Below are 72089 nucleotides of genomic sequence, written 5' to 3'. Positions count from 1 at the left end.
GATTCATAGAATAAATTTGGCAGAGTTTTGTATTTCATGGAATAATTGGAGGAGGCTTGGTATTAGTTCTTCTTTAAATTGCTGGTAAAACTCAGTAGAGAATCCATCCAGTCCTGGGCTTTTCTTTGTTGGAAGGTTTTTGATGGCTGATTCAAGTTCATTTCTAAAAATTGAACTGTTTAAATTTTCTATATCCTCTTGTTTCAATTTGGGTAGTTCATATATCCTTAGGAATTTTTCTATATTTTCCAGATTTTCTAGCTTATTGGAGTATACATTTTCAAAATAGTTTCTGATGATCCACTGGATTTCAGCAGTGTCTGTGGTGGTATTTCATTTTTCATCTTGGATTTTGATAATTTGAGGTTTTTCTCTCTTTCTTTTAGTTAGTTTGGCTAAAAGTTTATCAATTTTATCCTTAAAAAACAACTCTTTGTTTTTGGTATTTTTTAAATCTCAATTTCATTCATTTTGGCTCTGGTTTTAATTATTTCCTGTCTTCTATTGATTTACTTTTCATTTCTTCATGAAATATTTTACTGAATATGTTGGATACTCAGTATGTTTGATTTCATGTTTGTTTGACTTTATTATCAAGATTACATACTTTCTTTTCAAAGCCTGAAAAATCTATCTTCAAAGTGGTCTAATCTATTGGTGATGCTTTTTGTTGAATTTTTAATTTGATTTATTGATCTTTTCATTTTGAGGATTTCCATTTGATTCTTTTTCAGAATCTCTATCTCTTTATTGAAGTGATCTTTCTTTTTCTGCATTTTCTCTCTAATTAGTCTTTACATCATATTTTAGCTCAGAGAACAGTTTAACTATGAATTTTCCAAATTCCTTCTCTGACATTTCTTCTACTGCAATGTTGATGAAGTTTGTTTTGAAGCATTATGGAGTGTTTAGGATGGTTTTTTTTTTAATATTGTTTGTATGACTACCCATCTATCAGTACAGTTCTGACTTCTTCTTTTAAGTGAACTACAATGTGAGCTTTTTATATTTTTTTTCTTAAGGGTCCTGGGTTGGGTAGATATCTAGATAATGATATCTTAATTCAATGTGTTACTTCTGTTGATCCCAATATCAGCTCCACTTTAAGAGATATCACTGAGCCATATCTACTATAATTACTTCTGAGCCACGCCTAGTACTACTGTAAGAACAAAAACTTGTTTCAGTTGTTCTCCATGGTTCCTCAAATTCAGGTACAGGTCAAAAAATAATAATTAAATTTAGTAACCTTGAGTGCATGCTAAAAGTGGGGAGGAATAAAGTTTGGGCAAATAGGGAGAGAAAAAATAAGGAAAGAAAAAGTGAGAGAGAGAAGCTATAGAAGAGTAATTATACCCAGGCATAAAGGAGAAATAGATGAATGGGTGTTATTTGAGATAGTAAGTGAATAGTACAAGAAGACGAGTAGGAGACAAGAGAAGCAGATATGAATTAAAGGTAGGAAAACTACAATAGGAAGATTCCAATTAATGCTTTAAACTATTAAATGAAATACATTAAAATGTATTGGAGGTGCAATATTGGCTGTTGAGTTGTATTATCATAAACTTGAATTATCATTCAAGTTATGAGTTATTCATATGATCAAAGTTGACATTAGAATTGTTCATAGTTTTAGAGGATGAAGTGTTCTGAGTTAACTGATATTAAATTTGCAGAAGTTCAGGATGCAGGCTCTGATGTGCCCTTACGTATGCTATGGGTCACTAGTATACCTGTTCCCCTATACTGAATTCTTTTTACAGTAGTGAAGATCCTGGTAGCTGTCTGTGTGCGCAGGAACAAAAGTTGTGTGTTTTCCACAGGTGTGGTATAGTAATATTCCCCTTGCTGCCTCTGCTTTCTGAGATACTGTAGTGACAGGTCTCTGGTGCTTCACTTGGACTCTAGTTTCTGTCCCACGTTATGAATAGTGGGCATTGATTCCCTCTGCTTAATTAGTCTGATGCAAGGTCCTGCAAGTATCCAAACAATGCCCTGTCATTTACCAATTGCAATCACCGTTCAGGCTAGATGACCTTTTCTGGCTGGTATCCAGCCCTTTCTGCTGTGTAGCCTCTGTCAATTTCCCAAGATGTGTATGTCACTGGGTGTTCAGGCAGCTTCCCTCTGGTATGGTCCTGTGATCCTGGGGACTGTCCCTAGGCTTCTCACAATGCCTTCCCCCAGTCTCACTAGTCAGGGCCTGGTGAATCAAGTTTCCTTTGGGAGGACCAAAGCTGCTTCCTGCTTGTCTGAGTGAAGCTTACCTTCATAGAGCTTTTTTTCCCTTGTCTGGGTTGCAGAGGCTGGGTGGGGACAGATGTGCACTTCTCTAACCCAGGTCCCTATTAACCAGCTCCGTTCCTCATGGTTCATTGGAAGGGTCAAGGGAGCAAGTTCCTGAGATTTATGACTAGTACTGGTCTTTCTAGAAGTTCTTTCCAGTTGGATTCTTAAGAGGCCCCACTGCAGGGGCTTCTCTCTGGTTTAATTTGCAGCTTTCTGGGTGTAGGAAGACACTGTGCTGATTTAAGAGGGTAACTGTTTGTGTTTTGTACTTTTTAAAGGAGCCTTCTGCGTTTAATATTTTGTCTGTCTTTTTAACAGTTTCCAACAGTTTTAAGTGGGTGAACTTAAGAGAATATCTGCTCCCTGCGCAAGCTCTTTCTCTCATCTCCACCTTTCCCCATCAATGGTTTGGGGTTAGGGCGGAGTTTTGTTTTCTACTCTAGTACACTATCTTCCAGAATCTCCAGATCTCAGACTAAGTAGTATCCAGTCTTAGAGCATTTATTATGTCATCCACCTCTCAATTCTGCTTTTATTCATTGCTTTCTTTCTGTGTTGTGAAGAGATCAGGACTCACTGCCTCATTTGAGTCCGCCATCTTTATTCCCAGGAGGTGTTTTGTTGTTGTTTGTTTTGTTTTGCTTTTGTACCAGGGATTGAACCCAAGGTCACTTAACAGTTGAGCCACATCCCTGACACTTTTGAAATTATGAAAACACAAATTACATAACTGAAGTAGAGACAGATTTAGCAGTACAAAGCAACCACTTTCTTAACTTGATTGGCTTATATTAACCAACAGAAGAAAAATGTTTTAGGAAATGGGATCATGCTACTGTGGTATGAAAGTGTTTCCTCCAAAATTCAGTAGTTGCCAAGGGGATAGTATTAAGAAACAAGGACTTTCAATGGTAGTTAGAACACAAGGGCTCCTCCTGTGCAAATATTACTTTCTGGAGCCAAAAAATTAAATGCATTTTTTTCTGTGTTCAGAAGAAAGGTGAGGGGGGACTCAGCAGAGAGAGTTTGTTCTTTTTCCTCTGCCACCTTCTGCCATGTAAGGTCATAGCATTTCTCTCCTCCACAGGACACAAGGTGCCAGGCTCCCTCCTGAAAGAATAGAGTAACCCTTGCCAGACTATCAAGCCTGCTCAGGACCTCAATTGGGGACTTTCCCCCTCCAGAAATGCCAGAAGGTAAATTTCATAAATTACCCAGTCTCAAATAATCTTTTAGAGAAGCACAAACTAGACTAAGGTCAGTGCTAATTCTGCTTGGAAACTAACAGATGCCTAAAAAAGTGGAAGGCCACAAAAAGTTATAAATATGGAAATAACCATTAAAACAAAAATTTCACTTTTTATAATTATAGACCTACAAAACAAAAACAACACAAAATGAAGTCTTTTTCTAAAAATAGAAAACAAAACATGAAAAAATAACATAATTCAAACTAAATATATCTGTTACATAAAAAATGTAAGCATGTTTAATTTGTTGTTTAAAAAGATTATCATGTTGACTTGTAAAGCAAAATTGAACTCTGTGCCAAAATAAAAGAGACACAGTTTTAAAAAGTGGTTTTGAGAAGTAGAAAAGATGGCTGAGCTATATCTTGCAATGCAAAGAAGAAAAAAACAAAAGATTCACAATATTAAAACTAGATAAGGCAGAAGTAAGGATTCAAAGCATTAAGTGAAACAAAGAAGGACACTTGGTAACACTAAATTTATCATTCAAATTGAATATTTTTGAGTTATAAACATCTACGCACCAACAGAAATCTTATGAGGAGAAACAAAGATGCCTTATGATAGGAAACTAAGTCCCTTCTCTCATCCCTGACATCAATCAAGCAGACAGGAGGGAGGAAATGAGCACAGATACAGAAAGCCAAAGCAACAAATCTAATGATGTAGTCCTGATCAATATATATCAAATGCAGCACCCTGAAACAAAGAATTTTCTTTATTTCAGTTCCTATGGGATAGTCAGCAAATCTGCCATGCATTAGGTCACGAAGAAAACCTCCATGAGCTCTAAAAAGTAAAACTAGAACAGACAACTTTTTCTGATCACAGTGGAATGAAACTAGTACCTAATTTCAAAAAGGAAAATTAAAAAGACTACATCTCTTCCTAAATGTTAATTTTTTTTCCTCTTAAACAACTCTTGAGTCAAAGAGGGATCCAAATGAAAGTACAGAATTTCTGAAAATTCTAGTCATTGGAACTTATGAAAATCAACCAAATTTTAAAACAGTTTATAACTTTAAGCACTCACTCAACAACAAATAAAATGTAACATCAAGATGTTTTCAAAAAATGTAACATTAAGCTAAACCATAGGAAAATAATAGCAGAATGTCACAAATTAAAAAGTAGGAAAATAATTGAACAATAAATAGCTTTTTGTAACTGGGGGAGGATAGAAGGAAAATACAAATATATAAATAATTCCCTATCTTATTTTCTAAGGAAGTACAAATATAGAAAATAAAAATGATAAGATGAAATAAAAAAATAAGATATTATTAAAAAGTACTTTGCGGGCCTGGGTTGTGGCTCAATGCAGAGCACTTGCCTCGCATGCGTGAGGCATTGGGTTCGATCCTCAGCACCATATAAAAAAATAAATAAATAAAACAAAGGCATTATGTCATGTACAACTAAAAATAAAAAAGTACTACACAAAATTCTACAGAAAATCCAGATAAAATAGGTCATTTTCTAGGGAAATATAGTTTATCAAAAACAATTCCAGGAAAAAAATTGAACATTGATTTCCATAGAAGAAATAGGAAAGTTGCCAAAGGGGTACCTTTTAACAAGGTTTCCCTATGTATCATGTAAAAATATGAAGGTGCATCATAATCCATACTATGCTAGCTAAATTCCAGATGGAGCAGAAATTTAAACTAGAAAAGTCAAACCCTTTAAATATCTATAAATTTTATTTGTCAATCATTCCTCAATGAAGGAACTGAGGGAAAAAGAAATAGATAAGGAAAAAAACATGAAAGGGCTAAGATAAAATAGAAGAGAATTATTTTACTATTTTAGAGGTGGAAAAACCTTTCTATGTTCATAGTTCAAAACCAGACTAATAAATTTGGCTATAACAAAGTTTCATACCTTCTAGGTGAGAAAAATACATTCTGAGTCAAAAAACAAATGAAAGATTAAGGAGAATACATGCCGTTTACTTCATGCATTTGTAATCTTAGTATAGTAAGGATCTAGTAGAAATAAATGTGGAAAAGATCACAACTCAGCCGAAAAAATACATAAATGATATAAACAGGTGCTTTGCCAACACTGGAAATACACAGAATTCTGAGCATCCAAATATGAACTCTTTATATATATACTTACGAAAAACCCAGATGTTCAATAACATATAATGAGTTTGTATGGAAACAGGTGCATTTATATATTACTGGTGGGCATGTAACTGCTCTGAAGAACAGTATTATAATATATTTCAAAAACATTGCATATACATATATAGATATAGATGTAGATGTAGATATTCCTATTGTCAAACATTATCTCACAATTAGACATGCACAATGTTTGAAATAACATACATGCCGGTTAATAATAAGGGTCCAGAAGCAATAAATTTCCTTCAAAGTTGATGAGTTAAAAATAGATTGTGGTTTATCCTACCAATTTAATGTCCTGAAAGTGCTGAAAACCAAAGAAAAAAAAAACAAGAACACTCTCCATGTGCTAATAAGGAAACATAGCTCATATATACTGTTAAATGTGAAAAAAAGAATTAAAGCAGCATAAATAGTACCACCTATGTGTTAAAAAGGCGACACATGGTTTTATTTGTTTACATGTACATAATGATAGTCTGGAGAAAAAAGCTAATGACAGGGGGCTGGGGTGGTGGCTCAGTGGTAGAGCACTTGCTTGGCATATGTGAGGCACTGGGTTCAATTCTCAGCACCACATATAAATAAATAAAATAAAGGTCCATTGACAAATAAAAACTATATATAAAAAACTAATAACAGTATGTTTGGGGAATATGATAAGGAAATGGAAATCTGGGAACAAAGCTAGGAAAAAATGGGGAGGAATTTTTCCATTTACATTCTTGAAAAGGAAAAATAAATGTGAATCATAAATAAAATATTAAAATAATTAAAATTGGGTTTTATACTCGAAGCCCTAGATGCTTTACTAGTTTCCTATCCAATAGGATAATGTCCAATATTGTTTAAATCTAGGTCTTCTGTATAATAACACATCATAGACCAACATTTGTTTCAAAATAAAGAGCAATTTTTTCACCAATTTAGTACAAAAAAATTATATTTGAGACTTTTTAAGTAAATGTTCACACATTGGCATTGTTTTCTCAAAGGTTAATTTTCCAACAATTGCAGAAAGTTGAGATTTGCTGTGTTAACCTTGATGCACCCTCACTTAAAACTCCATTTTTAAAAACATTAGTCACTATCAAAGCTTGCTTATGCACTTAAACTTTGCTTTCAGTTATTTTTTAACAAAATATTCTCAACAAAAAAGAAATCTTTTATGAAACTGTGCAGAATACCTGCTAAGTTAACATGGTGCAACTATGGAAGTCATTAGATTTGGAACCAGGAAATATGGGGCTGGGTTTCAGAGTTTCTAAACTTTCCTTTAGGAGCCAACCAAAGGTGAAATCAGACATTGAAACTCCCTTACAGTCTTTATTGCTTCTTCCTTTCACCAAATCTCACCATCTCAGAGACATCACAGTCTTCAAGATTTAGGAAACAGGAGGTCTGCTGTTTGTTGGCTTGTGCTGCGATATAAATGTGTCCCTCCAAAATTTACAAGTTGAAATCCTTAATACCTATTATAGTTTTGATAGGAGACATCACCCAAAAGCTCCTGTGTTAATGCAGGAATAGTCAGAGGTGAAATGAATAGGTTATGAGAACTCTAAACTAATCAGTCCATGCTAGCTTGAATGGACTAACTGTAGGCTGGTGGGGCATGGTTAGAGGTGAGTCACAAGGGACATATCCTGAAAGGATTCTTCTTCCCCTTGCTTTCTCTGCTTTCTGGTCACCACAAATGAAGCAATATTCCTCCACCACATCCTTCTGCCATTATGTTCTGCCTTGCCTTAGACCAGAGGAATGGAGTTAGCCCACCAGGGACTAAATCTCTGAAACTGTGAGCCAAACTAAACTTTTCCTCCTCTGAGTTGTTCTTGTCAGGTGCTTTGGTCACAGTGACAAAAGGCTGACTAACACAAATCCCAGAGTTATGGTATTAGAATGTGGGATGATTAGGCAGAAGATTAGATCAAGAGGGAATTACTATCTTTTAAAATAGGACCAAAGAAGTTTCATTCTCCCCCTTCACCATGCAAGTAAGAAGGCACCATCCATAAACCAGAAAACAGACCCTCCCCAGACACCAACACTGTTGGTGCCTTGATCTTGGGTTTCTCAGCCTTCAGAACTGAGAGAAATAAGTTTATTGTTTATAAGTTCCTACTCTATGGTATGTTGCTATAGCAGCCCAAACAGGCTAACACAGATTATTCATTTTAAGGTAAGACTTCTCAACAGAGGCACTATGGATATTTTGAGTTTCATTTTCTTTCTCCTGTGAGGAGCTGTCCCATGCATTATAAGACAGCAGCTCTCCTGTCTTTGGCACACTAGATACCAGTAGCACCCTTTCCAGTTGTGAGAATCAGAAATGTCTCCAAACATTGTCAAATGTCCCCTGGAGGAAAACATCTCTCCTAACGCAAAATCATTCCCTTAGGAGTAGAATCCTCTGTAGGTGGGTGGTTTAGTGTGCTATGACAGCTCTGAACACTACACAGATACTCCAGTGGCTAGTAAGTATTCCTCATGGAACTTTACTAAAGCATTCCATGCAAGTGTTTATTCACTCAATTGTAATCATGATTCAGTGAAAGTCCAAAGCTCTCACTAAGCGCCCCCTACCCAAACTTTTTAAATCCCTTTTAACCATCAGAATGTCTAACCCCTCATAGTCAATTTCCCTACTTAAAGAAAGTAGTTTTTATTTCGGGAAATGGCAACACTGTTCTTATGCTTACTGTTTTTATCTCTAATGTTTCTCTGTTATCATCCAAATATCCATTTCTACTTTATCATTCTTACACATAACAAATCAATATTTCCACAGTACTTTTGACCTGCATTTAAAAACTGTTATGAGTACTAACAGAATGAGATTATAATGTGTAAAGTTCTTTAAACCAAACCCCTTTGCTAAAATAGATGAGGCAACACACAGTAGAGAAGTAGACTTCATTCATTCTGTCCAAGTCACTATACAGGTAAGCAAGCAAACAATAAGAATTTTCAGAGGAGGTGAGAGAACCCATATCCATAACTGCTACAACATATTATCTAAAATGCCTTGTTTTAACAAAAAGAGAGAATGCAAACAAGAAGGTATGACCCATTCATAGAAAAGAAAAAAAAAAACAGGCAACAGAAACTACCTGTTAAAGTGTCCAGAAGTTGGCTTAAGAGAAAAAAGATTTTCAGTGCAATCACTGTTAAGAATGTTTAAAGAACTAAAGAAGACTATGTCTTAGAACTAAGGCAAAGGATGAGGATACTGTCTAATTAAATATGAACTATGAATAAAGAGAAAGTATTTTTAAAAGAATGCCATAGATATTCTGGAGTTGAAAAGTACCATAATTAAAAAGAAAAAAATTAGAAAGACTCAATAGCAATTGTTTTAGAAAACTGTTTAGTATCATCTAATAAAGTTGAAGGTGGCAAATTCTACAACCCAGTAATTCCCTCCTAAGTATAGTTTCTCTTATATAAAGTTCAAAAGAAGACAATACTAAACAACATGTTGTTTAAGAAAAATATTGTGCATTATAAAACTATGAAGAAAACCAGAAAATGAAAACAATATAATATAGGAAATTGGTTCTCTGGAAGGAAGGAAATGTGGCCAGGAAAGACATTGTAAGAAGTTTCTAAGGTTCTAAAATTGATTATTTATTTGTTGTGGGGGTGGTGCCAGGGATTGAACTCAGGGGCACTTGACCACTGAGCCACATCCCCAGCCCTATTTTGTATTTTATTTAAAGACAGGGTCTCACAGAGTTGCTTAGTGCCTTGCTTTTGCTGAAGCTGGCTTTGAACTCGTGATCCTTCTGCCTCAGCCTCCTGAGCCACTGGCATTACAGGCATGCACAACCAACCTGGCTTGATTATTTCTTAAATGGAGTAATGGGGATTTTATTTTCACTGTCCAATTCTTATCACTGTACGTACATGTATTGTTCATGTTAAGTTACTAGAGAAGTAGAGACACATGCAGAGTCACTGAGAATCATGCTAAAATTTTCACACAAAAATTCTGCTCACTCTGAAGCCCAGAATGCCAAAATGTAAAAATTCACCTGCCCATGAGAACAGAAAAAGCAGCAGATTTAATGCAAAGGACTTTGGGGACAAAATAGACAAAGCTTATTGACTGCCTTAGTTCACAACTCTCATCCCACTCCCACATTGTAACAAGCAAATCAAAGACCCAAACAAAATTACCCCCACTGAAAGATGAGTGATCATTAGAAGTGAAACAACATGTGCCGCATGCATATTCCAATAGAAATTGGAAGAGCTGCCAGGGCAAAAGCATACAATTCAGAAAAAAAAATTTACTCGAGGAAACAGCAGAAAAAAATATTTCAGACACATTGCTCATTATTTTCAAATAAAGAAAAAAACTCCTTAAACAAAGAAAAAAATACTAAGAAGAAAAAAGAGGTACAGGAAAATAGAAGACAACAGAAATAGATGAAATGTTACTGCAGACTCCCGGGAAAGAGAGAGATAATGGCTTAGCACCTGAGAATGGAAAATTCATGATCCTTCAAGTAAGAAAGTTTGAGTTCAAAGCTTAGCATTAAAATCTACTAGTTGCCTGAACCCTGGGCAACTCTGAACTGAGTCTGATTCCTCATGAAGGAAATCAAGATAAAAATCTACTAAATTGAATTATTAAAGACTCAGACAAGAGAGTAACTTAACCTAGCAATAGACTCACAGAATGCACTCCGTTTTACCCACCTCTTCCCCTCTCTTCACCTCTGTTTGTCCCTGCATTTTTTCTCTTCATCTCTCTGTCCCTCACTCAATTTTCCTCTGTAATAAATATCACACTTAACTCTTGGATATCTATCTGTGCTAAAGGGAAGACACATGAATAGGAGGACTTAAAACATGTAAATTATTCAAAAGACTCCCTAAACCATTTCTTTTAATCAACTTTCCCAGCTAGAATTTTTTCACACTTCCCAGCTGTCTATGCTGATACACTAAATTTCAATCTTCTACAAAGTCAATAAAAGAAAAAAGAAAGCAAAATAAAATCTATCAATGTATACATGACCAGTGTAACTCCACATTATGTTCAACCTCAAGAATGGCATCAAATTTGTAATGGGTTGCATCCCATTACATACATTAATATGTCAAAATATACCCTACTGTCATGTATATCTAAAAACAACAAATGAAAAAAATCTAGAAATGTGAGCCCATACATTTGGTTAGAAAAATATTTCTAAAATAATTTAGTAAGCACGATTTACTGTACTAACAATATGATGCAATAAGCAAAGCAAAAAGTAGATATAAAGCATGATGGTTCATCGCTCTGCAGAATGGACCACTGACTTCATTGCTTAGGTCATTCTCACCCTGTAACAACTTCTACCCATGCTATCCAATAGAACATTATGCAAAAAAGAAAATGTGTCTGTAATGTCCAACATGGTAGCCAAATAGCCACATGTGGTTATAGAACACCAGCAGTGTTACTCATAAAACTAGAGAATTCTTAATTTTACTTTATTTTGACTTATTTAAATGTAAACATAAATAGCCACACATGGCTAATGGCTATATTATTGCATGTGCAGTTCTGAGCTAATTAAGTCATATCATCTAGTAAGTGGAGATAATTTCATTTAGACTCATTTTATTCAGTTTAATAAGTTTCTTCTCATTAGTGGTCATATCCCCTCTTGATCCTAACCAACTCATAATAGTAGCAGATTTCAGTTTCCATTACTCTCTTCTTTTTTGCCTGTGCTAACACAGAGAGACAATATCACTGAAATGACTAAAGATGGAGAGGTTCCTAAAATGTTTTTTTAGTTATACATAGACACAATATCTTTATTTTGTCTTATTTATTTTTATGTGGTACTGAGTATCAAACCCAGTGCTTCTCATGTGCAAGGCAAGTGCTCTGCCACTGAGCCACAACCCCAGCCCAAGATGGAAGTGAGGTAACAAATCCAATGGATATTAATTTTTCTCCATCCTTTGCACTATATGATAAAAGACATTCTCTGGCACATTTTCTCCACAACCCCAACAAGGTGTTTCCTGAGGCTGTTTCTTATAATATTCCTCAACATAGGCTCATCCAACAGTACAAAACTTTGAGGAGGTTGTTAATATTCCTTCCAGAGTCACAGCTCTCTTGGGTCTGGAAGGAAATATTTGCATTTCAAACGACAGAATTAACCATACATCCTTTATGAAATACATCCTGAACATTGTTTTTCTCAACTATGATTTTAATAATATTTGGACAGCTGTAAATTACAGAATGTACTCCTGGAAAGCACTTGAACACAGTTATTTATGATGCTAGTTAAGCACAGAGCTGTGACCCCCCAATAGGCAAACTGCAAACAGAGACCTCTTGGGAAACCTGAATATCCTAGCAAAGACTCATGCCTGAGGGAATAACCTCACCTTGTCCAAGAGGTAAGCAGCACTGATTAGCATCCTAACTCGAATTAATGCCACTTTACACAGCTCCTGACGATCCTGCCTTGTACATGGATATGTAGCCCACTGGGCAAAACCTATATAGAACTCTTGGCTATAATTAACCCTTTCCTGTGTCCCATGATTTATCATGGGACTTAAAGCAAATGCTCCACAAAGGAAGAAACCATCTTATTCTGTTTATTCACAGTGCCTTGCAGCCAACTGGTATATAGTGAATGCTGATTAGACGTTTTCCAATTACACAAAGAGAATCAAACCATAATTGGAATAAACAGAATTCCTATCATGCCATAGTACCCTTGATTAATTTGAAAGAAACTTTTTAAGTGTGTTTAAAAACAGTGGTGCTCAATTTACACTGGCCCTTCAAATTATTGTCCTCCTTAATGAAAAATATATATCACAACTACAGCTTCTCTCCCAGGAAGAATTCCTTCTTCTTGGCAAAAAAAAAAAAAAATGCAATGTCAGACCCTCCCTATATACTTTGTTTCTTCCTTAATTAATTCTTACTTGTAGAAATAATCCCCAATTTATCTTATATTAAATTTTCTTTCCCTACCAACCAATTAGCTAATCACCAGTGATTTTCCTAATTCTATCTCAATGTTGAATTTCAGGTCAAACTAAGTCAGAGGAACTTGATGTGCATGTTGTAGAGGTAATCTTGGAATGAGAGCAACTTCTGAGATTTATATTAATGGGGAAAACTGACAGTGGACAGGAGTCCCCAGTGGACTTAACATTGTCCAGTTCAGGACAGCAAAGAGTGTGGTTTGTGTGGATCCAATAAAGGTGACTAAGGAGCATTTTCATAACAGTTTTAAACGAAATGAAATTTTTAAAAAAGGATTAATAACTACATGGAGTTTAGAAAAAGTGGCACTAAAGAACAAGAATATTACAGTCCATGCCTATCCAATGAGAATGTTCTGGCAGCTAAAAAGGCATACAGGTGAGGACCTGTGACTTGATGAATATACTGACAAGATCAGCCAATTCATTTCTTCTGAGTCTATTCACTAATAACCCTTCAATTTACAAAATCTTGTGTACCATTTCCTTACTACCTTGAGTGGTGGGCATTACTATTATGGTCACTAAAAAATGAAGTCTTAAAAGTTTTGAATTAATAAATAATAAAAGTTTTTGAATTAATAAATTTCCTTCTCTAAGTATCTAAGTCAGTTCCCTGAGGCTCATCAAATCTGGGGCACTGACAAGTCTAGTTCCTGGACCCAGAGTGAAGGCATAGGACTGCCGACTGCAGTTCTGACATCTCAGGTCCTCTCTGAGAAGTCAGCCAGGCTTTCTTGAACATCTTCAACTCCTTAACTTTATTCTCCACATTCTCTGTCTGGAAACACCTTGACAAGTCCTGTTCTTTCTGTTGTACTTGTGAGTGTACTCTTTTCTCTCTGAAAGACTTAAGAAGCCATAGAAGACGGACAATGGCCAACTTGCTACACATGTGACCCTGACACTTCTTATTTCTTATCTTGTGGATAACACCTTTCTTTTGTCCCTTTTATTTGATTTTTGAAGCAAAATATCTTCTGAATCAACCCCAGAGAGATGTGAATAATGAAAAGAGAATACATTTATAGGCTAAACACATATGGTATGAATACTAGATCCACAATTCATGTTCACTCGCCATAGAGATTAGTCAAATCCTTAACCTCTCTTACCCTCAATGTCCTCATCTGTGAAAATAATAATACTTATATCACAAGATTATTATGAGTATTCAAGGAGACAATATATATTTAAGTATCTGGCACTTAATGGGTATTCAAAAGCATTCATTTTCCTTCCCTCAATATAATCTTCTCTGGCTAATAGCTATGGCATTCAGTAGCATTTGCAAGGCTTGTAATATCTTACTGAAAGGAATCATCCCAATTACTATTTCAGCTGCTTATTTCTGAAATTGCATGCTATAGTTTATCATCCTGTGTCCAATACTAGTTATATTCTTACTATCAGTTGTAACTCCAAATAGGTTTTATTATAATTTATAATGAAAACTTTTCCTACAATACTTTAAAAATACTTGGACTTATTACATGTAGAGTCTATGTTTAAAGACTTAATGCAAGGAACTAACACAAAGCTAACCCTCTTCTTTTCCAATAATTACCATAATAAAGTTAATAGCAAGAAAGTTTGCAAGTTATTGAGTATATACTCTTAGGTCCAAAAGGAAACAAAGGTTATGAGTAATCAAGAATATTTATTATAGTATTGTCCCTACTGGTTAGTTCTACCTGAAATCTGTTCTCTAACTCTGAATCTGGAGCTTTGGAACCCAACTTTGGTTTTTGACTCACAACCTATGTCTTTGAACAGAAAAGAAACTGGGGGGGGGGGGGTAAAATACATAATAATGCAGACATGTGAATAAGTGCAAGTCCAAAAGGTGGGGGCAAAATTGTGTTAGAATGGAAAGAAGTTATATTCTAGGAAAATAAGCACACATCTTAATTAATTTGGATTTCATCAGTCTTCATTGTCAACTATGTTATTTCTGGGTAAATTACTAAGATTTGTGGGAAAAGCCACTACACATTTTTAAAAGTTTATAAAATGCTGGCAGGCCAGAGGATTCCTTAACCCATCTAAGAATTCAAAGAATCAGAACAAAGGTTTTATTTCCCAGTGATTTGGCTAAGTCAGTCTTATTCTTGTATCCAAAATAAATGTAATTAGAAACATTTATCACAAATGATGTACCATCTCAAAAGAAAAAAACTAATCCAGAGATTGATCAGTCACTCAGAGATTTAGTTCAACTTCTCTTGACTCCCAATTCCATTGCTTCTAATAGTCAAGTTGTTCCTACATCTGCAAGCTCAAATGTTCATTTCCTCCTGCTTCTGCTGTCTCTAAATTCTTATCTCTCTAATTCCACAGCACTTTCAGTTTCTTCACCAGTTTCCAAAATAATGCCACCATTCCAACGGAGCCCCTCACAATTTGCGGAGATTTCCTAAAGACAGTGTGACTCATGGGGAGGGGTGACTTCAGAGAGCTTGAATCCTCCCAGAATCTCCTAGTTATATTCTCAACATCTCTGGACCAACCACCAGAATCTCTTCCATCACCCATATAAAACATACTTAGAACACACCCTAACTCCTTGGGGGCAGTGGAGGAGCAGAACTGTAGCTCTATCCTAAGTGCTTATAACAGTGCTTTCCTCAAAGACACCTTTCTCCTTCTCAGAAGAAGTCAACTGAATATTGTTTTCTCCAGATATGATGGTCTTCAGCAGAGACAGACTCTTAATAATCAGGAGTGTTAGCATGTGCCATTCACTTTATGCTTCCTCTTATATCCTTCCCAAATCCAACCCTCTGGAGTTTGCATCATATCAAACAGGAAATTTAGGTTCAAAAGGTATCAATACAATTTGGGTGTCAAAGCAAATAAACTTAGGAGCTGGAACGCATAATAGACGTACAAACCATAGCAAGGGAGAGAGGTCCTGAAACCTACTTTTCTTTCTTCATAGAGAAATACCAAAGTCCAAATTTGTCCTCGGAGCTACATTACTATTGTCCTGTGAGAAGTTTGCAGGTTACTCCAATAAAGCGTATCAGGAAATACCTATGATCTACAGATTATTACGGTAGTTAACAAAAAAAAAAAAAAAAAAAACAAGTTCACAGAGCAGTTAACAAAAAAAAAAAGCAAAAAGAGTTCTTTTTTTTTACCTTCTAAGTGAAGGGTGGGAAAAAAAAGAGGAAAAGCTTCATCTATGTAGATACTACTTTAAATCTCCATTTTATTTCACCCATGATAGAGACCCTAAGTCCATAGGCTGACTAGCCCATCTGTATTTCCCCAGTCTTTTTTATTTTTATTGGTTCATAATAGTTATACAAAACATTAGGATTTATTTGGACATAATTATAAATGCATGGAGTGTAGTTTGCTTTACTTAAGTTCCCAGTATTTGCCCTTATGCTCCTCCCTCCCCCTGTTCCCTTTCCTCTACTGATCTTTCTTTTTATTTACATTTTTTAATTAGTATGCATAATGATGGGATTCATTGCAGTATAGTCATATATGTACATTGAAAAGTTAGATCAGATTCATTCCACTGTTCTTCCTTTATCTCGTCCATCTTTCCTCTCCCTAAATCCCCTTCTTCTACTCTCTGATCTTTCTTTTATTTTGGTGGAATCATGCCCCCCATTTCTATTTCTTCTTCTACTTTTCCTTCTCCTCCCTCCTCCTCCTTCTCCTTCTCCTCCTCCTCTTTCTTCTTCTCTGTCTCTCTGCATGCATATCAGAAAAAAAATTCAACCCTTAACTTTCTGAGTCTGACTTATTTCACTTAGCATTATAGTCTCCAGTTCCATCCATTTATCAACAAATGCTACAAAGTCATTCCTCTTTATAGCTAAATTATATACACACTCACACACACTCACACACACACACACACACAAACACACAAACACACCACATTCATCTGTTGAGGGGCACCTAGCACCTAGGTTGGCTCCATAGCTTAGCTATTGTGGATTATGCTGCTATAAACATTGATATGTCTGAAGTATGCTGACTTAAAATCCACTGGATGTATACCAAGGAGTGGGATAACTGGGTATTATGGTAGTTCCATTCCTAGATTTTTGAGGAGTCTATTCTGCATTCCAGAGTGGTTATACTGATTTGCATCCCCACCAGCAATGTATGAGTGTACCTTTTCCCCCACATCCTTGCCAGCATTTATTATTTGTGTTCCTAATCATTGCCATTTTGACTGAAGTGAGATGAAATCTCAGTGTAGTTCTAATTTTCATTCCTCTAATTGCTAGGTATATTGAACATTGTTTCATGTATTTTTTGACTATTTATATTTCTTATTTAGAGAAGGCTCTGTTTAGTTCCTTTGCCCATTTATTGAACAAGAGGCAAAGATCTTTTCCCACTCTGGAGGCTCCCTCTTCACACTTGACTAGCCCATCATAATTCCCATTTGTGCTGATATTTTCATTTGCAAAAAACACAGGGGACATATTTATAAACCCCACAGCAAAGGAGAGGAAAACTTCACGTTCAGCCTAACCTACTTCACACAGCATCTTTAAATATCTCTTTCTTCCAAGGGACAGATGTTTGTTGCAACACTGTACCAACTCTGAGAAAGCAAATGCTACTTCCTTTTGAAAGCATCCACTTTCAGGATCCCATAGCCTTCTTTTGTGGAATTTCCCAGAGTATTCATATGTGTTCTCCCACAGAATTCCTGTGTGGAAGTGTGTGTCTGTGCACACATGCATGCACCTCTGGTGGGGCATGTAGGTAAAACATTTCCTATTAAAATATGACTAGGGTATGCAAAGGACAACAAAAAATACCATCAATCAATGGTCATCGTGAATCATTAAAGTTATATCTATAGAAGATGGTGCAGCATGATTTGTACAATAGAAGTACTGGAAAAGTGGAAACCTTCATTAACAGGGAAAGCAAGAAAGTATATTGTAATCATACAATGAACCCAGGCAATCAGTACAGATACATAAACTAAGGCTTAAACAGGCATGGAACAATACCAACAGTTTTGATTTTAAAAAATTATAAAATAATCAAAATAGCATGATCTCATTATGTTAACATCTATATGTAATTTGTTTATAAACTTTATTAATAATAATCACACACTGCATGATCTCATTATGTTAACTTCTATATGTAATTTATTTATAAATTTTATTAATAGTAATCACACACTGCATTATACCACATATAAATGGATCACGTGATTTACATTCAATAACGGAAGGCTAAAAGATATTAATAGCATTTGCCATTGGATGGATTATAGATGTTTTGCTTTCTTATTTTTACTTGTCTATATTTTGAATTCATGTTATAATACATATGTGTTATTTCTTAAAAGGAATTTTTAAAATATTTATTAAAACATATGAACCTGTGAGGAATCTTTTAGCAATCTAGCAGCATTCAGTTTTTTTCTCCATACATTTTTAATTAATTTTTTGTTTGCTTTAATTAGTTATACAAGACAGTAGAATGCATTTATGCACTTTGATATACGCAGATGGGATATAATTTCTCATTTTTCTGAGTGTACATGTTGTAGAATCATATTGGTCATGCATTCACTTATATACATACAGTAATAATGTCTGTTTCATTCTACTATCTTCTCCCCTTCCCTCCCATCACTTCCCTTATACCTAATCTAAGGTAATGCTATCCTTCTCTAGTGCCCTGGCCTTATTGTGAATTAGCATTCGCATATTAGATAAGCATTCAGCCTTTGGTTTGGGGGAATTGGTTTATTTCACTTAGCATAATATTCTCCAACTCCACCCATTTATTGGCAAATGCTATAATTATACTCTTCTTTACAGCTGAGTAATAGTTCATTGAGTATATATACACCACATTTTCTTTATCCATTCATCTATTGAAGGACACCTAGGTTGGTTTCATAGTTTAGTTATTGTGAATTGAGCTGCTATAAACATTGATGTGGCTGCATTACTGTAGTATGTGATTTTAAGTCCTTTGGGTATAAACCCAGGAATAGGATAGCTGGGTCAAATGTTGGTTTCATTCCAAGTTTTCTGAGGAATCTCCATACTGCTTTCCATAGTGGTTGCACCAATTTGCAGCCCCACCAGCAATGAATGTACCTTTTTCCCCACATCCTCACTACCATTTATTGTTTCCTGAACTCTTGATGATTGCCATTCTGACAGGAGTAAGACAAAAATCTTAGAGTAGTTTTTATTTGCATTTCTCTAATTGCTAGAGATGTTGAACACTTTTTCCTATATTTGTGGATTGATTGCATTTCTTCTTCTGTGAAGTGTCTGTTCAGTTCCTTGTCCCATTTATTGATTGGGTTATTTGGGTTTTTTGGTGTTAAGTTTTTTGAGTTCTTTATATATCCTAGAAATTAATGCTTTATTGGAGGTGCATGTGGTAAAGATTTTCTCCCAATAAGTAGGCTTTCCCCTCACATTATTGGTTGTTTCCTTTACTGAGAAGAAGCTTTTTAATTTGCACCTATCCAATTTATTGATCCTTGATTTTACTTCTTGTGCTTTAGAAGTCTTGTTAAGGAAGTCAGATCCTAGGCTGACATGGTGAGGATTTAGACCTATATTTTCTTCCGTTAGGTGCAGAGTCTCTTTTCTAATGCCTAAGTCTTTGAAACACTTTGAGTTGATTTTTATGCAGGGTGAGAAATAGAGGTTTAATTTTATTTTGCTACATATGGATTTCCAGTTTTGCTAGCACCATTTGTTGAATAGGCTATCTTTTTTCCAGTGAATGTTTTTGGCATCCTGGTCTAGTATGAGATAACCGTATTTATGTGGGTTTTTCTCTGTGTCCTCTATTCTGTACCATTGGTCTACAAGTCTATTTTGGTGCCAGTACCATGCCATTTTTCTTACTATAGCTCTGTAGTATAGTTTAAGGTCTGGTATTGTAATGCCTCCTGCTTCACTTCTTGTTAAGGATTGCCTTATCTATTCTGGGTCTCTTATTTTTCCAAATAAATTTCATGATTGCTTTTTCTATTTATAAGAAAAGTGTCACTGGGATTTTAATAGGAATTACATTAAATCTGTATAACATTTTTGATAGTATGGCCATTTTAACAATATTAATTCTGCCTATCCAGGAGCATGGGAAATCTTTCCATCTTCTGAGGTTTTCTTCAATTTCTTTCCTTAGTGTTCTGTAGTTTCCATTATAGAGGTCTTTTACCTCTTTTGTTAGATTGATTCCCAGGTTGTTTTCTTGTTTGTTTGTTTGTTTTGGGGTTTTTTTTTTTTGGGGGGGGGGTTTGTTTGTTGGTTGGTTGGTTGGTTTTTTGAGGCTATTGTGAATGGGGTAGTTTTCCTATTTTCTCTTTCAGTGGATTCATAGCTGATGCATAGGAATGCATTTGATTTATGGGTGTTGATTTTATATCCTGCTACCCTGCAGCATTCAGTTTTGTGAGCACTTTCTTCATGATATATTTCTGAGAATCCTGAATGTGTGTGGATGAGACCCGCACCCTGGGTAGAAATCCTCCACAGGCCTCAGACCATCCAGCCATTTAGGGACAGAGTCATCTTGACACCCACAATTTGCATTTCTGCACAACCCAGAGCAAGCATGAGCTTCAATGGGCAGGGAGGGCAAAACTGGCACTTCTGACTTTAGGGTGCCCATGCCAATTTTGTGACTAAGAATGAAGCCTAACTTCTTAGACAAAAAGTACACATTCTTTCCACTTTGGTCCAGCTATCTATTGCTGTGTAACAAACCACGGCAAATTTAGTGTCCTAAAATAATGACCACTGTGCTCACGGATGACGTGGGTCAGGAGTTTGAGTAGAACACAGTGGGGATGTCTCTTCTCATCTCTAGAGTATCTGGATTGTCAGCAGGAAGACTCCACTGACTGAGACAAGAAACACCTGGTGTCTCCTTCCATCCCACATCTGGTGCTTTGGCTAGAATGGCTGGAAGTGTTGGCTCCACAAATACTACCCACTGAAGCACCTACACATGGCTTGGACTTCTCACAGCATGATGACTGGGTTTCACAGTAGAGTATCCCAAGAATGAGCATTCCAAGAGAACCAGGCAAGAACTTCAGGCCTTTTGGACTTAGCATTGGGACTCATCTAGCATCATTTCCATCCTACTTTATTGGTCAAAATAATCACAAGCTTGTCAAGGTTCAAGGGGTGACATAGACTCCCCCTGATGATGAGGGAAAAGTCAACAAATGTGACCATTTTTCCAAAATCACCACACAGCTATCAAGTTTCCACTCTGTGACAACTACTGGAGCTATAACTACAAAAAAGAAAAAACAAACTCAGAGCAAAGATAGCCCTTGGTCTTCTTTCTCCAGTAACTCATTGTCTCCATTGTAAATCCCATTTCTCCCTCAGCAAGATAGAAATAGCAGTGTTAGGTTAAACCATATAAAATTGCCAATAACTCAACCATTTCTAACCTAAAAGAATTGTAATTTGTTCAATCTAAAGCTTGACCTACATGCTTTATAGAAATGTAAGGCTAAAAAGAGATAAAAGATAAAATATTTTCAGGGAGAAAGAATGGAGCTTGATGCTCCTTTTTTTCTGTAGCTTTCTTCCATAAGCTTTTGTAATATTTCTAACTTAAAGATAAATTGATATTCCCTGCTGCATTTTTTACTTTTTTATTTAAATAATCAAAGTCTAAACTGTTGCCAGGACACATATCCCACAATTATGTCTACTCCAGCACTGTCTGCTAAAAGACTTCCCTAAAGCTTTTTTGAAGTGTCATTTATGGTACTATTACAATGCTTACTTTTTATTAATCAAATTCTCGACCTTCAGCAGTTTTTCCTTATATTGTAAAATGCTCTGTCAAATATTACACCATACTAATATGTAGTGTCCCTAGTATTCAACAGGTTACTTCTTCTAGCTACTTACTAAACCATATTGGTAATCATTAAAATACCACCTGTACTTACAATCAAGTAATTTTTCTACTGTTGTAGATTCATGGCCAATGGAACAAGTTTACATGTAGAAATAATAACATAAAAAAAACACATGACTATAATAGAGAAAGGTACACAAGAAGTTCTGTTCTGATTAAAACTAGAAAATCAAGAGAGGTAAAGTGAGGCAAATCACTTAAAGGTAATTTTGCCACAAAAGGTAATGAGAACTTGTCTATCAAATGTCCCTAAAAACTGAATCTAATGACAAATCCCAGGCTTTTCAAATAACAAACATATTCTGAACAACAGAATAAGAATGAAAGCTTCCAGAGGCCATTTTTCAAGAAGTCAGAGCCAGTTTTGCTAACTTTTGTTTTGTTCTCCTCTTTACCTCTGGATTAGCCATATTACTCCACTGATGGTGACTCTGTGTAAAACAATAAGATCCTAAATAAAAACAATTCAAACAATGCATATCCCAGGGGCAATTGTGAGGAGCAAGAAAGATTCCAGTTCTTGGATGTGAGGGTCTGAACCAATTTCCAGGCTGACCCATTTGTCTGTGTGCAACTGTCCTCATTTTAAAACTGAGGCTCCCATGTGCCAGGAAACCCATCAGTCTCAAGAAACTAGGGAAAGTTCATCAGCCTATTTATGAGATAATACTGGATAAATCATTTTTCCTTCATAAAATTCATTTTCTTCAAAAGTAAAATTGACTTTTAAAACCCAAATCTTGTAGATTTGCTGTGAACACTATGGAAATAATGCTTCAACACACACTGTTCATCATCTACAAGTCTTTAGCTACCTGAACCAAGGGCACCTAGACAGCTTCCCAGCCTTCTGGAGACCTGGGGTGTTTGACACTGGACTTTTGCTACAAAAATTCCCTAAGAGAAAGTTTCTGCTGCCCCTCCTTCTTCCAGAAGACCCATAATGCTGCCCAAGGTTAGAGAAGCCTGTAAGACCCAGGTCTCAGGAAAGGAGACATGGAGGACCTATTTTAATGAGGTCTTGTTTTGCTCTTCTCTTGCCAAATGAGAATTGCATTCTTTAGAAGTGCATCCACTTTCCTCCCACAGTGAACAAAAAAGAAGAGGAGAGGGGGTAATTATAAAAGCTCTATTTTCAGCAAATTTTAAAAATATTTTCTCTCCAAAAACCATCAGATACATATCCCTTTTCCTAATGCAAATTAGTAATCAAAGAAGAAAGAAAATGTTTTCAAACTATTACATGAATAAAAAAGAGACATGAGGCTACCACAGTCAGAAAGCTGGGCAGTAATAATGGAATGTTTCCAGCCTATTGTTTAATTAAAAGTTACCAAAATTAGCATACTGCCCCACTCTAGGCTCAGTAACAGTTGAGCCCCTCCCCCATTCTCCCCACCTCCCATCCCACTCCTTCCCTCCCCACTGTGTCCCCTTCCCTTTATTCTCTCTAGACAGCCCACCCCCTTCTTCTCTCCCTGCATCTCTCACACCTGGAGCCGATAATGATACACAGCTCCAAATGAGCTGAGAAAATGAAAACTACCTTCCTAGAGAAAGAAAAGTGCATTTGATATCCCCTTATTCCAGGCCTTGAGGGACTCTGATATAATTACTTCAGAGAGGCTGCAGGCAGATGGCAGCCTTGCAGCCACAGGTCCTCAGTCAGCAGGACTCTGCTGAGATGCTCTCCCTGACATTTTGTTCAAGATGTTTCCAGCACACAAAGCTGAGAGCTGGCAACCAGCAAAGAAGCCTGCAGAGTGTTCGTTAGCCTGAAATTACAACCATCTCACACTTTTGCTTCATGGGCTCAAGCTGCCATACCTTTGCCCAGCTCCATAGGCAAAGACCAGGGACAAAGATCAATGGCCACATACTTATGGAAAAGCTGAAGCATGAGCATATGAGTGGGGCAAAGACATAGGAGAAAAGTTGGTGAAGAGTGTGCTGTGCCTGATTCTGGTCCTCCTGGGACATCATTCTCCTCCACTTTTATCTGTGAGAATCACATAATGAAGTCAATGCAAACTGTAAGACTCTGAACAGATACTCGGGGTTACTATCAAAGAGAATAACGGAGGACTAAACGTAGACAGCAGAAATATGGTCCCATCAAATGTAGATAAGCTCCCTCTCTTGAATTTCCACCTCATCAACACCCCACCTTCAGAAATATCTCTGTCAGTGTCCATAGTAGTCAAAATAACACACCAGGGGTTTTCAAGATGGAAGAATAGAGGAGGTTGCTTTCCTGGCTGCTTCGTGATATGAAACCAAGAAAGCAGACAGGCAACTTTGCTGCCAGGTGGGTGAACAAAACAGGTGGGGTGGGCAGGATTTACTGCAATTTAAAACTAGACATTCAACGAAGCAGATCAGGGACCCGGAAGGTTAGATATAATAAAATTAGGAAGAAATCCCCAATGGCACAGCCACTGCTGTAGCTGGGTGGAAGCACCAGCCAGAGTGGTCCATTGGAGAGAAAAGTGGAGGGATAAGGGAATAAAACGAACCTGCATTTTTAGGAGGCCCAGGATGTGTTTGGGTATGGAGCATTTACAGATCAAGGACATTGCCCAGCAAACCTGAAAGGCTCACTGCATAATACCCTTATCCTGGAAAGAAGCCACCATCTCTCCAGGTGAAATGCAGAGGACAAAGGAAGGAACCATTGTGCAGCCATGATGCTTGAGGGGGCCAGTAGCTGAGGCAGCCAATTTTGGCAAAATTGAGTTTGGCCTGAGATACAAGCCTGACAAGCCCACATAGTGTGTGCCTAAGTGACCAGGAGAAAATCAAACATGGAGAGAAGTTTACACTGGGGACAATTGGTCATGGAAACCCACCAGGCTCTACACTTCCCCTCCAATATGGCTGCTTGCAGGACCTAGATGCATCTGGCTGGGAACTAGGAAGAGTAGGGACAGGAGAGATTTCTTGGAGTCTGAACCCAAGACAAGAAAATATGGGGTCCACAGGTGACATAGGCAGCTAAGAATTGGCTCCCTCACCATATGAGTGGAACCCAGGGGAGATCCCTAGGGTATAATCTTCCAGCATGGAACAACAATTACTGGGCCTTAGAGATGCACTGATTTAAAATCTCTAAACCAATTGGCATTCAGTGAAGAGCCTGGAGCCCACCTGAGCCTAAATCTTGCCTCCAAGAATTTTACCTATGGAAATACCTCTCTCACTCTTGCAATCCAGAAGTGGAGCATCATGCTCCAGATGACCCTGCTTAAAATTGCTAAGAAGAGAAGCTAAGACTGTTTTAACTCCAATGGAAAGAATTCTTTACCTTTTCATCAAGATTGTTTTTCTTTTATCTTTTTTCTTATTTTTAAAAATTATTTTCTCTATTTAATTGTGACCCTAATAGTACATGGACATTTATACATATTCATACTTGTTTGTCTTATTTCTAGTATTTTTGAAGCCAGTTACTTTTCATGGATTAGATTTATAAGGACTAGGATATTTGATTAGTATATTTTAGTTTTATTTTTTATTCTTTTGTTTTTATTTTTAATATTTTTAATTTTTATTTTATATATATTTTCCCCTTGACTCTCTCTTTTCTTCTGCTAACAGCCAATCTCAACTGTTCTCTCTTTCACTCTTCTTTTACATTTTTTTACTTCTATCTTTTCTCCTTCTCCCTCATAATCATCACATCCTATATCACTTCTGTTTTCTCCCTGTCTACCATTTGAAATTGTAAACCCTTTTATAAACTTGCTATTTTTGTTATAGGAAAAAACTGATCATATCATTTCTGTTAATTGTGAGAATTAACATTGTAGATGTCATAGTAGAAACTATTTGGTTTAATACTGTATATTCTTTCTATTCATTGTTGTTATTACTTCTCTCCAGGTTCTAAAAACTTCAAGGGACACTATAAGTCCACAGGGTAGAAGTGTTACTGCCTCAGATCCATACTGTTAGATAGGTAGACACACAAATAACATGAAAAAGCAAGGGAACAAATCACCCCAAACAAACCAAGTTACCAATAACAGAATCAATCAACACCACAGTGGAAGAAATTTAAGAGCAAAAATTTTAGAATGTACATGGTTAAATGGATCTTCAAAGTAAAGGCTGTATATGTATACAGAGTGAAATCAGAGAGAAAATAGAGGAAGTGAAATATCATTTCATTAAAGAGAGATTCTGGGAAAAAATAAAACAAGCAGAAATCCTCAAAATAAATTAATTAATAAACCCAATTCAAAATTCAATTGAAAGCATTACCAACAGACTAGATAACTTGGAAGACAGAGTTTCAGCAATGTAAATAAAATATATAAACTTGAAAAAAAAGTTGACATTTTTGGAGAAAATATGTTAAAAGACCATGAACGGAACTTGCAAGAATTATGGGATAACCTGAAAAGAACAAATTTAAGACTTAATGGCATAGATGAAGGTTCAAAGATACAAACCAAAGGAATGCACAATCTTTTCACTGAAATAATATCAGAAAATTTCCTAAATCTAAAGAATGAAATGGAAAATCAAATATAGGAAGCTTACAGGACCCCAAATATACAAAATTACAAAAGACCCACACCAATGGGTCTGAATAAGAATAGAATTTTAAAGGCTTCCAGAGAAAAACAACAGGTAACATTTAAAGGGAAACCAATTCATATCACAGCTGGTCCCTCAAACTAGACCCTCAAAGCTAGGAGATCTTAGAATAATATATACCAAGCTCTGAAAGAAATGGATACCAGCCAAAAATGGCCAGCAAAATTAAGCTTTAGAATTGATGATGAAACAAAAGCCTTCCACGATAAATGAAAATTTAAAGAATTCACAAGTACAAAGCCTGCACTACAGAACATTCTCAATGAGATATTTCATGATGAAGAAATGAAAAACAAAAGTGAAAACCTGAAAAATGAGGAAGTACACTAAAATAACAGTGAATCACTGTAGAAACTAATTCAAATTAAAAACCAGAAATAAATCAAAATGACAGGGAATAAAACTCATATCTCAATAATAAAACTGAATGTAAATGGCCTAAACTCATCAATCAAAAGATAGACTAGCAGATTGGATTAAAAAATAAGACCCAACAATATGCTGTCTCCAAGAGACTCACTGCATAGGCAGAGACATCCATTGATTGAAGGTAAAAGAATGGGAAAAACATATCATTCACAAGGATCCCATAAACAAGCAGGAGTGGACTTCAAGCCAATGTTAATCAGAAGGGACAAATAAGGTTATTTCATACTGCTTAAAGGAATTATACATCAACAAGACATAACAATAGTAAATATTTATGCCCCAAACAATGGAGCATCTACGTACATCAAATAAACCCTTCTCAATTTCAAGAAGCAAATAGTCCACAACACAATAATACTGGGTGGCTTTAACACACCACTCTGACCACTGGATAAATCCTCCAAAGAAAAACTAAATAAAGAAGCTATAGTGGGCTAGGGTTGTGACTCAGTGGTAGAGTGCTTGCCTAGCATGTGTGAGGCACTGGGTTTGACTCTCAGCACCACATATAAATAAAAAAAAATGAAGGTCCATTGACAACCAAAAAATATTTTTTTAAAAAAAAGAAGCTATAGAACTAAAAATTATAATTAATAATTTATATTTAACAGACATATATATAATACTTCATCCATCAATGACTGAATACACTTTCTTCTCTGCAGCACATGGGTTCTTCTCTAAAATAGACCATATCATAGACCATAAAGCAACTGTTAGCAAATACAAAATAATAGAGATAATACCTTGCATCCTATAAGGTCATAATGGAATGATATTAGAAATCAATGATAAAATTTAAAAAAAATAGAAACTACTCTAACACCTGGAGACTAAATAATACATTATTGAAAGAAGAATGAATAGCAGAAGAAATCAGTAATGAAATTAAAAAATACTTAGAGGTAAATGATTATAGAGATAAAACATATTAAAATCTCTGGGACAATATGAAGGTGGTGCTAAGAGGAAAGTTCATTGCATTGAGCTCATTCATTAAAAGAATAGAAATTCAACAAATAAATAACCTAACATTACATCCCAAAGCCTTAGAAAAGGAAGAACAAAACAATACCAAAAGCAGTAGAAGACAGGAAATAATTAAAATCAGAGCTGAAATCAATGAAATTGAAACAAAAGAAATAAAAAAATGATAAAACAAAATGTTGATTCTTTAAAAAAATCAATAAAATAGATAAACCCTTAGCCAAGCTAACAAAGAGAGAAAACTCATATTACTACAATTTGCAATAAAACAGGAAATACCATAACAGACACTACTGAAATACAGAAGATAATCACAACATATTTTGAAAATTTATACTCTAATAAAATAGAAAATCTTGAGACATCGACAAATGTCTAGAGACACATGACCTATACAAAGTGAATCAGGAGTACATAGAAAATTTAAACAGATCAATTTCAAGCAATGAAATAGAAGACACCATCAAAAGCCTACCAAGAAAAGCCCAGGACCAGATGTATTCACAGGTGAGTTCTACAAGACCTTCAAAGAACTAATAGCAATACTCCTCAAATTATTCCATGAAATGGAAAAGGAGGGAATGCTTCCAAACTCATTCTATGAGATTAGTATTATCCTGATACCAAAGCCAGAAAAAGTCACATCAAGGAAAGAAAATTTCAGATCAATATCTCTGATGAACATAGATGAAAAAATTCTTAATAAAAATCCTGGAAAATCACATTTAAAAAAAAAAAACATTAAAAAGATAGTGCACCATGATCAAGTGGGGTTCATTCTGGGGATGCAAGTTTGTTTCAACATACATAAATCAATAAACATAATTCATCGCATTAATAGACTTAAAAACAAGAATCATATTATTATTATCTCAATAGATGCAGAAAAATCATTTGACAAAATATAGCATCCATTCATGTTCAAAACACTAGAAAAATTAGGGATAATAGAAACATACATCAACATTAAAAAGCTATGTATGCTAAGCCCAAGGCCAACATTGTTCTAAATGGAGAAAAATTAAAAGCATCCCCTCTAAAAACTTGAAGAAGACAAGGATGCTCTCTTTTATCACTTCTATTCATCATAGTCCATGAAACTCTAGTCAGAGCAATTAGAAGAAATGAATTAAAGGGATATAAATAGGAAGGACTTAAACTATTCCTATCTACTGATAACATGATCCCATATTTAGAAGATCCAAAAAACTCCACCAGAAAACTTCTTGAACTCAAAAATAAATTCAGCAAAGTAACAGGATATAAAATTAACACTCATAAATCAATTGTGTTCCTATACATCACAGATGAATCAACTGAAAGAGAAATTAGGAAAACTATCCCATTTATAATAGCCTCAAAGAAAATTAAATATTTGGGAATCAATCTAACAAAAGAAGTTAAAGACTTCTACAATTAAAACTACAGAACACTAAAGAAAGAAATCAAAGTCAGCATCCACATATCAGAGAAAACATTCGGCCTTTGGTTTTGGGGGGATTGGCTTATTTCATTTAGCATGATAGGCCACAGGGTAGGGGCAGAGTGGAGGTTCACCATATTGGATGGGGGAAATGGGGGAAGGATGGGGGTATGGGAATAGGAGAGACAGTAGAGTGATTCAGACATAACTTTCCCATGTTTATGTATGAATTCACAACCAGTATAATTCCACATCATGTTCCACCACAAGAATGGAAAGTTATACTCCATGTATGATATATCAAAATACATTCTATGTCATGTACAACTATAAAGAACAAATGAAAAAAAAATTTAAATAACACACTAGCTGCTATACCAACAACTCTAAATCTCAGTGACCTAACATAAACTGAGGCTGATTTCTTCCTCATGGCAAAGCCTTATATAGTAGTGAGCTCTCCTTAGTGGCTTCTCCTCCAAGAGAATCCAGGCTGCTTCTGCCTCAAACACATGACCTCTAGGAGTCCTATTGAAGGGCAAAGTAAGAGCATACCTAACTGTTCAGAAGGACTTAGAGCCGAGCCTGGAAATGTCCTTCAGATGTAAAAACACTAGGAAGTTGCTGGCCTTGATAAAAGCAAATGATGCTGGAGCATTAGAAGCCAGATTAAGTCTTCATAATTAGTGTTTTTAAAAGACAACTGAGCATTCCTTTATTTATTCTCTACTACTAAGGAATTTCTAATAATAGAGACAAATCTGAGCTTAGTCTTTTGGGTAAATCACTCTTGGATGAAAATGGGAGTACACATCACACAGAACAGGGGACGTTGGAATATCTAAAAGAGCAGGCCACGTTGAACCAACTTTGGGATTCCTCACATAGAGACCCTCAGAGTCCAGGTTCAAGTCACAGTGTATGATGCTGGTGTCTGGGAAGAGCCAGATGAAAGAGTGGGCCTGAGGGATGGCCTGGCTTGGAAGTGGGCAGGAAGTTCCTAAAGGGAGAGCTGTCATCACGGCAAGCGAGGGGCGGGGGTCAAGGAGCAGAAGCACAGCCCCTGGGCTGACAGAGGATAGAGGCATCCAGGGCCATCATCTCAGGTGTGTCCATGTTTTCATCCAGAGACTTCCTTCTCCCACACGAGCTACCTCCCTGGGTACCTGTCCAGGTCTTCAGGGTTGAGGGATGTGGAGGAGAAAGAGTCCATGATTGGCAGTTGACTGAGGCAAATGGCAGATCAGGTCTGACTTGAGGTAACTTGGAAACATATTTATGTACCAGAAATTAATAAACCTACTAAAAAAACCTCTCCTGGCTATAAATTGTATATGACTTACAGTTATAAATTATATAAACAATTTCCTTTTATGGTTTTAGTCATTCAACTGACACTTATTAAGTGCAAACCAACCAGTGCTAAGCTCTGTGCCAGGCACTGGAGTAAATGTTCACTTGGTTCCTTCCTAGAGTTCAATCTGAGACCTTATTACAGGCTATTTCAAGTTATTTCATTAACTTGAAAAGGGGGCAGGGTGAGAGAAGAAAACATGTACAGCTCCAATTGTGATGGGGAAATAAAGCACTGTTAGTCACTGGGTTCAGATAAGCAGAGCAGATTTCTCAAGGTCACACAGCTAGGAAATGGCAGAGGCAACATGTAAAGTGAAAATGGGATAACTGAACTTTTGTGAAATCTTTTTAATTTTAGACTTTGTGCCACATTAAACATGTCTCCTTGGTATTTATCCAACCACTGTTGATTTTATTGCCTTTTCCTTTGATTTTCCAGAGTTCTGTGTTATCTCCCTTTCGGTCCATATGTACTCCAAAACACAGGACCTTGTTCTCCCCTAGACAGAATGTCATGAAAGCGAACCAGATCATGCCTTTAAATGCTTTAATCATATTGAAGACAAACTCAAGTGGAAGTTCATATTGTTATAGTCATGATAATAACTATAATTAATACTAGACAACATAATGATAAGAATGTGTTGTATTTATAATGCCTAATTAGAGCCATTTCATCATTATTTTCTTCCTAGCCTAATGATCATGATCATCGTTATTAATAATGATCATCACCACAGGAAGACAAGGACAATAATGATGACAGACGGCCCGATGCCCATTTGGTGTTGCTGGGGAAAAGCACCTCTCCAACCATCTCTTGCAGGCCAGAATGACTGTTTAATTATAAATGACAAGTGACATTATACTACAGAGGAGAAAAATGGCAACTGGGGCCACCAACACATCACTGGGGCAGCACCTCCATCCCGCACAATTGATATGCAAACATAGACACAGTCACAACCTCTGGCATAACCCCCAGGCAGGCACCATGATTCACGTTTATCAAAAAGCTCTGCAATACGAAGTCCTAGGCCTGAGGTCCCTGCTTCCCCACTGGTTTGGTTTCAGAGACCACCAAGATGCTACTCTACTCTTATCCAGACTTGTGGCAAGACCTAGCACATATTAGATGTCCTATGGGAGAGTTATTTCAAATTTCAATCCACAGATGACTAAGATGAACCCAAATATATTAGTACCAGGAATATGTTACTTAAGGTTTGGATATATTCACTGAGTCACACCTAAGTCCTACAAAGGACATCACAGCCATCCAGGGATGAGGGGGGTGGTGTTTCTTTTGCTGGCAGATGTGACATAAGTTGTCCAATTTGAGCACAAGAAGGTCATGGTGCTCCTGCGGAAGAGCTCCCCAGCACTTATCACTAATTAAAGGATTAAAGGTGGACATCCCCTCTACTCCTGCCCAGCTCCACAGCTGTGCCACTCCAGCTGCTGCTGGGAGCCCTTCTCTCCCCTTTGATGAACCTCCATCTGCCCTGTGCCTCTTGCCAAAGAGACAAAACAGGTGTGAACATTTAAGTAATTGTCAGCCTCTAGCTCTCCAACACCATGGCCACTCATGAAGCAAACTACAGAGAACGACAATAAAACCATCTGTGAAAAGCATGGAGGTGCAGAAGGTAAGGAGAGAACAAATGGTGACCACCCCGATAAGAAGAGGCACATCACCACAAATATAGAGAGACCCCTTCTTCTGTCTGGAGCATAGTGAACATAAACCAGCAACCTCACACATAGCAGAAGTGTGCAAACCCTAATCATTGAAATCCACTCAGTCATTCAGCAACTACACACTGACCCTGTGCAAGACTGGACACACAAGCCCAATCCCCAAAGAACTCACAGACAAGAGAAGACTGGCAATAAACATAAAGCAATAAATTGCAAACATAAAGTCACAAATTGCAACAAATGATCTGAGGGACCAGGTTGAGACCCAACCCTGTAGGAAAACAAAACACCTGTGTTTGGGGGGCTTTACTACTATAGGCCTACTCTGCATCAGGTAAGGGTTTGAATGACTAAGATGAACCCAAATATATTAAGACCAGGAATATGTTACTTAAGGTTTTAATATATTCACATTTCAAACCTCAATGCTCTGAGTCCTGTGTGTTTTTTCCAAGTTGCAAGTGTCCCAAGTATAGTTTTTGAAGCAAATACCAGGTAATGTTCAACAAACAAAACAAGCACCAACATAAGCATCAGCCATCACCAACCTGAACAAATGTCTTGGATTTGTGATTCGTTGGCCAGTTTGCCCGTGAGGTCTAGCACAGAGACCCATTGTAGAACTGGCTCCAGGGGAAAGGGAGGCTCCATTTTTTTCCATCCACTCAAGAATGTGTTTATGCTAATGAGGAAGCCAAACACTGTGCCACATACAACATTCTCATGCAATTTCAATACCCACTCTCCAAATTGACCCCAGAGTTTTGTTGATGGTGGAGAAAGGGTACATAAGTAGAGTCCTCTCTGGGGAATACACAGTTATAAACAATTCTGGGATGCAGGAGATGCAGGAAGCACTGCTCTACTTTGCCATCATCAATGTGCCCTTCATCCCACATACAATCCACCACATACGAGGATCCAAGAACTCCTCCTTAATCTTCCTCCTTCCATTTCTACCCTCAAGCCACTTTTTGCTCAGCCCAAGTCTTGCCACACTAAAATCTAGGAAGGTCTGTCGAGCTCTAATAGGAAAGAAACAGACTGTTGAGTTCCTCAGAGTGAGAGAAGGGAAATGTGATAGAAGGACTGACTGCAGGAAGCCATTGTCTTCCCAACCCATCATCCTCTGTCCACCTCTGGGTCTTCAGTCATTGATACTACAGTCTTTTTTTTAAATACTTTTCTTAAGTTGTAGATGGATGTAATACATATAATACATATTAAAAAATAAAAGTTGTTTTTCTACAGGAAATCTTCCCTAATTCATTTTTCTTATAAACAATATTACAATAGTAACATATATAGTAAATGATTACAGTAGGGAAAAATACTTATAGGGAATAATATTTATTTTATTTTATTTTTTTATTTTTATATGGTGCCAGAGATAGAACCCAGTGCCTCACGCATGCTAGGCAAGTGCTCTACCAGCCATAACCCTGGCTCTTGATACTACTTCTGATTGATATTTTCCCATGTCTTTGCCCATCAGACAGTTTTAGGGTTAATTTAAAAGTTGTTTTCTAATGTTTTCTAGTATATACATAATGGTGTTTTATTCAGCCATAAGGACAAATGGAAATTATGTCATTTGCACAAAAAAAGGATGGCACTTGAGGCCATTATATTAAGTGAAATAAACCAAACTCAAAGTGCCAAGGGTCATATGTTTTCTCTCCTATGTGGAAGCTAGAGAGGAAAAAAGAAAAGAAATTAGTGGGTGGGGTGTCCCATGAAATCAAAAGGGAGATCAGTAGAGGAGGAGAAAGTGGGGGAGGGGAGGGGGGAGGAGGGAAAGGCGAAGAAGTAGGGAATGGTATTGGCCGAATTATGTTGGTATATCGTGGGCGTGTACACATATGTAACAACAAATCCCATCATTATGTACACCTATAATGTGCCAATAAAAAATATGAAAAAATTAAAAAATAAAAGTTGTTTTCTACAGGAAATCTTCCCTAATTCATTTTTCTTATAAACAATATTACAATAGTAAGATACATAGTAAATGATTATAGTAGTAACATAGAATATATAATAGTAACAACACTATATAGCATATAAGATTCTGGGCTGGGATTGTAGCTCAATGGCAGAGCACCTGCCTGGCACCTGTGAGGCACTGGAGTTGATCCTCAGCACTATATAAAATAATTTATTTTAAAAATAAATAAATAAATAAAGGTGTCCATCTACAACTAAAAAATTGTTTATAAAAATGTATATACAATATTCTTATTAAAACTTTAGTATATGCTAGTCTCGCATGGGTTTTTGTTCGTTAAATCTCAAAAGCAGGTTACCAATGTTATTGTTATGTTTATCATTATAATTAATCTTATTTTTCAGATGAAACTCAAATAGGTAATTTTCCTAAGGTCATGCAAACAGAAAATGGTAGTGCTATAACCTTTTTTTTTTTTTTTTTTACCTCTTGCAACACCTGACAGACTACCCTCTGTAATGCTACTAGAGAAGATGGCTATTTATCACACAAACTTGGAAATACCTGAAGGACCAACAATATGCCCTTGACTTGGACACTGTGCTCCACTCAATCATCATTAATAATACCCCTACTTCTTGCTCCCACCCCAACAGAAGCCTATAGATAGTAAATGGTCAACAAATGTCACAATAGGCTCCCAGGAACCAGAACTAGGATCTGACATGGAAATTTAGTGGCCAAGTGGTGCCAGGCATTCTCTCCACCAATCATTTTCTCCTCTGTCCTAGTTGCCCTTCTCAGAGGTTTTTCATCCTCAGCAGGTATGTCAACCACCACCTGGCCATTTCAATTGAATTGAAATAAATTTGTGTTGCTATATCATGGGTGGGACAGCAAATTGGTGTAACCACAGTGGGAAGCAGTAGGGAGATTCCTCAGAAAACTTGGAATGGAACCACGATTTGAACCAGTTATCCCACTTCTCATCATATACCCAAAGGACTTAAAATCAGCATGCTATACTGACATGACCACATCAATGCTTACAGCAGCTCAATTCACCATGACTAAGCTATGGAACCAACATAGGTGCCCTTTAACAGAAGAATGGATAAAGAAAATGTGGTATACATACACAGTGGAATATTACTCAACCATAAAGAAGAATGAAATTATGGCATTTGCCAGTTAGAGGATGGTACTGGAGACTGTCATGCTAAGTGAAATAAGCCAGTCCCAAAAAACCAAATGCCTAATGTTCATTCTGATATGCGGATGCTAACTCACCATGAGCTGGTGGGGGGTGATGGATGAAGGGAAGCCAGAAGGGATTGGAATGGGAAAGTTAGAAGAATGATTTGGGCATAACTTTCCTTGTTCTTATATGAATACATAACCAGTGTAACTCCACATGACGTACAACCAGAAGACTGGGAAGTTGTATTTCATGTATGTGTGATATGTTAAAATGCATTCTACTGTCATGTATAACTAAAAAGAACAAATTAAAAAATATTTTTTAAAAATTGAGTCCCAACAGGCAGAGTGCTTTAGGGTAACAGGATGGATGCAACCTTTTGCCTTAAGTCTGGTCTTGGGTGAGTCACATTGTCTCTGTAGTTCCATTGAAAAGAAAAAGAACCTCAGCTAACTCGGTGGTAATTTTGGGATCAGATATTAGGCCATATTAGCCATCCAACCCTATGGAGGCATTCCTAAATAGATAAGAACCTATAATAGCATCCAACCAGCTATAATAGCATCCAACCAGAAATGTACATGTAAGACCAGCACTAGGGTCCACATTGCCCTGCTCCTCCGAGTAGAATCTAATGCATGTAGATTCACTCTTATTCACTTTTTCAACATAACAAATTTACCCCAGACACCAGTGGCTTTAAATAACATCCATCTATTATCTTACAGTTTCCATGACCAAGAATCTAAGCATGGTTTAGCCATGTTCTCTGATCAGGGCCTCACAAGGCTGAAATCTAGATGTTGCCTGGCCTGTGGTCTCATTTAAGAGCTCAGCAAGGGAAGAATCTGTTCCCAAGCATTCTTGAGTTATTGACAGAAGTCATTTGCTTATGGCTGTAGAACTCAGCAGCTTCCTTGTTCAATGTAAGCAACAGCAAGAGCATATCTCTGCCCTTGGAGTCTCTGACCTAAGTCCTAAAACCTCACCCATTTAAGTCAGGCCCACCCACAGTAATTGCCCTTATGGTCAACTCAAAGTCAGTTGACAGGGACCTTAATTACATCTGCAAAACCCCTTCCTCTTTGCCACATAATGTAACATGGGAATAACTGTGTTCTGCCACAACTCAAAGGAAGGCTTGACACTAGTGGGAGGAGATCATAGGAGGCATCTTGAAATTTTACCCACCACAGCTTTCCTCCATCTTCCTGCAGAACAGTTTCTGTTGCCTCCGTATGAGAGGATTCAGGCTCCAATCTAAGTTCGGCTAACATAGGCTTATCTCTTTCAGGGAACTCAGGAAAGGTATCTTCTAAATTACTGATTCTATTACTCATAGGCTAACTCTTCCCTATTTTTAATCATCAAGACACAAAAGTATTTATTTGTAGCCCTTATTTTCTTCTCTTTATACTTTTCTTTAAAAATATCCCCATGATATTGCAATAATGACTCAGGCCATACTCGGAGTTTCCTTTCCCTCCCTCCTGTTGCTTCTAACATAAGAACAATAATAACAATGACGGCACTGGTGGTGACGGTGCCAGTCAGCTCTGACAGAAGGGACCATCCTCCCCTGCCCCCTTTGAAGTCTTCCACAAGTGCACATCTGTCAGGAGCTGGTGGGAAAACAAACCAAATTAAATTTAATGTCAAGTTGTATCACCTCCTATTTGTGAACTCTCTCTATTTCTTTGTCTTGGAATCTGTTGAATGTGATGGACAGCAGAAAAAAAAAAAAACCCTGATTAGCATATTTCCCATTGCCATTTCAGGTAAATGAATCTTCCTTCTCCAGGATTTGAGATTCCAGTCAGATCCTCAATTCCATCTGGCTAGTCATTCTCATTATTATGCAAATGTCAGCTTTACCTGAAGGCTAGAGCTTTCTTCTTAATATTTAAATTCCATCTCGTTTTCATTGATCTCTAAACAACAGCCCATCTTTGAACTTTCCTTGGAGAACTTCTTAGGGATGAAATGTCCCCTGAGATTGTGTGGTTCCCTTTTTAAAAATAGATTGGGATGATTTGGAAAGGGATGGATATAAGCAGCACAGAGGGCAACTGCCCTTCCTCTGCTTCTAGAACAGGTTTTTTTTTTTTTTTTTTTAATGTGACTTTGGCTGAAATGTGATACAGGGTCCCCTGCTGCCAATGAAAGGCATTCAGAGAAGAAATCAGTTGGCAGAGATAGAACAAAACTAACAGGCTAGACAAGCCCATTTTGAGGAGACACAGCACCCAACAGGAGGAGCCAGCAGCCAAGGACATGGTCCACATTGGGCTGGCAGCCATGGAGCTCAATGCTGGGGATCCAGGGCTACAGAAGGGCAGACTTGCAGCCTGGCTTGCAAACTGGAAGGGGGACTGTAGACGCTGGTCTCCCCAGTCTGAGTATCTTGAGTGCAGAATGCATTGCCACAATAGGCTCCCAGAAACCAGAACTGGGACCTGACATGGAAATTTAGTGGCCAAGCAGTACCAGGCATTCTCTCCACCAATCATTTTCTCCTGGGTCCTACTTGCCCTTCTCAGAGGTTTTTCATCCTCAGCAGGTATGTCATCCACCACCTGGCCATTTTTGATGGTACCCATGTGGACACCCGACCAAAGCTAAATTAATCAAATTCTCCAGCAGGAAATACGGAATTAGGATTCAGAGACTAGAGGGTCTCCATCTCTTGCTCTCTCCACCTGTCTTTCTCTTCTTTCCTCTCTTTTAGTGTTGAAAGCTATGTTTACATAAAAGCAAACCAACAAGTCCACTCTCCAACTTGTGCTATCTTCCCTAAGAAAAAATTTGCTGAGGGAAAGAGAAGCAAACACGTGGAGAAAACACAAAGGGTGGCCACTAAATTCCTAATTTACAACACACTTCTGATATTTGGAACCCAGTGATGCAGACCACTGTGGAAGCAGAAAACATTTACTATTCTAGAGGACCATCAGGACCACTTTTCATCTTGCTTCTTTCACTCACAAACTGGCTGAAAGGGATCAGAACTCCAGGCCCTCAGAGAGTGTTAGTGGGTGCTTCCAAATGTCATCACTGACAGAGTCTTCTCTTTCCACTCTTCTCTAAGCTCCTTAAGACTTTTAAAAACCCAACCGAAAGACAAAGTTCATTTTATAATTTATTTTCAAAATAAAAACATGTCAGCATTTTGAACTTTTTATTAAAAATAAAAAGAAATGTTTTCACATGTTTGGAGTTATTTGAACATTTTCAATTTGTCAAGTAAAATAACATCAAATCATCATCCTCTTCTATCTCATCACTAATAGGTATAGATACAGGAAGAAGAAGGATGAGAAATAGGAAGAGGAAAGTCAGGGAGGAAAAAGAGCAATTTCATATTTATCATGTGCACTGAGCTTAGTGCTTGAGGTATGTTATTGTTTTAATCCTCTCAAGAGCTCCACAAGGTACTGAACTATGCTGTAGTAGACAAACCAGGCTCTGGCAATAGATGGCCTACGTTTGAATACTAGCTCTGCTATTTATTTAACAACTGTTTGCCTTTGTTTCCTCACCTGTAAAATGAGCATGATATAGACAGATGGAAGCTAGATGAGTTAGTATGTGTAACACTCTTAGAACATCCCTTGTCATTAGGTGGTCACTCAATAAAACCTTGCCTATTACTATTACTGCCATTTTACTACTGATGAAAACTCAGGCACAGAAGAATTAAATTCCTCCCCCCCCCCCAGGGACACACAGCTAGTAAGTGGTAGTCAGAGACCACTACATAAGCTCTCTGCTCTATAACTTCCATGAGTTCCTGCTTCCTTGGTGCTCTGTTCTGGATTGTAGGCAACTGAGAGGTTGTCAAACGGCTCCAAAAGAAAAAGAGATAGAAAACTGAGGTCACCTGGACCTCCCATTGTAAGGTCCTGTCTCATTTTTCTCTAGGAAATCACCCTACCATCAAGGATTATGGGACACAGAAAGCCAAATTCCACCCTCAACAAACTAGAAAAGACTTTGAAACTGAAATGTGACAAAAGAGAAAAGGCTACAAAATCCAGTGAAGGAGTCCACAGAGACTTCAGCAGGTACATGTATCAGAGCAGAGTTGTCCAAACAAGATGGCACACTCTCATTTGGTGCAACGTGGAGGATCAGCCAGCTGTCAGGGGGATTGTTGCAGGGGAAGGGGACTCAGTGAGGAAACAAACCGAATTTGCAGGAAGCAGTCTATTGCTGATATAAATAGAGGACAGTGTCTCAATTACAAATAACAGTGTACTGACAATTTATTTTGTCTGGAGATATGTCTGGAAATAACTAAAAACTAAAATAACTCCTTCACTCTTAGGTACATGTAACCTTGCATCATAAAGCCCTTCTTAACCAAAACTAATAGGAAATGTAGATTCTTAAAGAACTGGCTTCATTCAAAGATGATCTAACAAAAAGAAAGCAATATATGTGTATATAAAACACCATATTAAATACAATGGCAACAGAAAGAATAAAGCAAATAGTAAATAAGAACATATACTATAAAAATATTTAAAACATTGAGAAACAGTAAGAAAAATTTATTAATATCAGCCAGCATGTAAAACTTTTCTTAAAAATCCTCAATGTAGCCGGGTGCAGTAGCACATGCCTGTAATCCCAGTAACTCAGGAGGCTGAGTGAGGTAGGAAGATTGCAAGTTCAAAGCCAGCCTCAGCCAAAGCTAGGTGCTAACAATTCGCTGAGACCCTGTCTCTAAATAAAATACAAAATAGGTCTGGGGATGTGGTTCAGTGGTAGAGTGTCCCTGAGTTTAATACCCAGTACCCCCCACCAAAAAAAATCCTCAACGTAGAGAAAACATGGAGGAAAGTTTCATGGAATTGTAATTGGGGATCATTTCTTGTGTATGACTCCACAAGCACAGGTAACAAGAGAAAAAAAATAATTGAATTGGACTACATCAAAATTAGAAACTTCTGTGAAACTTCTGTGCATCAAAGTACACAGTCTGCAGAGTAAAAAGGCAATCCATGGACTAGAAACACATAATTCTAAATCATATATCTAAAATGCATAAATATTCAAAAAATATGAGTAACTCCTACAATTCTACAACAAAATAATAACAATTAAAAATGGGTAAAGCACTTGAATAGAATTCCTGCAAAGACCACGTATAAATGGGTAACAGGCACATGACACATGCTAAATATCACTAATTATTAAAGGACTGTACATCAAAACCATAAACATTTCTCAGTCATTAGAATGGCTATGATAATTAAAAAAAAAAAAAAACAGAAAATAACAAGTGTTGGCAAAGATGTGAAGAAATTGGAACTCTTGCACAATGTCAGTGGCAGTGTAAAATGTGCAGCTGCTATGGAAGAGCAGTCCTCAAAAAAATAAAAAATGGAATTATCTTAAGATCCAGCAATTCACTTTCTGGATGTATACCCCAAAAGTATTGAAAGCAGAACAAGACAGAAGGACAAGGTGACAAAAATGACCAAAATAAACAAAATTTTTAGGGTTAAAGAAAAACAATGGTAAGGAAAGCAGACAATGACAATCCAACATATGCACAATTTCCATATTTACTCTGAAGGAGAGAAGCACACAACTGAAAACAAAAATAATAAAGATTTAGTATTAGAAATGTTTTCATCAAAAAAGAAGAATGAGTCTATAGATGGAAAGGCCCACTATATTCATGGAGAAAACTGTTATAGAATGGCTAACGCCAAGACATATCTTAGATAATAATCAGTCCTTGGAGCAGCTAGGTGAAACATCTATTCATCTTAAAGTTAAGAAAAATTACTATGCTGCAAACTTTATCTTAACACTAAGTGAAAGAGGATCTTGGGAAAATGCTAGTAAAGTCCTCAGAGAAAATGTGACTCAGGAATTTTATATCCTTACTTTTATTTAAAGATAGAAGCAACATATGCACATATTTCAAATGTGCAAGAACTCAAGGAATGAATTCCCATGAACCTTTCTTGAAAAAAACTAGATGTCAAACTTCCACTAGCCAAGTGATGAGAAAAGAAACTGTTGCAAAAAGACCAGTGGTATGCATTGATCCACTACATCGAAGACTACAAAGAAAAGCTATGACCATTACATTTAGCAAGTAGAAGGTGCATGTTATACACATGGTGTTGTAAAAATAATATCACTGACAAAAATCAGAAGACAGGGAAGGCAAAATTTTTGTCAGTTTTGTAGGCTAGGGTCAAAACATATCCTGTAAATCTAGTATGTCAACAAGAAGCAAGATAATTATATTGAAAGGTATAAATGAATATCCTATAAATTTCATGGAAGAAAAAAAAGAGAAAACTGACAAAAATTGGGTACAGGAGTGGGAAAGATGAGGGGAAAGAAGTAGAAGAAGAAAGTCAACAGAGTGTTGAGTTTTAAAAAACACATAAAGTCACTGATAAGTAAATTTCATACTGTAAAAACAAGAATATACATTTTTGCAGGGTTTGGTTGGTTCAGATGAACAGCTTATTCTCATATGTGTTTTTTTTTGTTTTTTTTGTTTTTTTTGCAGATTTAAAATGGATTTAAGGAGCTGGATCTGGAAGATGGCTGGCAGCAGATATCTGAATCCTACCTCTGGGCCTCTAGGCAGAGTGACAGAGTTGAATAATCACCAACAGTGATTCAGCCTTCTACATTACCTTTGACCTTCACACATGCGTGCGCGCACACACCCACATAAACACACACCTTCCCACCATTAGCCTGCTGTAACTCTGTATGGTAATAATATCCTCTTTTTATTTGGGGGTGGAGGAAGTATCAGGGATTGAACTCAGGAGCACTCAACCACTCAGCCACATCCCCAGCCCCCCCTTTTTGTTTTGTTTTGTATTTTATTTAGAGACAGGGTCTCACTGAGTTGCTTAGCGCCTGCCCTTTGTTGAGATTGGCTTTGAACTCGCAATCCTCCTGCCTCAGCCTCCTGAGCCACTGGAATAACAGGCATGCGCCACTGCACACGGCTAACAATGTCCTCTTAATTCCATGGACACTACCGGTTCACCTGTAGCCCAGGTCACTTCCTGACATTGCACACCTCTAGCCCATTTTAGAAGGGCTCTCTTCCTGCTCCTATCACACTCTAGTGCTGACACAGATTTGAGTGTGAACCACAGGGATGTTGTTGGAGGCAGGGTTCAACTGTCCATTTGTTTTTGCTTGGGATGGGGTTGCAGCCGTTTTAGGGAACAGAACGCTTATTTGCAACCTTTGTGAGCTTGAATAAGTCACCTAACCTCTTAGTTCCTTCATAAGTCCCCAGACCAAGACAGCGGTTATAAGATGGGGGAAATTCACAAGGACACTGTCAGGGTTGGAGATAATAAATATAAAGTACCTAGTACCTGACAAGTAGCACCTGGTCAGTAAATGTGGCTGCTTGGTCATCACTATTATCCTCAAAGCCTGTCCCGGGAGCTCTCTGCCAAACAGCAGGAGATCATAGCAATACCAGTTGGGCCTCATAGAAAGATAGGAAGCGATGGGTGGCAACCCCGCTCTGTTTCTCCATGCTTTATTTCCATGCCCAGACACTGTGCACTATTAAGGGAGGCTCCACATACACACTCATGTGCGCGCATGCTCGCACACTCGCACGCGCACGCGTGCACACACACGTGCACCTTCCTATGAGGAATCTGTTCATAAACAGGGGTTCTTTTCTTGCCAGAGGCTCCCATGGACCCATCTTTGAAAGGTACAAAATAAATACAGATGATTCTCTCTTAGGAGTGTCTCATCATTAAATCCTGTCACTTGTACTTCAGCAAAGGTGTTTTTACGCACAGATCTTGCAATCTTCATTTCCAACACTAACATCTTCTTTTTTAAAATGCTTTTTTAAGGGATTTCTTCCCTTGTGCCCATTTTCCTACATTCAGTTTGATGTGGCTATGTAAGGAAGCATCAAGGCTGACTCCCACCATGTTCACAGCCTGGGAGGAACACAGGCAGCCTGCTGGCACAGCCATCTGCCGCATCTGGCACTTCTGATTCCCAATCTGGCCTGGCAGCTGAGTCCTTGCTTAGCCCAGACAGGGCCACTCTCTCTGACCCTGTGGTCCTCAGATTGAGATCTCTTCCTTGTCCAGCAAGCTACAGATTTTTGTTGTTGTTGTTTTGGTTTTTTTTCAAAAGCCAAGGTTGTACAACAACACTCATTTTCCCTATTTTCTTCTCTCTGGGGATTTCCTCATCTGAAGTGTAATTCCAAGGGCTTTCCTCTCTCTGCCTTCTTTGCATTCAGAGCTTCAGGCCAGGGCACCTTGCCAGCCTGTGGTCTGAGGCTCTGAGTTCTGCTTCAGAAGTTGATGGTTCCTCTGTGACCAGGCCAGCTTATGGTTTCCTGACTTTCTGGAATACTGGAATAGCTCTCTATTCTGGTTCCCATCACTCACACCCCACTGTATAGCCCAACTTGATTGATCTGACTGAGGTCCAAAATATCAATTCCCTTTGCCAAGCTGCTCTAGTTTTCAAGCAACAACGATAATAATAGCAATAATGAGAACTGACATTGAGCAAATGCCAGACAAGAAGCAAATAGTATTATGTGCATTATCTCAATAAATCTTCACAGAAAATATGAAGTTCAGAGAAAGTTTTTCAATTCCATCAAGAAGAGAGTGGAATAGTGGTTTCTAGAGACTAGCAAGAGGGAGCGAGAAGATAGAAGTTAGAAGAAGGGCACAAAGACATGGGAGGAATTTGTTCTGATGTGCTATAGCACAGTAGGGTGACTATAGTCTATTACAATTTATGGTATATTTCAAAATATCTAAAAGGCCAAAGTTACCCAACATATAGAAATGATAAATTCTTGAGAAGAAGAAAATGCTAATTACCTTGATATGTTCACTATACATTATGTATGCATCAAATTCCTGTACTGTATCCCATAAATATGTACAAATATTATGCGTCAATTAAATTTTTCTAAAAGACACTTTTCCCAGACTACAAAGCTAGTAAGTGAGGAAACAGGAATCCTAAATCATGAATGTCTCCAAATTTTTGAATGCATATAAGCTAGTTATATAATATTAAAAAATATAAAAACAAAATTGTAAAAAGAAATATTCCTGCTTTCTACTTTATCTTCAAAATAAATAGCCTACATGCTTTGTTTTTCTAATCCTCAGAGGCTCTTTTCTTCACTAAGCTAACTGGCCTCTGAGAAATTAATTTCTCAACTGAGCAAGTCAACAGCAACATATGTGCCCAATTGTCAACATTTATGTCACGCCACCCTAAAATTGTTTCTATGCTTGAATTCCAAACAAGATTCTGCACTCTTCCAGGTGAGTCTCCCTGTCCACAGTGACTGGCTTACAAAGGCATCAATACATGTGGTGTGGTATTGCCACAACTGCAAGCTTAATGCTCTCATACTTTCTGGAATCTGTGGGCTGTGGTTCTCTTCCTTTCCCTAGGAAAGGGTTCATGATAATCTTCACGCCTCTGACAAGAGCAAGCTATAACCTTGATTAGAGAAACCAATTTGTCCCTCCCACAGCTATCCAAATGCTTCCTATGACAGGAAAATATTAGATGTGGGAAAGGAAGGAAAACTGGAATTTACAGTACATGTATCCATTGCCAGCACTTTGCCACCCCTCCATGTGGGATTGCACCTCACCCGCCAAGACCTGTGCAGGAAGTACTGAAGTGGAAGAGCCATGAAATGTACAGTGATTTGATGTCCTTGCTATTCCAGTGAATCTCATTGGCCACTCTGGGCTCATCAACACAGAGCCCCTGATCTGCAGGAGAGAGAAACAAGAGCTGGTGAAGAGACAAGATTTCAAGTGGTCTCAACGCACAGAGTGGAAGGGGAGAACTTCAGCAAGATCCATAGGGAGGGACTGCCTTGGAAACCAAATCCATCCAGACTCTGCTTGGGTCCTGAAGATAAGCCTGTGGGCTTTCTCTTACTGACCTGTGTGACAAAGCCTCCTATGGAACTCAGTCTAGAGGGCACAGTGCCAGGAGACTAATGTGTTTTTAATCCTATATGCTTATTATTTAGAGGCAATATCAGGATCTACTATCACTTCTTAAAGCAAGGGATTCTAAGACTTCTCAAGAGCCTATAGGCTGAGATGAGAATTAGCTTAAAAGCTCTGAGACATTTCTAAGTTAAAAGGTTTAAAAAGAGTTTCTGCCTCCTAGATGTTACCCCAGAATCAATTAATTGAAAAATATATATATGGGAACTGAAGTGAGGAGCGCTTTCTTGCTTCTTCAAATGGATATTGCCTTTTTTGAAGTCTCCATCCGTTAATAGATTGATGGGTCTAATCCAATCCTTTTCTTACCACCACCACCACCCCATATTACAAATAAAAGTACTGATCCTTTGAGAAATTGAATTGCCTCCTCACTACCATATGGTTCAATCAAGCTCTCAGTTGAGGCTGGAACCAGTTCTCCCATTTCCCAGTTCTGAGATTCTTCCTTTGCATCATGGGCCTGAGTTCAATGTAAATAGCAAACTTAGGAGAGAGTGGATTACAAACCACAATCTGCTGAAGTAGAAATTAATCAATCATTTGAAGAGAAGGTCTGTGCAGGGTCCCTAAGCAAAACTTTGCCTCTCAACCCCAGGCCCATATGCCACTTCCCTCTGCCAGGGCAGCTCCTAGACTGCTGGGTGTCCTTCTGCTCAGGACATTGAGCAAAGTAGGTCAAACGTCATATTCAGCAACCTTATCTAAGCTCTGAAGGTCACCTCAGTGCTCAGCATTTTTGCATCTTTTCAAATAAATAATGAAAATGGAGATTTCTCAATATGGCATAGCTGAGCTGATTCCCTAGGAGCTACATTTGCTGCACCACGGATTGCCAGCATATGTTTCTTCTTGTAGAGTGGATGCCAAATTGATATTACATTAGGGAATACATTTTCATAAAGAATTAAGGACATCAAGCAAGAACTTGTTAGAGAAATATATTACAGAGGAATATGGCCAAAGAGAAGTCCTGCTCATAATCACAATACACAATATGGAAGTTTATGGAGAAAGTTAATGACATATGAAAGAGGATCACAAAATGTCACCAGATGATCACCGCGAAAATTAAGCCATACCTTTACTGATAACTGGAAAAGTAAAATATTGCACAAATGCAATGTTGCTGAGAATTAAAATAAAATTCTGATCTTCGTGGTCGGCAGATAAATGGCCCCCCATATGTCCACATCCTAATCTCTAGAATCTTTCAATGTTACCATAAGTCGGAAAAGTGACTTTGAAGATATTATTAAAATATAGGGGGATTATTCTGAATTACCCAGGTATGCATAATCTAATCACATATTCCTTAAAATCAAATGTATTCCTTTGCTAAATGTATTCACTGAGAAAAATAGTCAGAAGGGGCAGCACTGCTGCCTTTGAAGATGGACCAAGGGCCCATGAACCATGAAATGTGGCAGTTCTAGATGCTGCAAAGGGCAAGAAAGTGGATCATCTCCACAAAAGAACACAAGCCCTGCTGACAGCATGAGTTTAGCTGAGGAAGACCAGGTCAGACGTCTAACCTATACAACTGAGTGTGCTGTTTTAGCCACTAATTCTATGGTATTATTTTACAGCAGCAAAAGAAAACTAATACATATTTTTAAACTTAATCAATTTATGAAATTGTGAAATATTATGAAATTAGCCAAAGAAGAATAGAGGGAAATGATTTTAAATGTTCTCAGTTTGAAAGGACTTTAAAGAAGAGCATCCTAGTAGGTATTAAAATGCATGTGGCATCAGATAAGTGTAGAACCAAATAAGTGGTTCCAGAAATAGATTCTATCACATTAAGTGATTTTACTCTTACAGGAAATATCACTAAGCAATAGAGAAAAGAACCATTTATTTAATAAGTAATTTGGGGATATCTGGCTAGCAAACTTTTAAATTAGTATTTATTCTCAGCTTACAGTATAAATCTAATAAATTTTATATCACCAAAAAAGGAAAATTTTAAATATTATATAAAGCATAGCAAATAAAATAATTAAATGGTTAGACATATTCAGGAGTTAAAATATTCTAAACTTTAATTATTAAGAAAAAAATCATATTTAATGCTATAAAAATATACTTTGTGACTTCTAAAATATGAAAATTAAAAGAAAACCAAGACATTAAAATGATTCTAATAGAAACAAATGGCCCACATTATATAAAATGAACAACTATCATTTAAAATTAAGAAGCTTAATAGATGAATGAGCTAAGAATATGACCTGATCATTTATGCATGAGGAATTGAACTTAGTAAATAAACATATGCAAAAATGTTCCACCTTGCTGTGATCAGAGAAAAACAAATTAAAATATTCATTAAGTATCACTTTACACCTATTACATTAGCAAAAATAATACTACTCAAGTCTAACCAGGTTCTGATTAAATTTGTGTATTTGTTTACTTTGGGCTAGAATTTTATTCTGTTTGCAAAATGACTTAGCTATATATGTTGAAGTCACAAAATATTAAATTTCTTGGATCCAATAATTCTGTCACTGAGAATTTATCCTAAAGAAGTAACCCCTAACATAATACTTTCCTATGTTCATATATGAATATACGACCAGCGTAACTCCATGTCAGTACAACCACAAAATGGGATGTTATACTCCACGTATGTATGATAAGTCAAAATACATTCTACTGTCCTGTATAACTAAAAACAATTTTTTTTATAAAATGAGAAAAAAAAGAAGTGGGGTTTGAGGTAGTAGTAAAGACCACTTAAGGGGGAGGGACAGGGGAAGTGCTGGTAGTGATACTGGCCAAATCATGTTGTTATATTATATGCATGTAAGAATATGTAACAACAAATACCAGAAGTGTGTGCAACTATTCTATACCAATAGAAAATGGAGGGGGAGTAACCCCTAAAGACAAGCAAATGTCTGTGTATGAAGATATTTCTTTACAATAATAAAAACTGAGGACAATGAACAGAGAATGGTGATCTTTTTCTTAATTGAACATCATTAGACATTCATTAATAGAGCACGCATGAAGGCTACAGAACAACATGGAAAGTGCTGACATTAAATTGAACTAAAGCAGCAGACATTAGATTGAAACTTATCAAATGTCATCATTTTATATAAAGATGATCAAATACTGAAAGCTTCACATGATTCAACCTATAGCTTTGTCATGGATGCAGGTAAGTAAAAATAGGACCTTCCTCTGGACCAGGTCCATGAAGAAATGTAAAGAAGACACAATTGATGGATCAGTAGTGTTGAAGATGAATTTTCAGCCCCTGTTACTTTTCATGCTCTTGTAATATTGTTTGTAGAGTCTATTTTAATTTTAAAACATTAGAGACACTGTTACTATTACTAGACACTGTTACTATTACTATTACTGTTACTGGACACTGTTGCTATTACACTGTTACATAGAAAATAAGTCAAGTAAGTTAAAAGATAGAATTGCATTATTGCGGCAGTCTGGCTGGGCACAATCAGGAGCCACTTGTCAAAAGAAACTAACTTTATTTTTAGAACCACACACGCCAAACAAAACAGCCTCTCAGGAAAAACCCTCAGAGCCTCAACTGCCACCACCGGCTTTCCACAAGCCTCTCTCTCCCACACAAGCTTCTCTCCACCTCCCACAATCCTCCTGCTCTTGAGGCCGATTGGCTGGGTCATGTGGGCGGAGCCAAAAAAGTCCCCCAATGAGCAGCTCCGTGGTCTGAAAGGGCAGGGAAACAGCCCAATGAGCATCACCGCAGAGGAGCCAATCAGCTAGATGTTGCTGGGGCCGAGGAGCCAATCAGCTAGATGTTGCTGGGGCCGCTGTGAGCCAATCATCAGCCAGCAGCTGGAAGTTTGCTGGCAGCTGGAAGTTTGCTGGGGCCCCTTTGGCTGTGGCTCTCAACACATTATATCTTTATCCAAGCTTGAATTCTGCCTGAAAGTCTTTAATTTGCCAAACAAGACTCAAGGAATTAGGCTTCCAAGTAAAATAAGAAATTGTTTCCAAAAAAAAAAAAAACTAATGAAAAGCTATTAACTGTAGTAATATGACAACATAGCAGAGGAGACACCACTGGGTTCTAGAGCCAAGTCCCTCTGACTACTTGTGATACACTGGAAAAATTGTTTCATTTAACCTTAGCTCCTTTACCTATAAAATGAGAACACTGATCATACTTAAACTGAATGATGCTTACCAATTGTTTGATAGAATATCAGATAAATAAGTATTTGATAAATATGAATAATTTTTACACTGCTAATGAGGCGATCTAAATCTTTAGGTGAGCAATGCTCACAGAGAAGTATTTCTACATACATTAGGATGTGTAATGGCTAATTTGAATTGTCTACTTGATTGGATTAAGAAATACAGATGATTAAGAAGCTGGGTGTGTCAATGAAGGTGTGTCTAGGAATGATTGGCATGTAGGATAGCCAACTAAAGTGAAGACCCTTCCTAAGTATAGGCAGCACCATCTGATAGGATGATGGCTTAGATTGAATGAAAGTTGGAAGAACATGTAAGCAGCAGCAGATGCAAGCTACATTCTTCTTGAACAGGGTTCTTGATTGCTGCTGAGATCATCTGAGGATATCATACTCTTACTTCTTTACCCTTCCAAAGCGGACTCTGTCAGTGATTCTCCAGGGAGTTTCCAGAAGCTTCTGGTCTTAGATTAAGGTAGAACCATTTATCCATCTTACTCTGAGGCTTCAGTCTTTTGGACGGTGCAGTTAATGATTCTTCCAGTTCTCCAGCCCGCAGGTGGCCATTGTGGACTATCCAGTTTCCTGTCGCCTAAGCCAACCTAATAAATCCCCTTTTTATAATTATACTTCTTGTTGATTCTGTTCCTCTAGAGAACCCTAATACAGGTTGGAAATTATTATAACTTATATAACTTTTTATCTTCTCTTTTCTTAAACTATCTTGATAAAAACAGACCAGTCCACACTATGGTACAAATATTCATCATCAGAATTACAATATTGTAGAATATAGATTTAGCAGCAGGGGCCAAGGTAAATCAGAAACAAGTTCTCTTCCCTGTCACCTATAAGACAAGACCAAGTGGCTTCAGGTCATTGTTTTTAAAAGTAAAAGCCATAAACTCTTGTGTTGTTTCCCACTGTATGTGAATATGCCTCCTCAATTTTTGGTGCAATAAAAATTTTGAAGGTTATAGTTGACGCTGGTTCCTTTTTCAGCATGTGCAGCATGCACTCCTTTGGGAGTCTGCCATTCCCACATATGGTGGAGCTCTTGATCACTGTGACCTCTACCTCCCCTATCACAGGGGAAGCAGAAACTCAAGGTAAATAATGAAAGTCCTCTCACTAATATAACCTGAAGTCAAAGTCTCCCTCCATCTGAAATAATAAATAAAAGTTCAGGCTTGGGCTGCCAGGCCCACGTTGGTTAATTATAGCAGACCCTGTGTCCTCCATCCAGCTCCTTTTTGAGGGTCAACACACTCATTTTCCCAACACTGGATGTGCTCAGAGCTATGTCTCTCACTAGGATTGCTCTCTGCCACAAGGAAGAAGCTCTGCTGTGCTTCCTCCCAGGGACCAATCCATACTCAATGAGGCATATACTCTTTGCTTCAACTTGAGAACTGTTCTGAAGGATTCTGGAGCTCCTTGTAGGACAAAAAGAGGCATATCAACTTCTCTGCCCCATCATGTTTTTATTACTCCCTCACAGATACAGTCTCTAGAGCTCTCCCCAGTAATTTTCATGTAACTCTCCATTCCAGAATTTATTTCCTGGGGACCAAACTTAAAACAGTTGGCACATTGATAAATCATACTTTACAATGAAATAAAAAAGGAGAAATGGGGAGATCCAAAAATGTAATTTGAACACCTTGATCCTGCTATATCTAAGCCAGCCAGCCCATGCCTTGGCCTTCCAAGATACTTTACCAATAGATTCCTAGTTTGTTTTGTTTTTCCACTTAAGCCATCTAAAATTGGGCCTAAATTCTCCTATAAGTAAAAGATTCCTAACAGACAGATGCTATCTCATCTCCTGCAATACTTTTCAAAGGGCTATGTACATGAACAGCAATTAATAAATATTTGTTGAACTTAATTGTAGCATGGTTATATCTCTGCTTCACATAACAACAGCCTTGTAAGATGTTCTACTAAAAAGGGAAAAGGAATCATATCATAAAATAAACTTGGTAAGTACTACATGCTATATGCACCTCCAGATTTAGTGGGATATTACATTAGAATATTAAAAACTATGAGAAGTATTTCAGTAATTTTTTACAATTAGAATAAAGCCCATTAGCCTTTAGTTTAGGCAGAGTTATCCTATTTGATCCCAGAACTTTGTGTGAGTGTGGGAAGAGTGTCCAGACAGGTTTAGTTTGTCTTAAAGTTTGAAGATCATCAAATGATAAACTTTCTTCAGATTGTTCCCTGGCTCTCTGGTGTCCAGGGAGATGTAGCACAGCCTGAACATGATTTATTACAAGAAATAGGAGAACATATACCACATTTTCTTTCTTTATCCATTCAACTGTTAAAGACAACTAAGTTGGTTCCATAGTTTAGCTGTTGTGAATTAAGCTGCTATAAATATTGATGTGGCTGTGTCATTATAGTATGCTGATTTTAATTCCTTTGGGTATAGACCAACGAGTGGGATAACTGGGTCAAATGGTGGATTCATTCCAAGTTTTCTGAGGTATCTCCATATTATTTCCTAGTGGTTGCACCAATTTGCAGTCCCACCAGCAATGTATGAGTGTACCTTTCCCCCTACATCCTCACCAACACTTATTATTGCTTGTATTCTTGACAATTGCCATTCTGACTAGAGTGAGATAAAACCAAAAGTCAATTGTTTTCTCTGATAAGCGGTTGCTGATCCACAGTGGGGTGGGGTGATATGGAAGAATGAAGGAACTTTGGTTTGTGTAGAAAGAAGTGAGGGCAAGGGTAGGACTGTGGGGATGGGAAGACCTGTAGAATGAGACAGACATTATTACCCCATATATATGTACAATTACACTACTGGTGTGACTCTGCACTATGTACAGCCAGAGGAATGAGAAGTCGTGCTCCATTTGTGTACAATGGGTCAAAATGAATTCTACTATGAAATAAATTAATTTTTTTTAAAGAAAAACAGCCAGGTGCAGTGGCACACACCTGTAAGGCCAAGGCAGGAGGATCATGAGTTCAAAGCCAGCCTCAGCAAAAGCAAGGTGCTAAGCAACTCAATGAGACCCTGTGCCGCAGTCTGGCTGGGCACAAATGCCGCAGTCTGGCTGGGCACACAATCACGAGCCACCACACAGCTTGTAGATTCAAACAGCAACTCTTTATTCCCGAACTCACACCAGCCATCTACAATCACGTTCTGGGGAAATCCACGTTCTCTGCCCAAATCCACTCCCACTGGGCTTCTGTCTACTGTCTGAATCCCGTGAGAACTCAAGGGGAACTCAGGCAGCAAGATACGCCCTATTCCCAGCAGGAATAATCTTAAACCTGGAGCGTCCTAAACCCGATTATCCTAAACCGGGAACACCCTAAACTCGGATCCGCCTTGGTCCTTGAGCAAGGTCACCTACATGCAATGTCACTGCAAAATGTCCTATTTCCACGAGTCCTTCCACTAAGCAACATGGGGTACGCTGGCAAGGAAATTGTCATACCTACTTGGCTAATGGCTCCCAGCAACCCTGTCTCTAAATAAAATGCAAAATAGGTCTGGGGATGTGGCTCAGTTGCCAAGTGCCCCTGAGTTCAATTCCAGGTACCTCCCTCCCCACCAAAAATAAAGAGAAAAAGAAATAGGAGAACAGAGCAAGATGAGACTACAGAGGTAGTCAAGAGTTGAGTAATTGAGGGAGTAAGACATTTCTAAAGGCCATATGTTGAGACATAGAAGAGTAGAGAATGAGATGATAAAAAGGTCACTTCAATTTAGTATAAAAGTTAACCAAAAGGACCAAAGTGAACCACAGTAAATTAGTTGGGATAGTTTTCCATAGTCAGGCAAGACAAAACTATGACCTAGTTGTTGTAGAGCAAAGTTGGATGGATTCAAGAGATACTTGAAAATCATGGTGGTGGGAGGTGACAGGGTACAAGACAGGACGAGTTACCAGAAAGACATGTAGAAATTCTGAACTATATTTATTAAGGGGCCATTCATTGAGATGGAGAATATTAGAGGAGAACCATATTTGAAATGAAAAAAATATGAGTTAAGATATCAATATGTTATGTCTGAGCAGCCCTGGAGTTGTTCAAGGAGAGAAGTCTGTTAAGATAATATGAAAATATGAGGATCAGAAGCAAGGGGTAGCCAAGATCGATACATGGGAGAGTGGCCTCCATAGAGCTGGTCACTGAAAGCTTGGGAAATCTTCTTATAATTGTGTACAGAGTAGGGAGAAAAGGCATGGGATGAAAATATTTAGCCATTTGTCATTAGAAGATGAGCAAAGGTCAGAGAAGAGCTCCCAGAGGAGGCAGGAAAACCAGAAGAGCATTGTGTCATAGAAACCAAGGTAAAAAATGTTCCAAGGAAAACAGAGTGGTTCACTGTGTTGATTTCTGCTTGGAAGTCTCATAAGGTGAGCACAGCGGTCATGGGCTTCTAGAAAGAGTTATTAAGGTTGAGTGATGGGAACAAAGGCCAGGTTGGAGTAGGTTGAGGAGAGCGAATGGGAGGTGAAAATGGAGACAGAAAGTATGCAAAATGCTCCAGAAAAGTTTGGGTAAGAAAGAGCAAGAAGAAGTTAAGGCTATGGTTGCAGAAGGAGAGGTATTTAAAGAAAATTTGGGGAATATTTTTGTTTTAATTTTTTATACTTTTTTTGGTTGTGTATGGACTCAATGCTTTTATTTGAGTTTTTATGTTTGTTTGTTTGGTTGGTTGGTTCGTTGATATGGTTGGTTTCATTTTATGTGGTGCTAGGATCAAACCCAGTGCCTCTACCACTGAGTGACAACTCCAGTCCTGTTTTAATTTTTTAATGGGATAAATGTGAGCATTTTTTATGAGAAGGAATCACTGAAGAGAAAAATTTACAGTCACGAACATGGAAGAAATAAAATATAGTATATGATTCCTGAGACAAAGGGAAAGAGGGGGATCCAATGAGCCAAGAGATGGTCCTTAAACCCATATTCCCTTGAGAGACTGATCTGGGTGGAGATATGAATTTAGAATTGATGATAAAAGTCAGAGTGAAGAATGGAATCACCCACGTTGAGAATGGGGAAAACAAGAATGTAGACAAGGGCCAAACATTGGGCAATGCCAGTACTTATGAAATAGACAAGAGAAAGGGGGCCATGAGGGAGAACGGGGAGGAATGTCGATGGGGGTCATGGAGAAAGTAGAAATCTGGTGCCATACAGTCCCTCCACACCTCATTCCTGGTTCACCAAAATGGCCTCATGACTGGTTTCTAACTGTTTAAACCCTAGTTCAGTGTTCTCCAGTCTACAATGAGGACAAGATTGAGGGATGGGGAGGGGGATCAGCCACAAACACAAAAGAGATACTTGTTTGATGGGTGAATATAACAACCTGAATTTCCACTTATCTCCCCCATTTATGTGCCATGTAATTTTGGGTAAGCCCTCTCTTTCAATTTCAGCTCTCTCGTGTGTAAAATGAAGACAACAACATTTTATTTAACAACCTCATAGGGTTGTCCCAAGAATTACACGAGTTCCTGGCTGTGAGAGCATTCTAAGCACTTGTAAATCACAACCCAGGCATAAGGAATTATTATTAATTTCGAATCATTGTTTGCTTCATGGTTCATCCTTTTTTCAATAGTTCCACTGGCTCTCTTTCCCGACTCCCAGCAAGGTAATAGATGGCACTGTCACCACCTGTATACACCATTGCCTTTCCCTTCAGGTCGTTCCAAATCTGAGTCACAGATTTGCAAATGTAATGCCTTCTGCAGGTAGAGTTGGCAAGATGTGCTCCATTTGCTTTTTGGCCCAGTCCTTTAATTATACTTTGAAGTAAACAGCACACTGTAGGGTGAAGATGAGAATGTAATTTGGAAAAAAAAGAGAGGAGGAAGAGGAAACAAATGGAAGTAGAAAAAAAATAAAGGTACATCACACAAACTTAAAAATAATTTGGAATATGTATAATTTCTTAAGGACAGTCATAGCATAAGCCTGCTTGGTAAGTAGACCCATTAAACCCTATACTCCTGTACCTGAATTCTATGACCCTTCATGATGTGATTTCCAATACCAGATTCTATATCTTTCACATAAATCACTTAAATCTCCCCTTTGTCTATGAACATGTCTATTTCTGCCTCCACAAGGGCAGTCCCTTGGCATTTTCTGCCACCCCATCACTATGCCTGGATTCAGCCTCCCCTTATTTGGTAACCCTGACCTCATTTCCTGAACTTCTCTAGAACTGAAGAGTCCAAAGCACAATTCAGCTCATCCCTACTATGTCTTCCACACTCTGCCATTTTTTCATGTGCAGTGGCCTTTTGTCTCCAAGTCATACCAACAAACAGCCATTATGTTCTGGATACCTTGTACCCCTCATCTCATTCAAGGTGCACACTCTCCTCCTTTTACATATGGGGAAATTGAATTTCAGAGGTGAATTGTTCACCCAAAGTTAGCAGGGGGGGAAGACCTACTGGGTATGACTATAAAATCCAGCCTCATATTTCTTCTTAAAAACAGTCTCTGTTGCTTTGTCTTCCCATAGTTTCTACCATGGTGCACTTATAGAAGAAATATTTGGGTATCTGGGAAAGAGAATGCTGAGGCAAAAAAAATGCTGATAAAAAGGAGATAGGAGTACCCCAAAGACCAATTTTCTATTCCAGAATCCTCTCTCATAAAGAGCATACCAACCATCTTCCAGTGCCCAGCACAATATTCCTAAACCATATTCTGAAATGATGATTTTCTTTTCTATTCACTCTTAGGCAATATTTAATTTGCTAATATTTCCAATGTTATTTTAATCAGAGAAGACTGTGATTTTTCACAACATTTTAAACAGAACAATACTTTCTGTAACTTAGCACTTTAGCCTCCCAAAGTGTTATATTTGTGTTACTGTGAGCTAATATATGCAGATGCACCACGATGAGCCCCCACCATGATAATTTGATGCCTTTTTGTTTTCAGCCTTCGTTGATATGCACATCAAAGAGATGGACACTTTATTGATGAAACAAAACCATTATCTGTCTTTGGATTCAACTGCATCAAATTTAAGGAAATGTTTTCAAATCCTGACACTATTCCACTTCTGTCTTCTCAGGGATAAATAAAACATGCTATCTGGAAACCAGCAAGCAGCTTTCATTTCCACCTCCTTAGGCTGGGAGTGGCAGATTCTTTAGCCCAAAAGTCATGGCTTTCATAGGGAACCTATGCCCCTGGGAGCTGGCAGAGTCTTCAAATCCTCCAAAGGAACTTTGACTTACTAGAGTGACCTCAGCAGCTGCATGGTTAAGTGCTGCCTGGCTAAGTGTGTGGCTGTGTCCTTAGCTTTCTCATCAAGCACAAAGCAAAGCTTGCAGCTGTACTGGATGGTCTGAGAAGATGGCAGGTGACCCTCGGCCCAGGGTAGTACAAACATGTCACTCATCCTATGGAGAATGGAGTCCATTTCCCCCAGTCTTGAATCTGGGCTGGCCCTGTGCCTTATTCTACCAAAAGAATAGAACAAAAACAATGTACAAATTCTGGAATCTAAGTCTTAGGAGACCTGACAGGTTCCATTTTGACTCTTTTAGGATCCAACTGCTGTCTAAAATATAATGAGGGATCATCTAGGAAAGGAGTCAAGGCCTAGTCAGCTGTCAACCTTTCTAGACACCTGAGACGAGATACCAGAAATGTGAGCAAAGGCATCTTGAACATTCTTTATCCAGCTGAGCTCCCAGCTGAATGGAGACATATGAGTAATTCCAGCCAATACCACAGAGAACAGAAGAATCTCTCAGTTGAGCTCAGCCAACTCAGAAAATCATAAGAATATAAATTTTTGGTGTTTTAAATGATTTAATTCAGAGTTTGTTACTGAGCAATAGCTAACTGATATCATAGCTAAGGGAAGAGAAAATGGAACAAGATACCTGATCTTCATAATTAGTGGGAAAAACATGTACAACCCCTAAACTCCCTCCCCACCTACGTATTAGTTGCTTCCATAATTCACTTTATTCAACTGTTGAGACATAACTTAGATACCGCCTGTGAGTTTTTCCTCTCTCTATATTTTTTTTTTACCTCTTTATTCCCTAACCAATCTCCTCTCCCATGGAATTAATCTTCCACACCTCTGGGCTACTTCTGAACTCAGTATCTACCTTATTGCTTTGATCATTGTGTAGCTACCTTTTTGTTCACCCATCTCTCCCCTCTGCTTGCCCAAATTGTTATTTTTAGTTCTACATTGAAGCTTAGAATCAGCTTTCAATTCATGTTTGTTGAGTGAATAAATTCACCTTTTCCCTTTCCTGGACTCCATCTGCTTATCAGCATCTTATACTTAATTTTATCCATGAGGTCTTTCCTCTTTTCTCCCTATCCTACACATGGTATGCATAAATCTGATTTCAAAATTAAACATCAAGATGATATTTAATATATCTGATCCTGTTATATAAACTTTACCATTTAGCATTTATAGCCACCATACAACAGGGTTCAGTTCCTCTACCTCTATAGCAACCTCTGTTCATCCCATTACTCACAACCCTGCAATGGTGAGGGGATTGCTACTCTAGCTGGTCAGAACTAACAACATACCTTTGGCTCATTACTATATCACAAAGGTGAGATCCCCACTCTGCCTTTTCTACCTGCTTCATGCCTTGACCTATCCCTGGTGGAAGACCTGCCATCTTCTCCTTCCTCTTCCATCACATGGACCTGAGATGGGTAAGTGGACCACCTGAAGGTTTATGTCCTCTTCCACCACATGGACCTGAGATGGGTAAGTGGACCACCTGAAGGTTTATACAGGTACAGCTCAGTGAATGTGTCCCAAGACCTGAATTTTGCAGAGTAAATGAAGGATGTATGGAAGTCACCACTACAGATTCCAATCCCAGCCTCAGGCCCGATGCAGCTTTTATCAAGGAGCCCTAATATGGCAAACAGCTCTTAGGATGTCCCCAGTCATCTCCACCTATTCTTAGGAGTCACACTCTTGTGTCATCCTTCCTGCTGAGGGTGTGCTTATGGCAAAGGTGATTTGGAAATAACATCCACTTAGACTCCTTATGATCGTGGCTTCCCTTTTGCTGACAGACCATCTCCTTGGCTGGCTTTGATGAAGCAAGTTTCCACAGTAGAAAAGTCCACATGACAAGGAACTGAGGGCAGTCCCTGGCCAACTACCAGCAAGGAAATGAAGTTCTCAGCCTAACAGACTTCAAGAAGCTGAACCCTGCCATGAACAATGTGAGCCTAGAAAGAGATCCTTCCCCAAAAAAAGCCTTTGCTGAGAACAAAGCCCTGGCAGGTGCTCAGTTGCAACCTCATAAAAGGTCATGAAACGGAGCCTGAAGCTAGACCATGCTCAAATTTCTGACCCACAGAAACTGTGACACAAAGAGTGTGTGCAATTTAATACCTTAAGCAATAGGTCAGTAATGTTACTGCATTAGCATTCCAGGTACTTGCTTCATTATCAATAAAAGTATACTTTGTCTTACTTTGTTATTGCAGGTATAACTTTTCTGAGAACTCAAAAGATATGAGGGGTGTTCAGCAGAGGAGGATTTGGCCATCTGTGGATCCTAAAATTGTCAATACTACATCCTAATCTATGATTATATTCATCCCCATCTCAGAGTTGAGAAAACTGATAATCAGATAGATTATGTGTTCAAGTTTCTCACTTATACCAGTTTTCTAACTCCAGAGATGACTCCTTGTACTTGAACATGGAATCCATGTTCAAGAAATCCATGTTCAAGCTAGCATGACATTGTTGCTTTGGAATGTTTAAGTAAAGCCTCTGATTTCATTAATTAAGTGTAAGTAATCGAGAGCAGGGTCATGGGACAGGTTTTGTTTTCTGGGTACCACATAGGTGGTGCTGAATGGTTCCACGGCAGATGTTGCAGTTGTCTTCCTGGTACCCTCATAGTCTTCACCTCTCAGGCCAACTTCTCCAATGCCACCTGGCAACATCATTTACAGGAACACTTCGGTCAGCATCCAAATAAAGTCATTCAGACTGGGGATGTTTTCTGAATATGAAATGATCCAGTTATTTAACATGGATTGGTTTATGGCATTAATAAAATTGAGTGCTATGGGAAATGCCTTCTAAGTGAACCAGGTCCAAGGCCAAGGTTCTAGAAAGCTTTTAGATCAAACACAAGTCCACTGTAAATGTGAGACCTGACAGTATTAAGGAGAAACCCAGAAGAATTCATAGGACCCAGAGAGAGCATAATTCCTCTAGTCCATGCATCCCTGTGATCCATTTTATCTAACAGAACTAAGTAAAGTTGAAAGACTTGGGGATAGAGGTTGGGGAAAGCAAGGCAGGAAGCCTAAGAGAGAAATTCTACTTGCTGGTAATAGAATTCCACTCATTCAAGGTAAAAACAGAAAAAAAAATGGGGAAAAAATTTTTAAGAGAGTTTGAAGTTCAGTAATCTGTGACTAGTTATGTGACTTTGGGCAAGTCGCCCTCCTCTGAAAATTCATTTAAGTGGAGGTAATAGTACTTACCTCATAGAGCTGCTGTGAAAACCAGTGAGAAGAGGCGGCTGGCTGTGTTGTGTGCCCTATGAGATGCCATACATATGAGGTATTGTTATCACCCAGAGCAGCAGCTGCTGCTGGAGCAGCAACGATCAAAATAGCAGCAATAAAACAGAGTAATACTCTTTAGAGGAACACTTTAGATTTTACCCACAAATAATGGATGTTCTCTGATTCCATATTGTTTCCTAAGAATTAGAAATGAGGATGCATGAAGGTTCAATCAGGAAACAGGGATCATACCAGCTATTTTAACAGAGAAACTTTATCATAAGAATTGTTATCATGATATATAATTGTTAACTAGGTACTGAGGTAGCAGCTGCAGGAAGCAGCTGTCACTCTAAGGTGACCAAACTTCTTGATTTTCCTGGGACTGAAGGAGTTGCCAGGACACTGGGCTGTTGGTATTCTAAAACCTGGAAAGTCCCAGGAACACCAGGATGAGTTGGTCACCTTCTCCAAACTCTTAAGCTGAAAGAACAATGGAAAGATATTGAAACTGTTAAAATTTTAGAAGTATGAAGGAGAAGTCCCTTAGACATGGAGCCCAGAACTCTGAAGTCAGGGTAGCAGCAAGTTGAAGTTGTCTCTGTGAGTGCTGGAAGGCCCCAGCTGTGTTCAGTTGCTGCTGTGGGAATGAGCTGGCACTGCTGGGGTGAGAAAACATTGCTGGGGTGCTGCTTACAGGAACAAGAAAGTAGAGAGCAAGCCTTCCTCTGTCTTCTGCCTGCTGCTGGCAAAGCTTAACAGGGAACCAGCTGACAAGGCAGAAAATATCTGCAGAGATCCAGCCCCAGCATCACTGATCAGAATGCAGAATGTTGGATTTGGGGATGTGGGGATAGGAAAGATAATAGAATGAAACAGACATTATTACTGTATGTATATATGGACTGCATGACCAATATGATTCTGCAGCATGTACACTCAGAAAAATGAGAAATTATATCCCATCTATGTATGATATATCAAAGTCCATAAATGCATTCTACTGTCATGTATAACTAATTAAAACAAATAAAAATTAAAAAAATAAAAAATGTTGGATTTGGAGCTGAAAGACAATAGTTCAATAACTGTTTAATTGAATCCTACAATTCAATTAAACATACACAGGGTAAAATATATATATATATATCTGTGTTAAAGAATTCAATTGAATAACTTGCCTACTTAGAAATTCTTCCTAAGCTCCCAAATCTAGTCTACCTAGAGACTTATGAAAAATGCAATTCCTGCAAAATGCTATTCTCTCAGTTCCTGCCCTCTGACCCAAAGGATGAGTCAAATCATTTCTCTGCCCTTCTCAGCACTGTAGCACCACCAAAGAACAATCTAAGGCACTAGCTATTGCAGCAGCAGACCCGACACTGGGTCAGGTCTACTGGTCTTCTCCTGGAGAGTCTTGTTGCCTGCTTTGCAAACTTCTAGACAGCTGAGCTAAGAGGAGCATTAGGCAGCTTTAAAAATTGATGTGGCTCATTACTCTTTCATGAGCCACTGCAAATCCAACAGCACAAGGCCAAAGGCATGCACATGGGAGCCACTGTGTCACTCTGACCTGTTCCTTGCAGATCTGACCCTATAAAAGAGGACACAGAAAGGCAAATACCACACAAGCACTCACCACCAGTGGAGGTGCCACCAGACTATCGGAGCAAACCTATGTCTCGTTCATGTGGTTCAGCAGCCCCCTTGTCCTCTTCTCCCAGAACACCCCAACATATACCTTTGCCTTTAGGCCAGCAATGGGAGATGAGACAAAATATTCATAGCTGCAGCTCTGATCTCCATCTCTGCCTCCCTGAGAGATGGAAAACCTTTTTGCAGACATGGAAAACATTTTTACAGGGGTTTTCATTCACTACTTTCCCAATTAGCTTATTATTTGGTCTTATTTCCTCCTATTCCTCTTCTTATCTTCTAGTCTTCCATTTTTCCATCTTTTTGTTTTTTCCTTCTCCTTTATTCATTCCCCCTCAGTCCATCTTTCCCTTTCTTCTGGGTCCAGTCTGTCTGTCTGCTGAGTTCCCTCTCTCCTTTCTCCTGTTATCCACATGTGTATGTGTGTGTGTGTGTGTGTGTGTGTGTGTGTGTGTGTGTGTTCCTGATGACCTCCTGTCTCCTAGGACTCCTGTGCCTCCCCTTGGCCACTGCTTCCAGACCTAATCCCTCTGGGAAGAAAAAGAGTAAAATGTCCGTGCTTTCAGGAAAGGGGAAGGTTCAAGTTTTTTTTTCCCCTTCCTGTCATTCATTGAAAGAGGAAGCTGGGTCAAAGATTAGTTCCATTCAGGACACAAAAATGAGTCCCAACCATGCATCATGGATGCACAGCTCAGTCCAATGCATGTTTATCAAGACACCAAGCTGCAGGCTCATCACAAGGACTCAAAGAGAAATCAGATGGTGTAGATGTGCCACAATCCATTGTCTGTGAGGAAGGCAGACCTGTGAAGATGCAGCATGAAGGGCATCTCAATCAGGCTGAGAAAGGAGTCAGCCAAGAAGGGGGTTCCTGGAGGAGGCAATGCTGAATTGTGAAGAATGCATAGATGTGAATGACGGGAGAGATGAGAGAAGGGCATCCAAGGCAAAAGGCATATCGTGAGCAATAGCATGGAGGCAAAAAGACAGCTGGAAGTGTACAGGGACACACAGGCAACAGGGGGCTACTGGAGCAGAAAGAGTGACATGGGTAGCAAAGGAACAGGGGACTGAAGAGTTGGGAAGTATGTGGATCATGCAGAGCCTTCTGAGCCAGGTCACAGGGGATGCTGCCAGTGCCCCTCCCATTTTCCCTCAGCACTCACTATTCCACAAAGTTTCTTCCTGAATATACCGCCTCTCTGCTTGAGGGTATCCACTGACCACTGGCACTTGCTTAGCCCCTATGCAAGGCAGGCCAGAGTGGGAGGTAATCAGTACCCCTGGGAACACACCCAGCCAATAACTAATGGGAGGTTGGATTTTGTTTGGGGTGTTGTTGTTGTTGTTGTTTGGAGGAAAACTGGACTTATAACTCTTTGGGTAGCATCACCTAGGCACATTCTACACTGTCCATCAGGGGCACCCTTCAAGATTGAACACCCGCTGCCCATGGTGGTAATCTGCTCACCAGCACTCCCCACACTGGCTGCTTTCCTTCCCCATCTCATGTAACCATCCCCCTCTGGCATTCCCCTCTACTCCCAAATAAAGGACTTGCACTCAATTCTTTACCTTAGGACCTGCTTCTGGTACAATGTGACCTAAGACTCGGGCTTATGCACCTTCCTATAGGCATGAGGGAGCTCAAGAAAACTTAGAAGAGCAGTATAGTCAGATGTAGGTCTTAAAAGGACTCTCCTGTGGTTGGTTTGGAAAATAGATATGAGGTATAAGATAAAAGAGAACTGTGTGAGAGGCCAGAGAGGAGGAGGACCTCAGTGGACTGACGATATCAGGGGAACAGAATAAGGGTCAATATTGGAAACAGAAAGAGAAGGCTTAGGATTGACAAGTTGCAATCCCTTCCTTTAAGGAGCAACAGACTCTCATAATACAGGGTGATAAGAACCAAGAAGAGGGTGAGGTATGGTACCAAGAAGCTTCAGATGAGCGCCTCACCTAGGCAGGGGGTCTAGGAGGAACCATCAAAGGCAAACTCGAGATGGCCATGCCAGGATGAGTTGTGAAGAATTGTGGTGAGCCGCTTCTGCCATTTCTGCAGATTATGGTCGCCATTACAAGATGACGCTGGCTCCGCTGTGGTCTGTGACAAACAACTCCTTATCTGGGAGAGTTGGCACATGATTTTTCACCACCCTGTGAGAAAGCTCCACGCGGCAGCTTTGCATTGGGGCTTGGGATGCTTTATTAAGGCTGGGAGGGGCATCAGAGAGAGAGAAGAAGAAATATCAAGGGCCTGAATAAACTGTTGAAAGAAGATTCCCGAGTTGCGTCTTCCTTGCGGGCAAGGGGTCGCGACAAGTGGTGCCGAGACCCGGGAACCAGAACTTTCAGCAGTCAGGGGTGGTGCACCGGTTAGTCCCAGGTAAGTGGGATCCGCGATCAAAGCGGGGTTAGTCCCAGGTAAGTGGGATCCGCGACCAAAGCGGGGTTAGTCCCTGGTAAGTGGGATCCGCGACCAAAGCGGGGCAGCTCCTCTGTAAACACAGAGAGAGCCTTACATTTTATTGCAGCTGCACTGTGTACTTTTGCTTCTACTTTCGCTTTTGTTTTTTGTGCTTCTTTTGTTGTTGTGACGACAGGGACGCTCCCCTGTAAAAGGAAGAGAGCGGGGAATTCATAGAACGGAACGCTCCCCTGTAAAAGGAAGAGAGCGGGGACTTTTGTACTTTCACTTTCTTTATAGCTCTAAAAACATTATGGGTGTTGCTTCTTCAAGCCCAATTTTGTTGGCCCTAGATGGGTTGTTACATTCAAAAGGACTTAAGATAAAGCAGAGTACTTTGCAGATGTTTTTAAGAGAAGCTGATATAGCGGCTCCTTGGTTTGCTTTTTCAGGGAGTCTTACGATTCCCAGCTGGGACAAATTAGGGAAAGATCTAGATTTCGCTCATGAGCAAGGTACCTTGCAGGGTGGCGTTATACCACTTTGGAAGTTAGTTAGAGGATGTATAACAGATGGTAAATGCCAGGAAGCTGTGAGTGAGGGTCAAGCTATTCTTGAGCAACTGCATGAGGAAAAATCTGAAGGATCATGTAGTGAAGTGGCAGAGAGTATTAAAAGTAACAGTAGTGAGAAGGCAAAAGAGCCTGAAGATAAAAATAGGAGAAGGCTCTACCCAGACTTGACCGAATTAAAAACGCCTGAGAACACAAGCGACTCAGAGAGTTCTGAGGACCTTGATATATTGTTACAACAACTACATAAGATAAAAATGAAAAAGAAGAAAAAGGAGACACAGGGCACGCAGGCCTACTGTAAGAAGGGGAAGGGAGTTAACATCGGTCAACAAAACTCTGAGGAGGAGGAGGTAGAATATCTAGAAGAAGATATGGTGCCGATTGCCCCACCTCCGTATGTGGGGGGAGCCAAGGTTCCGGGAGATCTTTTCATGCACAAGTTTGGAGGACAGTTAATACAGATATGGGACTTGCATACCCTGTATTTCAGGACAATAACAGGGGAAGATATCATGAGCCTTTAGACTTTAAGATAATTAAAACCTTGGCAGAATCTGTCCGCACTTATGGCATAGATGCCGCTTTCACTCTCACTCAGGTGGAGGGACTTACTAGATTTTGCATGACTCCCTCAGATTGGGCTAGTCTAGTCCGTGCTTGTGTTTCCCCAGGGAAATATTAGGAGTCCAAAGTTGGCTGTTTAATGTTTCTGGCAGTACCCAAGACTCGGAGCGAGGTAGGAGACTTAAAATTTCTACAAATAATTCACAATTGTTTAATGCTACATTACCTTCTGCAGCAGTCTGTCTCCAATCTCCGTTCCTGTTTCTTTTGGCTGATGATACATTACAGGGGATGCTTAATTGTTCTAATATTACCTGTTATTTGTCTGAGTGTTGGAATGGCTCCTGGACTACGGCAATGGTTATGAAATTTCCAACCTTTGTCCCAATCCCGGTTACTGCAGATCCAGAGTCATTTCCTATTGTTGAACTGATTAGAGCCCGTAGAGATTTTGGAATTACGGCAGCCATAGTGACAGCTGTGGCGGTATCTGCTGCTGCAGCAGTTATAGCTGGAGTAGCCATGGCCAGCCAGGTACAAACTGCTGCCACTATTAATCAGGTTATTCAACAAACATCCACCATACTTGAATCTCAAAGTAGAATTAATCAACACATTTTATCTGGGATTCTGGCTGCTAATCAAAGGATAGATCTACTTCAAGCTCAAGTTGAGGAATTGTCTGATCTAGTACGTTTGGGTTGTATTGATCAACGTGCACATTTATGTATAACCTCTGTCAGATTTTATGATTCCAGAAATGCCTCCTGCATCATCGGGGAGTATCTATCCGGAACCTGGTCCATGGAAGCAGAAAACATGATCCAGTCTCAACTAACCCAGATAGCTGTCTTGAACAGTACCCGTGTCGATCCCGTGACTTTGGGTCAATTCACCGATTGGATATCTTCTGCTTTTTCCTTCTTCAAAGAGTGGGTGGGAGTAGGCATTTTTGGTGCAATGTGTTGCTTCGGTGTTGTACTTTGTTTGTGGCTTCTCTGTCGCCTTAAAACTCGCCATGCACAAGAAAAGGCTATGATCATACAAGCTCTTGCAGCTTTAGAAAATGGCAACTCACCTCAAGTCTGGCTTGCGCATCTTAAGCAGTAAACCTTTGTCATGGTCGTTACACCCCAAGTTATTATAACATTGCACTGGGATCGACATGACTTTCCTTGTTATTCTCTTAGTGTTGGAAAGCCCTTGCACTCTGCCGGTCTTACTGCCATTGCACGCAGATGGGTTTCCACACTAGTGCTTTTCTATCGCCTTGAAGTTCGTGCCTTTCTTTCAGGGTGCTGTCAACTTGTTTGTCATTATAAACAGCCACAGTTCAGCCTCAGCTATCCCCCTTCGTCCACCATCGTCACGATACAGGATGCGAGGCAAGGCACTGCACTTGAGTGATCCTTGATGTGGACCTCAAGGAGAGCATGTCCTATTGCATGCGGGTTAGACGCATTCAAGCCCCGCCCCACGAAAAAAGGCGTCGGCTGATATGGCCTCAGATCTGGGGAAGGGCCCTCCTTGGGACTGAGTCATACTATGCAGCCACTTCTGCACAGTGGGATAGGACCTCTACTCTCGCCTGTATTGTTTTAAGAAAACAGAAAAGGGGGAACTGTGGTGAGCCGCTTCTGCCGTTTCTGCAGATTATGGTCGCCATTACAAGATGACGCTGGCTCCGCTGTGGTCTGTGACAAACAACTCCTTATCTGGGAGAGTTGGCACATGATTTTTCACCACCCTGTGAGAAAGCTCCACGCGGCAGCTTTGCATTGGGGCTTGGGATGCTTTATTAAGGCTGGGAGGGGCATCAGAGAGAGAGAAGAAGAAATATCAAGGGCCTGAATAAACTGTTGAAAGAAGATTCCCGAGTTGCGTCTTCCTTGCGGGCAAGGGGTCGCGACAAAGAATGAGAAGAGTTAGCCAAAAAAGTGGGAAAGGGGTCTCAGGCAAGGGAAGGGGTTACTGTTAGAGAACAAGGAATAATACGACAATTGGGGTGCACAATAAAGAATGTGGAAACCCTGGAGAGTGCGTGGAGCAATGCCACAGCCCCCTCCCCCTCCCTCGGTGTCCTTGCTCTTCCTGAGTCTGAGCCTGCCCTGGACTCTACCTAAGAGTTGAATAAGAAACCCACAGCTCAGACCCCTATAGAGGCCAAAGAGGCACCACCAGGCTCATGGGGGGGGGGGATGTATACCTGGGCCATGGTGCTGAATCCCTCCCACCTCTGAGTTGGCAATCTATCCAGTGGATCCCACTTCATCCTATCAGGACACAGGTGTTTGCAAGTGTCATGGAAGTTCAGACAGCTCCTGATGGAAGTGAGGAAGAATATCCAAAAGGGAAACCCACAAAATCCAGAAATGTTCAGGACAAAATATAAAACTATCCACTGAAACTTCCTTCAAGATAACTAAAATACAGCAGTGTTAGTTTTTTGATTTTTTTTCCTCAATAAATTTTCTTCTCAGTTTCTATGGAAATTTTAATGGATACACACAAAAAAAAAATTGCTAGGAAAAGGGAAAATAAGAAGATAGGTATCAGGTGATTCAAGAGAGCAGAAATCATCCCCTAAAGGGAACTGCCAGAGAGCTCAGCCAGTTCATCTTCTGCCCTCCACGGATGTTCTACCAAATAGCTCCTTACACTTTGACCAGCATCTAGAGACCTGCTTCCAAGAAGGTACTTGTAGACAGCTCTGCAAAGTGGGTGCTATTATACGTGTTTTACAGATGAGGAAACAGCTAAACAGAAAATTTATCTGAGACCACTAAATTGTCAGCAGCAGTCAGAATTCACGTCAGATGTGGCTGATTCAATGATTCCATGTCATTTTATCTGTAAGAATAAGTTTTATTTGTCATGCTTTACCACCCTTCCTGTCCTCTGTTCAAAATTACTGTGTACAGTCTATAAAGTCTTTGTGAAACATGTTTTTCTCTGACTTCCTTGTACCCTTCCTTCAACTGATAAGCTGCAGCTTTTTCACTACACAGTGGTGAAGTACTCTATTTGGAGCATCCGTTGCTGAGAAAGTCATTCAATATAACAAAATGAACATGTAATAGTATTGCTCCATTCTAATGTTCTGGGAGTCTTCTAAGTGCACTATAGATGGGGAAGGAAAGACTTCCTTCTTAATTGTTTGTAACCAATCAATCATGATAATAAAATATTGGACAGTTATTTGTGCAGTTACAAAAAAAAAAAGAAAACCACCTCCCACATTAGCACTGGGTGAAGTGTGGAGGGAATGAACTTTGGTCTTGCTCTGGAGTCAGGATGCACTCTAAGGGGGCTGAGCCCCTGTCAGGAAGGGGCCTATTACAGGTCCATCAAACTTGTATAAGCATAAGCTTTGAGCCCCAGTTCAACCCAGATAATTTCCTCCCAAATGAGACAAATATGAGAAATTTGGTAGCTTGCAGTCATTGTTCAAAAAATGCTCACTGTGTCATACCCATGGCTAACAGTACCACTTTCCCAAACCTTGGGAATCCCTAAATTGAGTCAAGATTGTGACAGCAGGGAGAGCAGTGATTGAAAGCATTCCCATTTTTCCCTTTTCATCTGTACAACCTAAATAAATAGGTCTTTTTCCTCTTCTCAGCCTGAGTCAGATGCCCATGCAGGCAGGCTGCAGGTGGGAAGTATGTCCAAGGCTGTCTGAGCTAACCTCCCAGTTGTTCCTCATCTTCTCATGCACCTGCTACACCCTCTCAGAAGGCATCTCTGGCTGCATGTTAGAGACTGCAAAGTCTATTGTTCAAATGCCTTCTATTTCATCTAAAAAAAAGAAATGGCTAGAAGAAGCCAACATTAGAGCAGGAAAAAATAAATCACCAATTTGGGACCCAGGGAGGACTGAGTTCTTAATCTCAGCCCTAGAACCTCCCAGCTTGTAACCATAGGCACTTCAACTTTACAGTAACCAATCCTCCCTGTTTGCCCAGGACCAGGGGAGTTCCCAGGATGCAGAGGAGTTCTGGGGACATCAGGATTGGCTCATTGTCCACCCCTCTTCTGTAAACATGTTCATGAGAAGACCTGCCATGCAGAGGGTCTAGAGGATGAAGGCGGGAGGCCTTGTTGGTGGCAGAAGCACTCTGCCGATCCTTATTACTCCATCCAGAGGCATTTGTTCGTTTAAGAAGAGATCAACAATAATGAAGGAACAGAAAAAAAAATCAGAAAAACGATGGTGATCGTGGAAGAAAGGAGGGACCACTAGGGAAGGGAAAGCAGAGACGGCCACAGCCAGCACAGCCCGTCACTGTGAGGCTCTCTGGAATCCTGCAGGAGTTCAGCATGGGCATTATGATGACTTGTGAGGCATATGGAAGAGGAGCAGAATGAAAATAGTTCCTTCTCTGGACACTCAGCTCAGAAATCACCAGAAGCGATGCTCAGGGCAGCGTCTGTTCTGTGGCCTTCTTTTCATCCTGCTCCCTAAATACTGACATGTATCCCCCTCCCCAGCGCCTACTTTTGAGAACTTGCAGGAGGGCTGCATCCTGTCGACTTTGCCAACCCCCTTGGAGCAGGGACCATTACAATGACAACATCTAAGTCCATGTGTCCTTGCAGGTGACATCCATGCCACACATTTTTGCTCCCTGCCTGCACCTGACAGGCATAAGCTTTTGCTATAACTGCTTATTCACCAGGTACTGTCAAGTGGGGATTTCAGCTGCTTCCTTTTGAAAGAGACTTAATTGTTGTTGCTGCCTGAGTGTCAAGTGCATCCCTCTGTGCTGAAGGGCTACTGGGGAAACTGCCCTTGTTCAAATATGAAATAGGTTCCAGCCAAATGAGGGGGTCTCAACAGGGTGTCTGCAGCCAGGAAGGCAGTTTTTATGATCACCTCAAGGGGTGGAGAGGTGCCCCAACCTGGACTCTGGATGTCAAGCATTACAGGGGAAATGCTAGCAGGAATCCGAGGCAGATCACTGGAGCCAAAGTCAAGAGGCCTGAGTGCCGGTGCTCCCTCTGTTCCCTCTGTGGCTGTATGACCTTGATGAGCCACTGAAATTATCTGTGAAGGTTTCTTATCTATGAAATGAAGATAAGCTTACAAATCCCCTTGCTGCCTATTGTGCAGGCTTCTTATGAGGAAGGGGTATTAAATCAGTTCATAGACACTAAGGTAGTTCTGAGAATATAAATGTAACCAAAAAATTGGAAGTAACCCAAAAAGAGAAGAATGGATAAATTGAGGTATATTCACATCATCAAATACTACATGCAAAATTTAAAAGAACAAACTCCTTCTACACACATAGTAACATGGATGATGTTCCAGACAAAATAATGAATCAAAGAAAATACTACATATTGCTTGATTTCATTTATACGCATATCAAGAGCAGGAAAACTAAGCCATAATGAATATGATTAGAATCTATGAATCTATAGCAGAATAGTAGTGACTCAGGGTAGAAGCAAGGATTGACTGGGAAAGAGAGCAAGAGAACCTTCTGGGGTGTTGGAAATGTTGGAAATGCTCTGCATCTTGGTCTGGGTAGTGCCCACATGAGCATTCACATATGTAAAAATATAGACAGTTATATACTTAATATCTGAGAATTATCATGTATTCATGTAACACTGCAATTTTAAAAGTATTAAAGACTAGGCAGACATCAGAATCCCTCTGCTGGATAGGTTCACAGCAGTTAGGAACTCTGTCCCATACTGATTTGTCCTTCCCCATGACCTCAAAAATTCTTGAAAAGTGGAAGTGCAAAATATACAGCATTTCAAAACGGGAGGCAGTTCCATCCATGATTTGAAACCAAAACGTACACAGGCATTCACGCACAAATACAAAAGATGCTGCCAGCCCTTGGCTACTAGCAGAGACGAAATCTCTAAATGATCTACTGCCAGGCTTGATCACGCTGATTTGTTTCTGATCCGAGCGGAAGGAAAGCAGAGACTCTGCAGTAAGATTGAAAGTACTGCTCGGTTTGACAGAGGGAAATATGATTAGAATGCACTGAGGCGGAAATAATGACTCGCCTCCCCCCAGGACCAGTCTGCCCTCCCGCCTGCACCCACAACAAGCCTTGCATTGCTAACGGCGGGGTGTTGGGAGGCCGGTGGCATCTCAAATCCATCCTGACTCATCATGCAGTCAGATAATATACAACCCGAAAAGCCCCAACATTTCCAGAAGAATGACACACGCAGGCACATGGCACAAACATCCCCTAGCCTCCAGCAACTAGAAAGCATGCTCTGTCTTTAGGTCAGGTTCCCTGGAGGAAGAGGCTGGGGGAGAGTCAGGTATGTTTCAAGGTCACTGAGAAGGTACTCTAAGGAGAAACGAAGTGTGTCTAGGGTCTCAGCTTGAGTCAAGCTGCCTTGAAAAGCTCTGGAGCACAAACTGTGCCACAGTTAGTCGTTCACCGAAGAGTCCCTTGTCAGGCAAGAGTGGGCATGTTCCTTTATCAATCAGGCAAAGTGGCCACATCAGCAGAGTGCAGTTCTCCAGAAGAGGGGCAGCTATGACCAGGAAGCAGCCAGCACTCACAGTAGCTGGGAAACAATATTTCTTCTAGTTGAGGGGAGGTGGGCCTCAGCAGACCTTAAATACCACCTATATGCTAATATCCCAAGTTCAAATCTCTAGCCAGACCTCTCCCTTGAATTCCAAACTCATATATCCAACTACCTGCCCAACATCTGCAGGTAATGACTAATCCTCAAGCTGCATTTATCCAATACTGAGCTCCTAATAGTCATTCCAATGCCTTCTCCCTCTACAGCCTTCCCTTTGTCTGCAGGTGATTTATTCTACTC

Source organism: Marmota monax, unplaced genomic scaffold (assembly GCF_021218885.2).
Source record: "Marmota monax isolate L192 unplaced genomic scaffold, Marmota_monax_Labrador192_F-V1.1 WCK01_AAM20220418_F8-fsc00021, whole genome shotgun sequence".
Taxonomy (NCBI): Eukaryota; Metazoa; Chordata; class Mammalia; order Rodentia; family Sciuridae; genus Marmota; species Marmota monax.
The sequence above is the reverse complement of the archived record's forward strand: the minus strand, read 5'-3'. Positions refer to the sequence as shown.